This window comes from Halyomorpha halys, unplaced genomic scaffold (genome assembly GCF_000696795.3).
Source record: "Halyomorpha halys isolate HHAL.00 unplaced genomic scaffold, Hhal_1.1 Scaffold425.1, whole genome shotgun sequence".
NCBI lineage: Eukaryota > Metazoa > Arthropoda > Insecta > Hemiptera > Pentatomidae > Halyomorpha > Halyomorpha halys.
The window spans coordinates 99634-171722 of record NW_027114575.1 but is presented as its reverse complement, the minus strand read 5'-3'; positions in this window follow the sequence as shown (position 1 = coordinate 171722).

Sequence of the window (72089 nt, the reverse complement as noted above, 5' to 3'; positions counted from 1 at the left end):
TCATTATTTAAGTATGTTTTCGCATGTATTTAAAAAACACAAATTTCTTTAAATTAACAAAGGAGTTTACTTAAATTTGCTCCCTTTCCTACTCTCTGAAGTAAATCCTGCTTCTTCCTGTGATCATATCACTTTAATTTTTAAGATCATACCTAACATTGTAAATATCCAGAAAGTTTACTTGCCAGTTTAATATTTTTCTTTCGTTCCCCATTATTTTATTTGAATAATAATAATAATTTTAAAACTCAATAAATATGTATGTATTAGAAATTCAACCCATTTTAAATAATTTTATCACTTTAATGTAGTAGGCACTAAAGCTCATATCGATTCAACCAAATTTACTGCCATCCTACGACATTGCCAGTCTCCTTTAAAATAACCCACCCCAAGTGACGTCCGAATCGGCCTTTTAATCGGGTACCTTTTCAGCCGGGATGACGCCCTTGATGATCTTGAATCCGGCTGATTGGAGGAACATAACGACCCCAGAAGAAAGGAGCAGAGGCCATCCATCTTCTGGTCAGTCTATAGGAGCCCCCGTCCAGAATACGCTATGAGGGCTGGACCTTACATACTGATAACAGCGCTTTGTGCTTTCCCCCTCCGAGCTATCGATTTCGGGTCCACATATCGATTCTTCGATGCCCGATTTGTATTCTCTAGCCGCTTCTTTCCATTTATCTCTAATTGGCAGGCGGTTATCCTTAACGATTGTAGACAGTTGAGGCAGCGGATTTGTGTTCTCATCGAGCCTTTGGGTAAATTGACCCTTCAACTCGTTATAGGTATCAATTTTTTTTTTTTCCTCTGTCCTCTGTTATACATTGTTAAAACATTTTTTATATACTATTTTTTTCTAATTTTATAGAACACTATCCTTCCTTTACTAGACTATATCCCATATATTGTACCTCTTACTATTCTGTATATTATTGAGTAAGTACAAAAAATAAAGTACTAGTTTGGCACATTATTAAGAATTGAGTGTTTCATCATTGCGAAGAAAAGTTAATTTAATTATTAATGTATATTACTACTCTAATTAGGCTCTACTATTGTTTTAACGTATTTTGACAAACCACTTGTTAAAAAGACAACAGTTTATAAAAAGAAATCATTTAACCATTAAATTATTTAAAATGAAGACATTTTGATTCCATAATAATTACTATACAGTTTTTAATTACAATTTATAATAGAAATTAAATGGGAGTGGGTTGGCTCAGGGGTAAGGCACTATGCTATGTTAGTAGTATATTGGAGTTATCCAAGAATCCGGGCTGGAATCATCTCCTTTCACAACCGTTGGTCTTATAACAGTTCTTCCTAATTAAGTACTGCACCACTAACGTTTCATGATTTGGTACAAATGTATTTATTAGTAATAAATATATAAAACATGTTAATGTATGCTGGGATTGAGCCTACCGACCTATGAGTAGGTCCATATTATATGCAATAGCGGACCTGGGCCCATTGTTAAAAATCCAGTGGTTAATGTAATGTATTCTTCAAATTTTGTAACATGATTATTGTGATCAATATCATATTGATCATGTAATAAAATTAGTAATATGTTTGATAAACCAAATAAAAGAATGCATTGCAGCTGCGGACGTTGAGCTTTAAAATAACTCGTCAAATTCTGTGGTTCTGTTGTTCATTCTAGTAGATGTACTGAAGAACTGTTACAAAACTTATAAAAAATGAAGTTATGACACTGTGGAAAATAAAATTATGTTCAAGCTATTCCCCACCTGCTAACCACTGCAAGTGCGTCAGTTAGTCAATATAAGAAATCGTCTCTACTCCGCATGCTGTTTACAAAAATTAATAAATAAATTTTACTTAATCGATAAACCCTTACCTCTCTAAATTCCAATCGTTAGATCCTGTAGCAGCACTGAATTTCTCAGTTATATAGTACCATTTAATACATTTTCACCTCATGTCGCTTAATTTCACTTTTAGATCAATTTTATGAATGTATTTTATGTTGTGAAGTATTATTACCAACTCATACTGATTAATATCTCATTCTATTATAAAATGGCCACCGACTTTTGGTTTGTCAAGGATGTTTTACTGAAGAACAAAACTTTTTTTTTTTAATTCTCAAATCCAGAGTTGGCGAAATTTACTGGTGTTTGTTCCTTTTAATTTAAAAATACGATTTTATCCCCCTATAACTCGTATTTGTAATCTCAATATTCGATAAGCTCATGCTTTACATTCCTCATTATTATAGTCAGACTATAACTAACTTGAGGTTAAGGAAAAAAGAAGGAAAATGGGGCATCAGAATAGGGAGAAAGACGTTTAGCTGCTAAAAACATTCCAGAGATGAGAGAGTGCGAGTATGAGCGATAAAACAAGCGTGAGATAAGACATTCTATATTGCGGGAATATTCAGATTTTTTTTTTAACGAAGGTGAGACACTGTGTGCAACTGGAAAAACGGTGCATGAGTTCCCGCTGAAACAAGAAAGGATAACATACGTAAAGGAACGGCGCGATTTTCAAAAGCACTGATTTCGATTATCTAGTTTATGATTATCACACAATATAAACTACAGAATCTGGGAACAGCATGTTTTTTTCCCCTGTTTCAAGGGTATTCCCATTAATTTAGTCCCAATCTCAGAATAATAAAAGTTTAACCAAATCACACACAACTCTAAATAAGTGATATATAATTGTAAAAGAAGAAGAGAAAAATTATCAATTTTTTTTCCTACTCTACGATGGTCAACTGAGCCACACATCAGTCAAACTAGGCAGAAAAAAATTAGTGCGCTTTACAACGTTATAAGTTACGGAATTTAAATAAGCATTGAGAACAGCTATGATTACAATAAAGCTCCGGCTTCCTCCGAAATGTGGAGGGTCACTTTTCAAACTAGAAGTGCTTAAGTAAAGATAAGAACAAAAATCATCTGCCTTTATCTGCCTATCGGATCATAACACCGCAAAGAAAGGAAATGAACGACTTGGCAAAAATCCATCTAAAACTAAAAGTGAATGCTCTCGAATTCGGTCTCTACATTACACACCAGAATCTAGTGTGAGAGGTACACTTCAGATTGTCTACAACAAGAAATTTAAAAAATGGATGCAATGATCGACCCAGATAAATTCCGGCTCTTCTTAAAAGAAACAACAGAGATAGAAATTTAAAAGTATTTATACTATGTACTACATGTCATTCATGGTGCATAAGATAAGAAGACGTTGACTTTTTTCATTGAGTGGCGGTCCATCATTCTTCAATAGATACAGTGTATCTGTACTGTTTGTGATGCATTAGTTGGGTCGTTGTTTATAGACAGTATACATGTGTCATCAGCGTATGTTGTTAGGACATTAGGACGGGTAGGTACAACCTATTCCGAAAATTTCAATCTAACCAGTAAGCTTTCAATTCCTTATTAGTTCTTTAATTTTCAACAAAATTTCAATAAAAACAATGAACTTGAATTATTTGTTCTGAGTCGAATTAGATCGGAACCAAGTTTCTATGTTAATCCGTTCTCGAGATTTTGAATTTTTTCCGCTTTTTGGCCATTTGGCTAAAGTGTGCGGCGGTGCCCGCAGGCGTTGCGTCAACATATCGGGAGGAGCTGGATAGTTTGAAAAAACAGAGAATAACCATAAATAAGATAAAGATTGTGTTGGGGGATTGAAAGGAGAAATATAGGATTGTCATCGATTACAGGAAACAATGACAACGCGGTGGATAAAAAATATCCAATACCCCGATTCTAGGACATTCTAGATAGGTTAGGTGGTGCAAAAATATTTACTTCACTGGATTTTAAAGCAGGATACCACCAGATAACAATGCACCCGAAAGAACCGAACAATATTAAATAGTCAATTCTTAATGTCCCCGCTGGAACGTAAAAGCTGAAGTTCGAGCAGGGATGTTACAGCGCCATATGGACGAGTTCCTAAGACGAACCCATGTCTCAGATTTATATGGATGACCATGTTAGTAAAGCAATTCGGAGACCGAAAATACAAGTCATATGGAAAACGTGTTTCAAAGAATCAGGCAATTTGGATTGAAATTATCAAGAGAAAAATCACTACTAGGTATAAAGCAGATTAATTTTTTAGGACACAGAAATAATCGTCGGCAGGGGAGGGCCAGCTTGATGAACGACAAATGGACATGGCAGAAATTGATGAGATTGTCAACGACAAGCGGAGACAGATCATATGGAAAACCAGAACAACCGGTCCTATAAAGGTTGAATATAACAGATACGGAAGTAGTGAGATTACAACCATCTAGAAGAAGAACTTCAAAAAGTTATGAGAAATCATCGGACTGAATTACACTTTACAATTAGCAAATATAAAATAAAAAGAGGTTCTATAAGTAAATTACAGAAAAACAGTATTTACAGATACATAAGATTGAACAAAAATACCTACAAACTACATTGACCACAAATTAAATGAATAAAAAGGTCCTAAAACTAAATTATATCTAAGAATAACTTTTTTTTTTTTTATGTAATAATAATTAACACAGATAACGGTATTCTATTTACAAAGACAAACTAGCACACGATTCTGACACTGTGAGCTTTAATTGTTCAATTTGAATGGTTGTTCGTTTCTTAAATTTTGGGAGGATTTTAATAGTAACTACACTGTGCTCCCGAATCACTATTACCCTAAATAGCCCTTCATAACGTTATAACCTTACCCCGATTACTGCCGAGCTTACAGTACACAATAGCTCCAAATTTTACTGCTCCTATAGTGTCGCGAATGAGTAATGTGTTTTCCCGTGCTACTCTCTTTCATTTCTCAGTTTGTAACTTGAGTTACAGCCTGAGTACAATAACAGCTGACAGGTCGTATCAGCTGATCGAGTCGAACAGCTGATTGACATGTATATATAGAAGCACAGGACTCAATGAAGAGCATTTTATTTCTGGAACCCGTGGGAGACATTTCATACCTTTTTCACTTTTTTTTTTTTCACTATTTTCTCTCAACGATACTTAAGTTATATATATAGTTTTAAATTTTGAAATTAATTAAATCGTTTTAATCAATAACAATTGAAACAAAATTGAATTAACTATAGTTTTAACGTTGTACGTATACAAGGTTATATTGTAGGCTAGTAGAATTTAATCGAATTTTTGAAACTAAACTACACAAGTGATTTTCGTTGTATTTTCACCTCATGAGTTATCGGTTACTAAGCTGAACGGTTTTCATTGGGCGTCAATAATTAAGTGCGTAGTGTTTGCCCATGTTCGGGTCAGAGGATGTCAGCAGTGAACAATTACAACCAGGTCGAAAACAGCACGACAACAAACACCGTACAAAGCATACGCTCTGTACAAACATGTTCGTCCTCTGTCTGTCATTAGTGCCATCTGCCGGCTAACAACAAAACTATACCACCGTCACAGGGAGCTGTAATTGAAAAACTGATTCAAATCCAAATGTTTGGCCAACTGATGGGAAAATCAAACGGAACCGAAACGTTTGAGGGAAGGTTTTGTAGCTTTAGCTATTGGTTTTATTGTCAGGGAAATTCGCTTCATCAAACAAAAAAAAAGTTTTTTTTTTTTATTTAATTCCATTAGTTTTTGAAAAGTTTAAATAATTTAATTAATTCCGAAAAAAATGATGATTTATATATATTGGGTTTGAGCGAAAGTAATTATATCTTACATAAATTTTAATTATAACTCCTTCAATTAATATAAAAATAAATTATCATTATGTTCATTATTTTAAATCTGTATAAGTAAGATAATAGTGGAAATGGGTTCAATGTTTTACAAGCTATTGAAAATGTTGAAACCGATAATATTCATCCTTGTTTTTTTGAGTGAAGTAAAGAAACTACTTCTTTTTTTTTTTTTGTTTCAGATCCTTCTAAGATTAAATACCATCTAGGCTACAAAATTAACATTATATAATTTGCAACATATTATCTTACTCTACCATTGGTACCAAAAGGAGGAATGAATACTCAGGATTTTGTTGTACTGATTCCTATTGGAACTAACTAAAAACTCATTGCTAAAGAAGCTAAAAAAAGAGGTAAAAGTAGAGTAATTCAGTTCCGCCGCCATGAACTATAACGTGTAAGATTATTTTTACAACAAATTTCGGCTTTTTTATTACATAATTATTTAACTCTTTTAAACTATTAATTTATGTAGTGTAACTTTTGTATAAAAATCATAATTAAACTTAATAAAAAATATATTATCAAACAGTTCGCTTATAGAACTAGGAAACTAGATTCTCTATTTGGTAGTAGGAGAGCAGGATGAGCAAGGAGGTCTCTGAACTAGGTCCTATTCTAGGATCGAGTTCTAGCAGCTGTTGAGGGAGGGGTCAAGTTGCTGAGGTCAGTAGAGCGTCAATTATTGTCAATATCTTCTCAATTAAAAATAACTAATATTTAAATTCAAATACTGTACACTGATATCTAATTTTAAATAATACTATAATATTTTTTTTTTTTGTATTTTCTTCATTATTAGCTCTTTATTAAACGTTAACATTCCATATTTTGTCAATTTAGACGGAAATAGATAATATTAAATATTACTAAATATTTATCCTTTTTTTATTTTCTGTGTAATAGAGCTCCTCATAAATTAAACTTTTTCTAAATATTTTATTAAAAGCTGCTATACAAAAATTTGTTGTCACTATGTTTCCAATTTATTAATCAATGTAAATTAAGATTTTTTACTAATCCTTAGTGATATCAATTAAGTCAATGATTAATGTAACTATATATATATATATATATATATATATATATCATTTCATCACGACTTCAAAATTAAAAAAATAAATCAATTGGCATTTATTTTCGAAATCAACAAGATATTTTTAAAGCTTTTTAGGATTTTAATTGTATGAAAGTTTAATCTATGTCATGTTTGTCTGAAATGTATAGTAAAAGCAGTTTGTTCTAGAGATTTTTTGTTTTTGAGATACAGCTGTATCTGTGGTGTTAATCCCTTCATTTTCGATTGAAAACAAATTTTTATGACATAAATTGAAATTTGATAAATCATACACCGGGAATAAAATAATTTCAAACGAAATCCAAAAGAAATGACCTCCATAGGAAAATGTAAGAATTGGATTATTAATAAAAAATCAGATGCACAAAATTTAAATCCCTGTTACTCCTATCTAATGATATAATTAACAAGACTAAAAATATACTGATAAAATGCAAAAAAAAATGAATAAAATAAACAAACTGATTACTCGCTTAAGATTCAAAATCCTTTATGCACATAATATTTCGACAGCTGAAACCTTGAATAAACCTTGTCATAGCATACCTAGATAAACAAAGCGCAAGTGTTCCCTCAATGTTAATTGCAAATATTATTTAAATAAGTGTGTGAAATGTAATATATACATTAGTATTCTAGCATTAAGAAAGTTTAGAAGTAAGATTAAAACATTTTCGATTGATTTCTCTGAAAAAATCTCCAACAATAAAAGGTGTATTTTCTTGTGGAAAGGGGTTCCGCCCTGATCTACCCTATAGAAAGTTCTGAAGAAATATATCCTTCAGAGTTATGGCCTCGGTGGAACCCTGGAAACAAAACAAACAGAAACAATGAAAGGCGCGCGTGAAAAGGGAGGGTGAAAGGTGCGATAAAAGAAAAAAAAAAGAAGGGGGAGGTGAAAGAGATAAAAATCCCGCTTTGAGTTTTATACACAATAAGTTTTCCATTAGGTTTTCCTGTGGAACTGTTGGAGGCGATGTATAAATCAGCTGTCCCGAAAATTACGGTTGCCGAGATAGGGATGAAAGAAGGGGCCATATATCCGGTCAGACCGTCGGCCGTCCTCCTCCACCGTGGAGAGTTTTTCCGGGCTTTTCCACTTATATTATACTCCTCACACAGGAGCGCTAAGGGCTTTCATAAATCTCTAGCGCCATTACGGTGGTGCCCCGCCTACGTGCAGATTGTAGATATTTTAACTGTTTACCAGCCCTCGCGAGTCTTTAAGAATATTCCAGATAGCGGGGGGCTCAGCTTGGATTTATGGTTATGTAGCTGAGATAATACAGACAATGCCCCGCCCCATGAATTTATGGCGGGAGTAAATCCGGCCGAATAACCTCTAGGGGCACCCCCTTCCTCGGCATAACACAATTATTTCAAACCCTTCCTCCCCAGCTCCTGCAATTAGATATTCAGCTCGCAGCTACCTTAATCTTAGGATTAGCTTCGCAATTTATTTCTTTTCCTCTTCATTAAAAGAGCCGCTTTAATTTTAATGAGATTCCCTCCCCTAACTGTATTACTTTCCATTATTCAATAAACATAAATATTGTCATTAAAACAATTACTCCCAAGGCAGGTAAATGCAACGAACTTATGCAAATACAAAAGTAATAAACGTCACGTAATGGAATTTTAAAAGTAATTGATACTTAGAGTAAACCTAGGAGCCCCATGGCAAAATTATTCTAACGATAATAAGTAATTAGAAGAAGATAGTTGACCGCATGAAGTAGATTGTAGGATGATAGTCCGGGTAGTGGTCAATAAAGGTATCAAAACAGTAAAAGAAAACTATTTATTGTTAATCAACGTTTCGACCCACTTTGCAGGACATCGTCAGTGCTGTCTGATTTTACTACAAAGGACAACAGAGAGTTGTCTGTCCGTAGTTCTTTGTACCACAATCAGACAGCCCTGACGAAGTCTAGCAAAGTGAGGCGAAATTTGATACCTTTATTGACTGTCACCCAAACTATCTTCCTACAAGTTAAGAAGTAATGGTAGTAGCGTCCTTGTTTTATTAATCAATTTATGTTTATTAATATAGACGAACTAAAATTATATAAAGCAACACAATAGTTGTGCTGAGACGTAGTTATAGTTTTCAATAGTTTGAAAACCCAAACAGTTATAAGATTGTGTATTCTCATTAATTATTAATTGATTTACAAATGATACTTATGGAACCAATTTTGAACTACTATGTTGTTAGCTAGGGTTCCATTTACACGAATCCAGTGATTTGACTAGTAGGCCAAATAAATAAGTTTATGTTTAATTCATTTCCTTTCTTCTGTTTTCAGGTGTAAATAATAAAAAAATAAATGAAGGGTAATAAAATTATTCTCTATTAATATAAATAAATTAATTATGTAATAACAATTGATAATGGTAATTTTCTACTTGACAAAACATTAGAAAACATTAATATAATAAAACACAGTTACTCAAGGGTATTGGTAAGTTTTAACAATGTTTTAATCTCAATTTTAATTTTTTTTTTTCTGATTGGTTATTTTGTGTGGGAAAATTTCCCCTTCCTCTCATGGATCCGCCACTGGTCACAATTAATGATGATTTAATAATAATTGACTTTACCCTGTTCATACTTACAAGGATGTCGATCTTGTGACACTGATAAGCCTATCTTCTGAATCCCCTCAAGAAACTCTACCTAGGGATTGAGTTTTTCCTCAGGAGGCCCAGAACGGACAGTGAATACATTGAGGCCGGGCTGGGGAGAAGCGGTAAGAGATAAAAAAGCTGAAGTAGAAATGAGAGCCGAGGACCAGAATATCAAACTCAAAGAGACGCGATAAGGTGATTTGTCCGAACGGAGGAGAGGACAGGATGAAAGGTTAATGGCCGAAGGACATTGCCGATTCCCTCTTCGCCTGTATCCTGGATCCTTGGACCGGTCACTCCAACAAACAGCCGTCCTTTGTGCCGCCTTCGTCAACACGTGTTCCCTCTGTAAACACGGTCCAGTTCCATTTAAAGAAGAGATTGGTTTTCCTCCTTCTTCCAAGATCGTCCACTGGGACTACTGCCCCACTGCTACTAAGATTTTTTGTGCTTCCGATCATCAAGAATTTAGCCGATCAGCTCTTCCCTATGTACGAGTATGTGTACCCTTGGTGCTTGTACTTTCACAAAACTTTTTCCTTTCCTCAATCTCACTTTTTTCCCCCGGTTATTCAGAGTTTAATTAATCTATAATGAGTGGACTTTGTCAAGTGAGATGTGTTTCTTTTAGATTTGTTTCCTATTCCCAATAGAACATTCTAAAACATTTATCTGCCCCTGTAGAATTGAGTTTGCTGTTTGCTTTTTCGTTTTTCCAACCGAACATGTCTGAACATGGGTTTAATTCTAGCTGTTTAAAAATTAAATTCATAGTACGTTTCTATATCTAATGGAAGCTCGTTAAACAATCCTGTTGAAGCATGTACGGAACGTCCCAATGATTTTGGTTTGTTGAGTTTTGAATGACTGCAGTACAAAAAATTAAAGTTCATGAAATTTTATACTTCGATAAATTTAACAAATTCAATAGTTTATTGTGAACTGATATTTAATGTAACGCAAATTAGATACGTCGTTTACAATGTCTAATAGGTTTTTAACTCATTCTATTTCAATGGCTCAAAGCTTACATTTTACATTGCAATATTTCAATACTAAAGTCCTACTGTAGTTTAGAAACTGTTGTGCTTACGTTATTTGGAACTCTTATACAACTGACAGGAGCTAAGCATATTGGAAGAAAAAAAAAAGCATGTACTACTTTCTAGTAGCACAGATATTTAAAGTTATTACTGACTTATTACAGTTCCATTGAGGCAAGATATTAATATTACATATCGAGTTTCATTTAATCAAGAAACTGTTTAAAACCACTTAGACCATATTTCATAGATGTATAATGCAGATGGCCCAATTGATAAAAGTAGTAGATGTCCTATGTTATACTTCAGACGACAATCTACATTACTAACACAATCACCTAAACAACATTCACATTAAAAGAATTGCATAGAAGAAAGATTTCAATAATTCCATTACATACTAATATTCATTTCATATCCCTTGATAGAAGCGCTATACTTATTTGTTGTAACGGAACCAACTGAATTCTTGTTTTGACTTAAAATGGTAATTTTAGTATGGGCTCAACTGGAAACGCTATGCTTCCATAAATTTTCATAAATAATGGATGAATATTAAATATAAACATCAATTGAAAAAGAAAGGTCTCATTGATTTTAATTATAATTAACTACACTTTCTTATCTTTAAGTAATAGATTCGAGAATAACGGTAACAAGAAATTAAATGGCGTTAGGAGGATCATGTGATTAATACATTAATAATTAGTAATAAACCAGTAATTTTTTTGAGGGACTGAATTTGAGATAATCGTAGAGCAAACAGGGATTATGCCATGATCATTTAAATAATGGTTATCTGTACCTCTTACTATTTAAATCGATAATTGTTAGTGTATAATTAAGCAATTAGTTTATTTATGAACTTGATCTATAATGATGGTGAGGCTTTATTAATTTCTCACTTACGTAATGAACAGTTGGTGAACAGTTATGTCTTAGTACTAGTAGGTTAAGTTTAAACTTCTTTATTTATTATAAAATGTTTCCTTTTCCACCACGAAAAATAGCAAATGATTACGGTTGTAACAGTGTAACATCCCACAAAAAGTAACTAATTTAATAATAAAAAAAAATTAAATCATTCCAATGGTACAGGATTTAATCGGGAAATGTGACAAGACATTGCCTTATTTCTCTGTCACTTATCCCATTCCTTTCCACTAACGTTTTTGATTACAAAAGTTGTAACAAGAGATAGAGAGAGGTAGTAGGTCAGCCCTGAAGAAAACCTTTTCCATCAAGACTCCCCTCGCACAGGGAGGGATCTCATAATGACCTTTCAGAAGTTTGCCCACAGTTGCCGGCCACTGAGCAAGATTCAATTACTATCAGGCCGAGAACTATTGTCTAAGGAAAAGCCGTGAGGGCCGATGAGGAACTTCCTGTGTTCGTTGGGAGTTGGTTTCTTCTACTCAGCTCCTTAGGTCCGTCGAAAAATGAGAGGAACACGGGAACTAATCAAAGTTTGATGCGTGGAACTAACAAGTATCTTCTTCCGGAAGAAGGAAACAGAACTGCCTGAAGAAGAAGGTCGGAGGCAAGACGTCATTAAAGTCCAACTTGTCGTAAATTGGTAGTACTAATTTGAATTGTGAGAATACTACTTTTCATAAAATTTTTAATTTTAAATATGGCATTCTCTAAAACAGACCAATGGTTTAGAAAGCTAGTGAAAATTCACCGCTCACTGAAATATAATAGTAAACGTTATATAAATATAAAGTTAGAACGACGAAATAATAGTTCATCTTACTAAGTGATATGAAAACCCGTATTATAATGCATCATTTATTTAATCATTTCGACAGGGAGTAGAGATCTATGCCAAGATAATGTTGATAGTTAAAAAACAGATGACATATCAATAAGGATCTAACAAATAATTGATAAATTATAATAGCCATAAAATAAATTTGTAAGACATCTGAAGTCTTCGTTGGTAATTGTTAACAATGTTCCTAGAGCAACAATGATAAGGTGGTGAATGCAAGAACGATAAAAAACAACGCAATCTTAATAGTTCCTTACCTAAGACTAAAAAAGGATAATCAGTTTGAACTTCGATTACGAATAGATACACCACTCTATCTACAATAAGCTTTATCTGCCATTTCAAAGCTGTTTATTTAAAAAATGGTAGCCACACATATCATAAACAAAACCAAAATCACAAAATATTAAGCTTATGGATGGATGAATCTTTGATACATAAATCTATCCCCTAAAAGTGGCAGTCTATAGTTTCTAATACGTTGTAACATTTGTGCGGAATTAAATACAAAAATTGTAATTTTAAGAAATCACAATTCACCACTTTTAAGGGACTTGAAATTTTACTAGTTAAAAGTATATAATTATGAGAAATCAAAAATTGTATTTTTGGGTTTCGGTTTTTATAAACCAATTTTTAGAAACAAAATTTTTTTTTTTTTATCGAATAAATAATTAACATTTTATGATTTTTTTGGCTGATATATTTTGAAAAATTGTTTTTCAGGAACTATTAAGTGAAATTTGTTAAAAACAAATTCACAAAATTTAAATTTCTCGTTATTTGAAAATATGGATTTGAATAGCTATATAACGGGAACTATTAAATTTATGAATTAATATACTATTAAATATACTCTGATCGAATGCAGGAATACTTCCCATTATATTTTGTCGACAGAAGCTAAGTGCTAAATACTTGGCTAAAATCTACATTTAGCCAGACAATCCCTCTTATGAGTTCCTACCCACAAAACAATATCTTATACGAACGAGCCGAAAATCCATTGCATCTCTTAGTTTTTGGCTCAGCGAAGTATTACTTAACATAAGAAATTGAAAAATTTGGAAAGAAATTTATCTCTATGGACTGTATTCCCCCCTATATTTAATATGGATTTACTCAAATCGGCAAGACAAGAAGATATATTTCAAGGCATATTATTAATACATTTGCCTTTAATTTAAATCAATATCAAAGCGAGTGAGTTAATTGCTAGAACTTGTCTCTATCAGGAAGGAATCATTTGTCCATACTTGGGTACAGCGGAATAAAATGTTTAAAAAATCTATTTTATATAGGCCGTTAAAGGATATAGCGAGCTTCGAAAAAATTTAAATTTGAAGAAAAATTGCAAATTATTTGAGATTTTAATTTAAAATAATTAAAAATTGTTATAGGAACTGTATGTTATTGCATGTCAACGAATGATATAAAACCATCAGGAATACTTGATATTCTTAAAAACTTTTAAAAAAAATGTTACAGGCTCCTCAACCAAAACCAATTTTCTATACTAGATCCAAAAGATACTCTTCTGGAAATGAATAAATTCTCCAATTTTTAAATAACACCCACGATAACGATGATCAAAAAATTGGCATAAATAATTTTTATGTCGTGAGCTTTCTAATGTGAGAAACGAAATGGAGAGAAAATATCGAACTGCACTCGAGTATCGTAACTTAGAAAGAGTGACGTATATAAAAGAAATATCGTGTTCAACAAGTACATTATACAGTAACAAGCTCGTTTAGAGAGAGTTGTCGTTCTATAAAAATAAAGCTAGGTGTAGCATTTAGATACAAGAGAAATAAGCTTTCGCTAACTAACTCATAAATTAACTAATAAATGCATTAGTATAAAAGTCATGGCAATTTATTTTTCAGCCCGTTTTAACTCTTTGCCTTTCACTGTCCTGGCTCGACTTAAATATACATAATTAAACACTTTTAAGCTAATCGTTTATTCATTATGAACATCAATAATAACATATCGTATGTAGAAGGCGTTAATAGTTTAACTTTACTGTTTAACCGTGAATTCTTTTTATGGAGGCAGTCAATATTTGATAAGTAACTTTTTAAATGAATAATAAACAACTTTATAACTTTATTATTTATATTTGTTGCAAATAAAAAAAAAATACTATACTACTTTAAATTATTTTTTTTTATTAATTGTTTAAAATACTATAATAAGAAGTTACCATAATGTAATAATACAAACAATGATTTTTTTTAAAAAGTTTAAAGATATTCGGATAGAATAATCGTGCTAAATTAATTTAGATTAATAAAAAAAAAAACATCCAAATATGTCTGAAACTTAGAGCATAGACTAATTAAAATAATTTGGTATAGCTCAAAGCATAAATCTGTCCTACAATTCACTATGTAAAGTGATTAACTACAAAAGAAAACAATAATTAATCAATATTATATGTAGATAGTTGACTAAATGTAAGTCAAGAAGGATTGAAAAAAAAATTAAATAAAGCACAACCAGCGAGCACAAATAGTGAAACGTAAATTAATTAATATAACAAAACAAGTCGTATATTTAAAATAATACACTGAAACCTTTGCTAAAACGCTAACCTTAACTTTAAAGTACTGCAAAATAGGTTCACTTATGGAAAAACATGCGTCAATAACATAATTTAAGAAATGGAAAATGTTAAAACTCCACTAAAAGATGATTTATAGATAGTGGAAAAGGAATGTTTATGATTTTTTGTTATTTTATAACATGTTAGTTAACGTTTCGAGGCTGTGTCCCTTTTTTCAAGGAATAAATATTAAATTGATAATTAAATTATCATATTGTATAAAAATACTTTGTTAAGAAACAGGTAGGCTGTCAGCTTGACTTGCCCTCTTTGGATTTCATAACTGGAACTTATTTAAACAATTTTACAATTATATTAATATAATAATTATGTTCTGATACAACCCCGTAATGTAAAATTAACATGTTTTGAAAGAATTGAAAATTTGATGTTTAAGTTAGTAAAAGTTTAACTTAGCATTTTAGTTAATACCACATTGAATATTAAACAGAATTCTTACTGAAGTTAGAAAGGATACGATGTAGATTTTTTTAATAAACAAACAGTTATTAGTATAAATACTGAAATTTTATTTAGTCTATGTCTATAGTACTGATTTCAAAGATTATTTGAAATGGTATTTATTTACTAACGATACTTTTATAAATTAATTTTTTTTTTAAGTTATCATTTTATAAATTGATAAATGTTACAATCAACCCCAACGTTGGGTCATAAATAATAGTGATAAATGATCACATTCATATAAAAACTTTAAAAAATAAATAAATGAAAATAAAATAAAATCTCCATATTTTTGTAACCAGGATGATGAATAAAATAAACATAATAGATCATAAGATAAAATAAGTAAAATTTTGGTAAGTAATAAATAAATAATATAATAATTGTTTAAATAAATCAATTATGTCATTTATCAATGTTAACGTTTGGTATCCACGTTTCGGTCTATTCGGGCATCCTCAAGGACAATCTTAAATATAAGTTTACACCATATCCAATTTATTAAACACGTTTTGTAGGCTATTCTGTGCAGGTCATTAAGTACAAGTCAAATCATCATATTCTATCCCAATTTCATTAATTTTTAATCACTTAACACTATCAACTATCTTACCGATCTAATTGTGTTAAAAGTAATATGATTCTATTATAATATCAAACAAGTGACTGAAGATCTAAAATTAAAGGTTTTAAAAATTTATGAAATTGTGACAAAATAGGATTATTTGACTTGTTATTAATGACCTGGGCAGAAAACAGCCTGGAAAACGTTTTTAATAAATTGGATGAGAGGTGTAAATTTATATTTTAAAGAGTGTTGAGACTTAACATGGATACCAATTAATTTATTTAAATAATAAATACTAGTCTCGAGAAATTAAAAAGATTATATAAAAAATAATAATAATAAAATAAGCCCCCGTCACATTTAAACTATTATGTGTAAAATTGAAAATAAATATTTAAGATGGAAAATCGTTTGAATTATTTATTTATTTTTGTTTGACACATATTTAAGACGTATAAGATTAGAAGGAGTAAATAATATTAATTGTTTGGGTTTCATTTATTTTCTTATTGTTACTTAGATTAAAAGAATAAAACCCAATAATTATTATTTATGATGATGACTTTTTGTAATTTTGATGAATTCTTTACTGATCTTTACAGAAACGTTAGAACAGGTCCTGTAATGTTCACTGACTATTTAATTAGTCTCGATAAATTTTTGAATTGTTACTATCGGTGTCTAGGTTGACATGATCAATATTAGCAATGATTTTGTTTTCAAAGTTTGTCAAACATATACTCACACAGAATATAATATAATTTTATTTCTAACTTAATAAAATTAATTATTGTTAAATACAAAATATTTTCGCAACAGTAAATGTTAATGCTATGTACTTAACTCGTTGTCAAAGTAAGTTTACCTCACTCGACAGGTTATGTAATAGACGTAATTTACCTAATTCAGTAATTATCGGGGCAAAGTGAACCGCGACAGCGGATCAGTAAGGACAGTAACTAGTGAGGCTATTAAATAAATGGATTATACAAGAGAGGAACGGGGAGTGCGGTTATATACATTATGTAGATTGCGGGCGAAGCGGGCAGTAGTTTGGCTCAAGCCGGGCACTTAGCAAGTCCTCTGACAGTTACATATATCTTTGGCCTAACTTTGAGGATTTGTGAGGGTTTGTGTCTTGTTATCAAATCCCCTAGCCAACTCCTACCTCTGTAATTATACGCTCTATAACACCTTAATTCACTCGCGCACACACGGCTACCTCCAAAGGCTCCCACTAAAGCACACAAGCGGGCTCTGTTTGTACTGGGGATAGGGATTTTAGGGGTTTACACTGCCTAGGGATCAGCCGCTGTCCGTAATAGTACTTCTTAGCCCCTGCGCTAGGCTTCTAATTAACCTATAATCAAGTTTTTAATACAATCATCTTTTAACTATATGACTTTAGAAAAGTTGTATTTTTTATTTCCAGTATATAAAACAACTCAATTCAATTTCCGGAAATGAAATATTAAAATTTTTTTAATATTTTTATTTTATACAAGATCGGCCTGATGGGCCTTATAAACCCCTTAGGGGTTTATAAAACCGTTATATTATGTATATTTTTTTAACAGTTGATTATGGGGAGGGTATGGTCTCGTACACACAAGACACCCTTAACTATATACAATGTTATTATTAAAAGAAAAAAACCCTAGGACCCTAGGTAACCTAGGACTTTTCTTTACCTTAAGCCTTTTAATCAGGTTTCAATTTCATCAGTGGAAATATTAAAAAAAGCAAAAAAACTTATTAATAATTTTAAGACTGGATAACAATAACGGACTAGGTGCAGAAAAAAATCATAATTTTAAACGGAAAAATTACGCTAAATTCCACAACTAATAATCTCAAGGACTATATGCCATAATCATTGTTATTGTCAAAGATTTTGGCATGGATTTTCGTTAAGGTGAGAGGCAATAAAAGTAAAATTGTGCCCCTAATAATTTGTAAACTTGAAAAGTTGGAAATTTGAGAATTTATTTATAATCTTAAAACATTTGGTATGGGGAGGAGTCTCGGAGAACGATATTTGGAGAAGAATAATGGTGTTTGGAGAACCCAACATCGTGGCTTTCATGAGAAGAGCACGCTTATAATGGATAGGTCATAGAGAGGATGCCCTACCGAAGGATACCCAATAAAAAATGGGAGACTAGATGGAAAAAGGAAAAGATTGCGTCCACGGATCAAATGGCTGGATGAAGTGAGGTTAAATGTTGAAAGATGGAGAGAGAAAGAGCAAGACATCATGGAGATTGGTTGGCCCAGGTTCTTGTAGGACCGTAGTGCCATATTAATAATAAAACATTTGGTAATACCTCATTAAAGCTGCTTTTATGCTAAAAAATGCTACTAAAAGTTATTTAGAGAAGTAAGTATTCCTAGAATTTATAGCAAAAAAAGCTAATTTCAGGGAATAAAGAAAAAATAAAGGTCAAAATTGTTAAGGAATATTAAATCCCTCTCAATACGATATTCTAGTTACCTTCTAGATACTAGTTCTAGATACTCTAGTCTTATAACCCAGCCTGATTGTGGTATTTGAGTTGGAGGTAGTGATATTTGAATTGCTTTGTTTTTTCTCTTTATCCGTTATTGAAGCCTATTCTTTAATCTCCAATTGCTAATTAACGAAAGAAAAAATAAAAATTGATGTTTGGATATTATTGGGTGATTTTCAAATAAACCAAACATTAATTCTCTCAAATGCTGGTAAATAAATAACTACCAAATATTCCGCCAACTCAGAAAACGTCAGGATGAAAAACGATAAGATATAAAATGGGGATCCAAGACAGTACATCAATAGTCTAATAAAAGAATAATGAAATAGTGATACACACACACCTATGCGATTCAGGACAAGTCAAAATAATAATATTGTTTACTTATAATATTGTAATTAATTATTGTTTACATCGGGATCATTACTTATTGTTCGTGCGTTACTCCAGGTATCCCGAATGTATGTTGAATTTTATTAAATTAGTGTGGAACAAGAGGGGTTGAATTCTAAGACATTTCTTCTTTATAATGAGTACTTATCTTTTCCTTCTTTTCGATCCTCGGCTCTGGCGTGGTAGTAGGGGCAAACTAGGTCCTAGCTTGCATGCTGCATTGATAATTTAGAGCGGCATTGCAGTCGCGGTGTCTTCGGGGTCTTTCAGTGCATGTGGGAGGGGCATCAGAAAATGATACCCCCCAGAACACGTCTTTATATAAAATTAAAAAAGTAACAAGAAAATCGGATTATGCAAATCCGACAATTATATTTTATGAAGGTTTTGACGGCAAAACTGAATTTTCGCAAATTTTATAGAAAACATGAAAAATTTCTCATTTCAAATAAACAAAATTTTTCCATCTGATTATTTTTTTAAATTTTAATGTGGCCAAATAATATATTCAATTTGGGGGAAAAAATCAAATGTAAAAACCTTGAATTATTGAAATTAAAGATTTATTTTTTAATTTTTATATAAAACATAAATCCTTTTAAATTAGGTTAAAATAATCAGGAGTAGACCAAAAATGGAAAAAAAAAATAAATAAACAGTGATCTATCTTAACGTCATACAAATACATTTCATTACCTATGTTAATAATCTACTTACATTCATTACTTTAATAATAAACCAATATTTTAGATTTGTATATATACAACCATACATTTTGTTATAAAAAAGTGTTAAACAAATGCTATTCTTAAAAAGTTCCATGATTAAAAAAGCTTACATACATGGAAGCTCTATCTAACATATATTTATTTATAAATCAATATTTGTCTCTTCGTACTTTATGCGCTGCCATACCGTTCATCTGTTCTGACAGGGCTCTTTGGTAAAGGTTTAGGATTTTCCCGGGAAGGTTTATAGGCTGTTCCGATTTTTTCCGGTAAAAAAAAAAAAATAGCAAAATCAAGCATTTTTGCCTCGTAATTGAGAAAGTATACATTTTTTCATGGTTATTATATGCCAATCGATTAGTCTCCTTCTGAAGAATAGGGAAAACATATTAGTGTTTCTACTTTAAAAAAAACAATTGTTTTATGAAAAACCAAATTATATATATGTCAACATTAAACAAATTATCTCACAGGAGAAAAAATTGAAATCAACTAAACCGAACCAGTAATAAATAACATAACACAGCGATTTTTTCATAAAAACTTTATTTAATTGATAGATATTACAATCTGCCACACCAAAATAAGAATGAAAATGAATAAATAAATGAAAGAAATAAGAAAAAAAAAAAAAAGAAATAAAATCTCTCTTAAAATATATACAAACAGAAGGATAAAGAAAATAAACATAATCAAACTATGTGTACGAAAAAATAAATAAATAAAATAAAATAATATAATCACTAATCACATTTACACTCTTAACACAAAAAACATTTTAAAAAATACCCAGTTTCTGTGGTAGAAAAAAAAAAGTTAAAAGGAAGTTTAAAATTGTTCGACTAACTACAGAAAGTATATAATCTTTTAACGGTTATTATGTTATATATGAAATATAATGGTATTTACCGCTATAAACTCAATACACATGATAAGCAATTGATTCAATCCAATTGAATTAATTAATCCAATGGATAAGTAATTAAATACATTAATTTATATCAAACTTCCAATTGTATTCAATTAATCTATTTGTTTTTTATTCAATCAATCTATCAACCCTAAATCTAGTCATTGCAAAGCATTCCCGGGTCTGTTAGTAGTAAATAAAATGTATTTATTTATTTAAACTACCATCTCTATCCCGCAACTATTCCTCTATTTGATACTAGGAGACCAGGACCGACAAGGAGCTCTTCAAACTAGTCCTAGCCAACGGCCATGATCTAGCTAGCAGCTATAGTAGTTAGGGTGGGGATAATAGCTCTTAGAGTTCAGTCTTGTTTTTTATTTTCTTAATTCCATTATTTGTTTTTATATTTGAGCAATACGTTTTAATTGCGTATTCAGTTTCATATTATTTAAAAAATAATGCACTAAATAAATGATGAGTGAAATCCGTCAACGTGTTAAATTTAATCTCCAAAATATTAGCAGAATAATAATTGATCATAAGCCTAATCAGTAAAATACTGGACTTAGTTATTTAACTAGATTAAAAAATATTTCGCCAAAGAATAAAAAATTGTAACTACATAGCTATTAAAATTACTAAAAAAAATTTCTATGTTATACATGAAAATATGGTCGAATTATGTTCTAATAAATATACATATAATATATAAACACTCAAAGATATGAAAACTAATCCTATATACACTATTTCGCACACTATTTGGTATTAGGAGGGCGAGGTACGACTAGAGCTAACACGTTCTAGCCCTTCACCTAGTCGTCCTATTTGATACCAACACAGCATCCTGGTATTTCATTCTATAAAATATAAAATTTCATCGTGGAAATTTTATGGCCATTATATATAATTGCTATTGATACTATAATATCGTAATGAGATCCTAAATTGTAAATAATAATAATAATGAGCAACTATCTATTTACTCATTATAACTTAGTAAAACTAGCTTTAAAAAAATATTATCTTACATAATAAAAAAAATCGAAATAAGTCTTACTGCTTGAACATACTTTTTATGCATCGATATAACAGATTTTTCCAAATGTTTATTTCTTATTTTACAATATGATTTTGTAAAATGTTTCAATTTTGATAAGAAATTTCACGTACAACCGCACTATAAATATATTTATGTGGGTGTAATATATAATATTACGTACCGAACATTTAACTTAAATATAATTTATGCATTTAGATATAATTTAGTACGTTTTTTCAAGAATTACCATGACAGCACATTTTTTTTTTTAAATTTTACTTTGAAGTTTCGAGATTATGAATATGATGTCAGTAAAAATTGATTCAAATGTGATTAGGAATTCTTAGCCCAAACATAAAAGAAAAATAAATTATTGGACTTCTAACTTACTTTCTTATTAAATAATATTATCAATCCTACTAAAAGAAAAAAATTAAAAAATATTCCACCATGAAAGAAAAAAATTATTTCATAAGGATAAAATATTCATTTAAGTAGTGTAGCTGGAACGACCATAAATGTATATTACTTAATGCAAATTGTTAATTAGTATAAATAAGAAATATTTAAATTTATACTACGAAAATAACAATCAACAATCTAACACCAATGTGCAATAAATTAAGTTTTTTGAAAGAAGGTAGTTGACCTTACTATTAAGTAGACTGTAGGGAGATAGTCCGGGTGGCGGTCAATAAAGATATCAAAATAGTAAAAGAAAACAATAAACCGACGTTTCGCCCCACTTTTCAAGACTTCGTCAGGGCTGTCAGATTGAAACAGAGAAGATGACTGTACTCTCTGACTGTCCTTTCTCAGTCGTCCTCTCTGTTTCAGTCTGACAGCACAGCAAAGTGGGGCAAAACGTTGGCTAATAATAAATAGTTTTGTTTTTACTACTTTGATACCTTTATTGACCGTCAACCGAACTATCTTTCTACAATAAAATTCATTTTCTATTATGATGTGTAACAATAATAATTACCTGCTATATATGCAGACAAATTTTGTAGTTACAAAATTAAAATAACAATAAGCACCGCACAAAAACTACTCCGTTGTAAAACTGTCACAGTCATCAGAAAAAAAAAAAAAAAGAGCAGCCAGAAGCGCTGTTAACCGTAAGGATAAGTGATATAAAAAAAATTGCCATCCCCTGAGATTTTAATATTTGGATTTAACACAAAACAAGCTGGGTAATTATGACGGTTACCAATCGTGAAACCTGAGGAATGTATCCTTCAGAGCTTTGAGTCTCGGCTAAGGAGAACTTATAGCTGAAATTGTCTATAGAAACTTGAGTAGTAGTTATGGTATTCTGACTACGGTAATAATTGCAAAGGTTAAGTTGACTATCACTAGACACCTCGTCCAATTTTAATTTCCGTACGTCCTTAAATGAGACGCAAAGCTCCACGGGATGCGTTTTTCAAGAATTAGAATCAGCAACAGTAGTCATTTCTCAGTAGGACGTGTTTTGTTATTAAACTGAGGTGCGAAAGGCCGAGAATCCTTTCCTGAAGAGACATCCTTTTCGATGTCATTTCTTTTTATGACTGACAACTTTTGCCTGCAATTGTTTTATGTTTGGTGGAGCATTTTTAAAACGGAGGGTTTTTTGGTTAATTAAAGAAGGACAGATTTAAGGTTTTTTCCCTGCGATTTTTATCAGTAGTGATGGGTTAGGAAGTATTTAGTTTTTAAAAAATACGGTTTAAGAGGAAAAAATATTCTCGTAAAAACTGGAAATTCATTTTTCCATTATAGACTCTGTTCCTCTTCACTCTTCAGGAAAGTATTCTTAGCGCTCCGTTTATCAGGATTAACTCAACTGCCAAGGTGACATCCAAACACATTCAGCTAAGGAATGATGACTGTAATTTGTCTAATCAGTGAAATGCATTCATTGGAGTATAAACATAACATAAAATTGAATGGAAGGCTTGCTAGTACCCTGTTGCCAGCGTAACCATTACACTTATCCATTTTGTATGACCGAAACATAAAATGTTATAGTTACACACACTGCCTAATTTTACCTCCACTACCTCCTAGACCGAGGAATTCCGATGGATGCATTCTCCTGGTTAGAATACTTAATTAGGAATAATCATTCCTGAACATGTTATTTACCATACCGCGGAACGAAGTACCAATGATGATATCATTTCTGTCCAGTAAGCTCCTTTTATTACTGGAAGGAAAAAATCTTAAAACAGTAGGAGTAGAAGAGAGGAGTCCTCATGAAGTTTTTAATCGATGGATAAAATAGCAAACATAATGTTTATTCATTTATTCTAAAATCATGGGGTAAAATATTACAGAAAACAGTAGTTACGAAAACATAAATTTTTACTAATGACCATACAAACAGTATTAACCTCAATTTGGAAATGTTATTAATTATTATTGAACCTTTGAAATAATCTATGAATTGTTGTTCAATCTTATTTCTTGCAGGCATTTTCAAGAACAGAGTAAAAACGAAAATATTTTTGTCTAATTGGCAATACTAGCTTACTTCCTGTAATATAACAGTTTCATAACTGTATATTAGTACTTCAAAAAGTTCAAATTCCATTACCTTATATTTCCAGTGATCTTGTTTTGTTTTTTTCTTTGTTGGTAAAAAATAGTCACACAGCATATATATTCTTTTCGATCATTTTTCATGTCCATTTTTTTGCTTGCCTGGGTTGAACGTAATCGTGTTTCTAGATCTAACGTAAAAAATAATATTGAAAACACTTATCAACGAAGTAGCTTAGATTAGCTGGGCTATATTTCAGTGGTGCTGAATTAATTCTTAATTATATTACAAACGAGAGCGGAGGAATTTCAATTTAATCTTGATTTTAAACCCTGGATATATTTACGAAACATAGTATTTATTTATTTGTTCCTCTTCGTTTCAATGAAAAGCATGGAAGACAGATTCCAGCACTAGCTGCACAAACTTAATTAAGTACAATGACCACACAAATAGCATATCACCCAGAATACAAAATGATTTTTGTAGTAACTCATACATTAACGTTCACTCACTGTGAAAGGTATGTTCTGACTTTTTCAATGAACAAGATCAAAGTTAAAATATTTCTGTTCAAATGATTTTTTCTCTTCAAACATTAAGCCAAAAATACAAGAATAATGTGTTCTAATTTTTTGTTGCCTCAGTTCTTACATCAATAATCTTAGGCAGTCCGCACACTATGACATGGCCTTCTTAAACAGGACTAGAGGTTAAAATATCGTATCCTTAACGATTGTTCTACGACTGATGACAGGACTACCTTACAGTCCTGTAATATATATGCTATATTTAATACATATGCTGTTCAACAATGTATTGATCTAGAATATATCTCGGTAACCAAGCAATAACTTGCAGTGCCAATGCGAAGATGTAAAAATAACTTTCCTTTTTTGATTAGTGATTGCTTTTTCTTCACCCAACGCTATCCGTCTTAATTTTAATGAAATTAGAATGTTCCATTCCATAAATTCCATTTTTGTTCCTAATCTTGTTTTATTTTGGATTTAAATATTATCCTTTAATTTTTTTTTTCTTCGAACAACTATGAAATTTTCTGCACTCAGAGTTTCCCATTCATAAACAAATAGTCCTTTTTACAACTTTTATAATATAGTAATTTTATAGTAACTTTACAATTTTTTTTTTTTTTCCGATCACTCTAAAACAAAAAGAAACATGTATTAGTGAGTGCTTTATTGTGAAAAAGAAAGGAAATAAATCGTGTTGTATATTACCTTTTACAATTTTTGGTATTTTAAGGTTACCTGTAATGTTTATTGTTGTTTATGGAATATCCATTCAGAATGGTACTATTTTTAAATCCGGAGGTGAGGGACCTCCTCGTGTTGTATCGTATTTTACAACTATGTGATGAAGACCAAATAAATATAATAGTGAAGAATCTTTCATTTATTTCACATTAATAACTTAGACTGATATAGTCTGTAGGATGCAGATGGAGTCATTTACTAATATTAATTTATTTAAATATCTTCTTGCATTATTAAGGACTTTCTTGAATATTAATCTACTATTAGTGAAGATATGTTCCCGAAAATTTGAATACCATTACTCCATCAATGGCCAACGATATAATCTTCATAAACAAATACTAAAAATGTTGAAACCAATTTCTCATAATGATAATATAAATGTTCGTTTACCTAAGCGGAAAAATTTCCTTTAACGATTCCTATTTTAGTTATTTCCAAGGCAAGATTGATTTTCCAGTAATGAATCCCTCCGTTTTTAAAAGCATTTTTCTCAGGTGAAAAGTATTTCCCTCCAATGGGGAAGGGGTTGATTTATTCTTGGGTCCTCTGAATAACTGATTGCAAAAAAAAAAAAAGAGGGGAAACCCCATCGTCCCTAGCAACATGTGTTTTAAGAGACGGATTTCCCCAAAGTTGGGGATTGATTTCCTTTAAAGTTTGAGAGTGAGCATAGCCTGTTTTTCTTGTGCCCGAAGGCTAAGCCCGGGGAGGCAGAGGAAAGGAGGAGCTAAGATGAAATAACAAATAAGTAAAGAGACAGGAGGCAGAAGAGGTAATCCTTTGTTTGGCCGTAGGCAGTAGTGGACACAGTCCGGTCGATATCCATCACACCCCCTACCATCCCCGCTCCCTCCCTAAACCTCCCGTACACAGGCACACATGCTTCTTCTCCTCTTTCAGTTCTGTTTTCTTATAGTCTTACCTCTACCGGCCTCTATTTCCGTCCCTTATAATGTACTCTTTTCTTCAAACAGTCTAGTTTACGAAACAACAGTAAGTGTAACAAATACAAAATTACCTGAGCCGGATTCCCATACCGTTCCAAATCTAAACTTTCTCAAAACCCATAAAATATATATATATTATATTGCCAGTTTGTAGGTCTGATAATAATTATCGAAATCTTCAATAGATCCCATATACTCTTGCAAAAAATAGAATACAAATTATGTATTTAACTTAACAAATTAACATTTATATTTTTAGTAATTAGTTTCATTTTAAAAAAATTAAACGACAATTTAATAGTACTTTTACATTTAGATATCAAACCATCAGAAGAAAAATTTATGCTTAACATTGTTTCTTCAAAGGTATTTGATATTATCAAATAAAGAAAAGCTTTAGCACTGGGAGCATTATTGAGTTATAAGAATTATAGAAATGAAATTTTGAGATAGAAAGGTGAGAAGAATATAATTTGTTGGGATTAAGAAATAGTTTCTCCTGTTATTATTAACCTTTTTTTTAAGTTATTTCTATCTAAGGCTATCAAAACCATTTAAACACAAAATGACTCTGAAATATTAACATATAAAATCTTCGAATTTACAAGGAATAGTAGCAGAAAAATAATCTAGTTTAGCGGCAATAAAGCTCCAGTTGAATTAGTTTCACAATTATGTACCTTATTCTTCAGTTTTATTTTTAAAATAACCTATTTTATATTTTTTTTTTTCTGACATTCATGATTTTCTTTACAAACGAAGAAATATGAATTAACAGTGTTTTCCTACAAAATATAGTTATTACAACGTTTGTGTCGTCAAATAGCTTACACGGGTATGACAGTTCTCATAGCACGTTCGCAAGTTAGATAGTTCTCGTCTTACCAACTAATTATAATATTTGAAAACTCAGAATGTGCTAAATTGAAAATTTAGATAGTAAACAAAATCCTTTTTACTTGTTACGTTTCCTACAGCTTAATATTATAGTTGTATAGTATTAGCTAAGTAGTTCCTAAAGCTTTAAAGTTATGAATCCTGGATTCAAACTTTACATCCCAGATAGAGATGAGATTCAAATTAAAATGAGCAATGTTTGGACTTTGTATAAAATGTTTCAATTTTTAGCTTGAAATATAAGTATTATAGAAAAATCTTAGCACATCAGGAGGTTGTAATATGAAGACAACAAGATGACTAGTGTGGTAACAAACAAAATTTATAAAGAATGAAAATATGGTTATATTATTTTTTCAATGTATCGTATCGCATCGTACCCTGCCATGCCACACCATATACTATTTTTTTTCAGTTGGCACTTCAGGCCTTGTCGAACTTTGGCTGCCCAAACCAGCCTTTTCTACGCCTGCCTGTCTTGGGCTACTGCTTTCCAGGTAAGAACCCGTATATCAGAGTTGAATTTATCATGATATTGTACAGCATTAGCTTCAGATTTTTATTTCTATCTAACTATATTATATTATGTTAAGTTTTTATGCCTTGACGGCTATATGAGATATGATAAAAGGTTAATATTTAATAGTTTGCAACAAAACTTTCATATAGTCAGCCAAATAAAATCCTATGTACACTTTTCTAATAATAATTATGTGAACAGTAGTTTTAATTAAGTAGTTAATCTAGAAACTTCTAGCTTTCTTCCCAATAAAAGTTTAATTTTACTGGTGTATTTCTGCAACGATCTAATGTATAACTTTTTTTAACCAGCGGAACGGCCCCTCCCCGTTCCAATAATTAACTAGCGTCAGACAACCAAGTAACAACCTTCAATGGACCCCTCACCTAACCTTATAATGCCAAAAGGCAATCCAAGGTATCATTAACACCCAGATATACATATAGTATACCTCCTATATGTATGTACCAGATATTCAATAACATCATTATAGGAGGGTATGAAAAAAAAAAAAACTTTTTTTATACGGCAAACGAAGATATAATGTAAATTGTATATGTATAATGTATTGCATTATTTTATTATGTATTCTGTAACCATTTAAAAAATAAAGAGGTTTGAAAAAAAAAGTATAACTTTTTAAATAAAGAGGTTTGATAAAAAAAAAAAAAAAGTATAACTTTTAAACCTTACAATGCCACAAGACAATCCAAGGCAGTAGTATTATGCTAGTATACACTTGTCATTTGTACTATGCATTTGTTTGTATGTATTATATAAATTTAATAATAAAGGAGGTTACGAAAAAAAAGTATAGCTTTCGTTAATTCACCTTATTTATTCATAAGAACGTTTAAGGGCCATCAACATACCATCAGGCATACTACAAATCACAATAACAGTTTCACATCATGCATACCACACAATAATTCGATAACTTAACAAAATTAAATAAATTACCTTATCATTACCATTTTCCATTATTTGAATTTTGCTTCATTATCCATTCTTCTTTAGTCTTATTTTCAATACAGAGTAATAATTATTACATTTGACAATGACTTAATTACATTTTAAATTTTCTACTTAATTTAAGATCATAATTTTCTGTTATCTTTCTATTTATCAGATAATTATACCCTATTTATTATATTACTCACGAGTATTAGTGGTTATGTTTTAAATCGAGCATCTTTTTTTTTTTTTTTTTTCCCCCAATTTTGGAATAAGAAATTTTCCGTGGAGATATATGCTATAATTCTATATAGCTTTTTTTAGGTTCAACATAAGTAAAAAATAAAGAGGTTTTTTAAAAAAAAAAAAAGTATAACATTTTAACCTTACAATGCCACAAGACAATCAAAGACAGTAGTATCCTAGTATACACTTGTCGTTTGTGTTATGCATTTGTATTATCTATTATATAAATTTAATAATAAAGGAGGTTACGAAAAAAAAAAGTTACTCACGAGTATTAGTGGTTATGTTTTAAATCGAGCATCCTTTTTTTTTTTCACAATTCTCAGTGGTTATTTTGGAAGAAGAAATTTTCCGTGGAGAAGTATGCTATAATTCTATATACCTTTTTTAGGTTCAACATAAGTAAAATAAATTTAACTAACCATCCTATGATAAAATAATGATATTAAAATATTGAATCGTTTCTAATAATTATGCGTAAACATATATGCTATTTCTGAATGTTCGATCTCTCCTGAATAATGAATGATATCGTTTTAAAATTTCCTTGTGCTGGGAGTCTATTAAATTTCCTTTAGCTCAGTAAAAACGATTATAAACGACCCCTTGAGACGGGCGTACCCCAGGGTACCCCATATTCGGGGGATCATCCCCAGGGAGTGTCCTCAGTACCCGAGTACTTAATGGGCTGTCTACTGTGGGTATTCCGGAGTGAATAACTTGTCAGAATCATTTCTGGGATACTGGTATATTTATCCATGTCTTGGCTGGGTTGAATGTCAAGGAAGAGGAAACTGCACTTAATAATCTGTTGTTAATCAGGAGGCATTACAGAAGATAGATCACGTCTTCTATACACAATATACAATACAAGGTTTATTTTATATTTGTAATAGAAGATTGTAATATCGACATTTAATAGCAACATCGTTTAATCACATGATTGAAGTAATAAAAGCTTTAATCAATTGATAAATGACGAATAATCTTATAATATAACATTAATAAAGTTACAGATACAAAAAAGTGTTAAAAACAACAAATGAAATGATCCTGGGTAAATGTAGGCATACAAACCACAAGAGGACATCACTACAAAAGTGATGTCTTAAAGAGCAAGAATGATATTGGATAAAATATTGTCTCAACTAAAATTATAACATCTTACGTTTAAATGTTTTTATCTTCAGTAACTCTGTACCATTTAATATTATTATTAGTTAATAATAAAAATATTCAAAACTAGGGTGCAATTAGTTTGTTTTAGCAAAATCATGTTATTATAAAAATGTTGTTAAGGAGCCAAATCCCGCATTAATTAAAGGGATTTTGTGGGTTATCAGCTTTTTTGAAGGGTGGGACCTTACAACAGATAAAATTCTACCTCTGAACCACCGATGCTTAAGACGCACTAAGTACGAACTAAGTTCATACATACATAATGCATTACTTGTATTATGTATGTATGAACTAATAATGTTATTACTCTTGAATGAAGGGTGAGAAAAAGGGAATGAAAAAGACCTTACGGAATAGTAGTAAGCGTAGAGTCTGACTCTCAATTATTTCAGCCTGGCAGATTTCTTAGGCAGCAGTCAAAGTTTTTGTTAAATGATTTAAAATGCACTAATGTGCAACACATATTTTAGAATATTTGTAATATTAGAATATACGGTATAATCTGATATGCTTTAGCAAATGTGTTTTGATATTTCCTGAAAACCTTTTATTTATAGTAGTATTTAAAAACCACATTTCTTGAAAAATACATATTGAGGAAAAAAAAAATTGGAGCGGTGCGATCCTCCAAATTTAATGTAGATTAGTAGGCACGTGTATTCTGAAGTATTCTCAGTTTTTGTGATTTTTGAAAAAATCCCAAGACCAGAAAAGGCAAAAATTATGAACACAACATTTTTATTATATAAATGGGGGATAAATAATATAAATTTTCTGTCATACACAATTTAACGAAAAATATCGAAGCCCCAATGCAATCGGAAAAGATCAAGAAAAATTTCTTGCATTTTCTCAAGGGGAGCGAGAAACTCCTTTTTGCCTTTTAGTTATTCTTGCAATAATATTTTTTATTTAAGCGTTGTTTAAAATGAGAACTATTTATCCTTTTCGATTACACAAAATTAAAGGACGATTTGTAAAAAAAAATTGTCATTTAATCATGTCAGTGTCGGACCATTTTAATAAGGATGACCGATATGACACTAAAGACCATTTAATAGTGAATTTGCAAGCTGAGTTTATCAAAATAGCAAGATGAGCCACTCAAAACAATTAGTCCACAACATTCCACTTTCTGCCGTCTTGTATCACCATTTTAAAGGAATATTTTTTTTTTTTTTTAATAATTTATTTATTGTTATTTACAACTGTATACACATATATACAACAAGTAAATTTGCTGTAGGTGACATAGTGACATGATACAAACATGGGGAGAATCTACCCACTGATGGAACTCCAATAACATTTCTAGAGGAGAAGATCTCGAGGCCATCTTCTTTAAAAAAAGGAATATTTGATACGAAAAAAAACATACAGGTTCAACGCATAAGATGTGTTTGGTTTTGAAACTCTGAGAAACGACTATGCATCAAAGTGAATCGTGAAATAACTTGAGAGTAAGAAATCAGCTACAAAACGATTTCCTTACTGAAGTTCAATGAAGATAAACAAAATAATGGTACAGTTATCGAGGAATGGAGGAATATTTATAACAAAAATTGAAGAAAGAGAAATCAGTTGGTTAGGAATTTTGTTTATTCGGTCAGACTATACGAGCGGGCTTCTCACATTGCTCCGTGATATAAAGTGCTTCAGGGCTTTATAGATTCTCTGTTATTTCATAATATTCAATCATTCATTTCATTTATTAACATCACTTTAAGTGGAATTGCGTTTATACTTATTTATTTATTCATATGAATTTATACCTTTATCTTCACTCATTATTTCTTTTTGGATGTTTATTTCAGGTAATAAACTGCCTATCAGATTTTTTTTGAAGATTGCTAATGTTGCTTGGATTTGATAGTTTTAACAAAGATGGCGACTAATCTCAGCCAACAATAAATGAGTAGCTTAGTTACAAACACTGTCTGGTCCACTTGAGGATAGCTTTCAAGATAAAACCATTCTTCACCACAACGGCTGAAGTAAAATAGTAAACACTCGACCAATGATCTTGTCATGTTTTTTCGTGATTTTATTCTGGATACTCTGCTATGACAGACCAGTCACGTAGGCACATGTTTGGATTCATTCGTCAAGCCATTTTTTAAAAGAAATGATTCATTTTTGAATAGAGGTTTAAACCGCCTGTCAGATTAATTTTCCCCATTATGAGAAAAAATGGACCTAAATATAACTAACAGTTGATTATAAAAATAATAACCTAAAAACCAAGTCTGCGTTGTTCAAGACAGAACTGAAGCATTGTCACATCTTGAAAGGATTGGGAAACAGCTACCTCAGAATACAGGAAGAAAGAGAATGATCAAAAAATAAACGAGAGCTCTAAATAATGCAAGGAGCGAGTAGACTCAAAGAGGAGTTTGGAAATCTCCAGCGACCCAAGCTAAACCCCCAGGTAGCAGTAGGGAATCAGTGTTAGAGCTGGACAGAACAGTTGTACATGCATGATTCAACCTTCCAGTTCCAGCATTATGTATGAATTCATGTTTCCACGATCAGGGGGATTAAATATTCATCCTTTTATCCTCTCGTGTCCTCGGGACCTTCCATGTCAGTCCTTGGCTTTTCGTTGGTATCTTATTGCTGCAATGTCTTAGCTGAATTTTTAATATCGACTTGACCTCTCCCAGCAACATTTTCCTAATTTTTGTGGAATATAAGTTCCATTTAGAATAAAATATACATTTATTTTAATTGAGCAACAGATAATAAAATAAGTATGTGGTGTGGACTCAATGCACGTTATTATCTTTTAATTCTATTATTTTTATGGAAATTATATTCTTCTTGGATTATACATACCCTTATTAATATAATTGATTGCTCATGAAAAACAAACAACCAAATCACTTAACACCAAGAAACACCATTAGTTATAAAAAAAAAAAAGTTCTTAACATAAATAATTATGAAATATTTTAATTAATGTTTACATATCCGCCATGCCATACTACACCATTTAAAAATCGGAATTAATCAAATAATAAAATATTCCATAAATATGACTGAACACTTGAATAATGCCAGATTTTTAAAACCTGTTAACACAATCTGCTTTTTCCACATAAAATTGTGAACTCTTTTAGAATTTACCCTAATCTACATAATTTAAAATCAGTTTCACTAACAGAAAGACATTAAGATCTATTCTCTTTCATTTCAATGAGTATTAACTTTCTTAATTTACTAGTACTTCTGTGACCAACACACCCCATGATTTTTTTTTTCTTCACAGTACATACCAAAAAGTTATAAACAATATTCATACCAAATTTCAGGAAAATCGACGAGTTTGTAACATTGTACCATTTAGCCGACCACCATTTTGGATTCGAACTAAAAAATAAAAAATTTTACAGATAAGACATTCTATTCTTGAAGAAACATCTGAACCAAATTCTACGAAAATTGGGCAATAATATTCAAAATATGACAAATTATTTTCTTAACAAAAAGACGGAAGGAATGCTAAAGGTTTTAGTCTAAACAAGACCTCGCCACACTATTATAATTACTTGGAATTGTCCCACAGTCTTACATTTAGTTAATAATCGGAAATCACGCTAATCAAATTTTTATATTGAGACATTCCTCAATTTATTATATTTAAAATAACAAAAATTATTCTAATACAACATTCACCTGCTAAATTATATTTAATAAATATATACAATCATTCTAGTTATTGTTTTTGTTCAAATGCAGGCTTTACCTAATAATCTACAAATTATGGAAAATAAATTGAATTGTAATATTTGACTAATAAATATTGTAAATATTGATTTATATCGGAAACTAACACCATTTTTTTTTTTGTATAATTTAAATTAATTTAATATTTTTAAAATCATACCATATAAGATTGTCTTAATTATTTGAAGCTGTGTTGTTTTTTCTTTATGTTTTAATTAGATTAGAAAACAAAAACTCTTGAACAGCAAAGCAAGTATTCCACACATCATCTCGACTAATGAAGAGTCTGGAACAAGCTGGGGGAGATAATCTAGAACTTACCCCTGGATACCAGCAACCATTAGCTTCCATAAAGACTTGCCTCGCGTCCTCTAGAAGGGAGAAGACAGGGTTGTTTTAAAACCGTCACTTCCAGACGACACTTTAGAATTAGGAGGGGGGTGTGTAATGAGGACAAATTAGTCAAGAGGAGGCCACACCTACGGCACAATCTAGATTGGAAAACTTGCTAATGGCTGTGTCAGTCTTCTTGCCTCTTCTTAATACACAATAACCGCCGTCCTAACTCTTCTGCTTACTCTCTAGTCTCTAATGTTCAGCTTACTCTCTCGTCAAGGCTCTCATCCTTCTCAAGATGCTGATCATCTGATGATTGTGCGTGGTGATCAACATACGAATTCGGTAATCAAAAAACCTTAAACGTGATAGGGATTGCGAATTGAACAGACTTTGTAAACTTACGCATCTTGTGTTAGGAATAAAAAAAAAATATTAAAAAAAACTTTTCTAATCAACACTAAGATTGATTATCCTTTTGTTTTGTAGTTTCATTATTAACACCGTTCATTATTAAGGTAGAGTTAAATAAGTTTCAATGTTTTATAAGGTTGAGGATTTGTGATCAGGCCACTCGTGTTAGAACCTACGTCAATATTTTTAATAAGTTTCAAACTGGTTTACTTCTTACTGATTTTTCGATAAACCCAATCTTAATACGTTAAATACAAATAATTTTCTCACGTTTCATTCGGAATTTCATAATAAACACCAATTCAATAATTACATTGGAAAAACTTAATATGAATCAAGTAGAAGGAAAACTTTATCAACTTCACCTCCTGTATCAATTAATCCAATACCATTTTTTCTTACTAACTAATTATTTCCAAATACCAAAATAATCAATTTAAAATATGCTAGTGTATAAAAAGAAGATGGTTCGGGTGCCGTCAAATAAAAACTCAAATAGTGATTAAACTATTTATATTGAGTCACATTGCAGGGCTTTATCAGGGCTAATAAAATATAGAAACACGTAAATGGTCTAAAAATAAATGAACAATGTCAATTAAGAATAAAAAAAAAAAAACTTGTACAGAGAAGATCCAAATTAAATAAGAATAACAAAAGGTTTTAGACAATTAAAATTAAAAAAATAAAATCTGTACTGTTACTAGACCAATGGTTGTACAGGGAGATGCTTTGTTCAGCACAATCACACTCAACCGCCAGATTTTTACTTAAGGGTACTCAACTTATGAGGCTGGGTGGGTCCCAGGAGGGCTCCAGAACCCACATCGTTGGCTCACGGCTATATTGTGTCCAGAATACAATTTTCATTGTAAGAAATTAAAAGACTGGATGTAATAAATATAATATGGTGAAGAAAATAAAATATACAAGGTAAATAGAGGTACAAAAGTGTGTAAATTATATAATATAAGGTAATGAACATAAATGAAAGGTTGAAGTTACATATGAAAATAAAGTGCAGATTAAATAAATAACAGGATGGAAAGTAAGATATAAAGAAAGAAAAGTAAGATGAAAGGGTGGGGTTAAAACATATAAAAGATATGTGAGGGAAAGTAACTTCTGAAATGCAGAACATAGGGTGAAGGAAGAATTATAGTGGTTTAATGAGATTTAAGATCTGTTGGTAGGTTTTAGTTGCTAAAATCTATATGTATGGATTACCAGATGAGGCGTTTTTTATGGTTGGGGGCAGGAGCTAGAATGGAAGTATGATTGAAGTTGAAAGAATGAGATTTAAAACGAATTCAAACAATTTAGAGGCAAAAGTGTTACAGGAGTTGATAGAAGTTATGTGTTGGGATATGGTTGTAAATATGGTTAGTAAGTAAGTAAGTGGTAACGAACATATAAACAAAATGCTTATTATATTTCTAAACGGTTTCAGAGAACTGATATGAAAGACAGAATACTTCTTGAGGTTCACTTAACGGCAACTAATCCATTCATTTCAAACACTCCCTCAAAAATATGAAAATTGCTAGAATCTTCCAAATTACATAATAAAAATTGATTCTATAAATATTACATCAAAAACATAATTTTAATAAAAAGATGGTCCGCGTTGTTCGGAATTCTATTTGTCGATGCAACAACAACAAAAATTTAATAGCTATAAAACATCAAATATTTCTTTGTTTAATCAGGTAGTGTCTGGTATTCATATTAACAACAATTCCAGACGACTATACACTATAAAAGAAAATCACATCGAGGCAGCAAATTTTAATTGCAATAATAATAACGATAATTGTTCACCGAAATTTAACATTATTCCATGATTTGATTTGCAACGCTCGCCACAAGTGTAAAGATTGAAAAATTTGTGGTAAAATTAGTGAAATATTTTAGGTAACTAACCTGTTTAAATTTGAAAAGGGTAAAATTTTAACACGGTTTGAAGGGCGTAGGCGTATATTTTTAACCCATATTCGAAGGCATGATTAAAATAAATAATTTTTGTAAGTTGCATTTTTCTCCATAGGCTGCTGGACTAGTAGGGTCTAAAATGAGCGACCCTGGATCAATAATGAACTGTATGTTAAAAATATAGTATGGATAATTTTTTTTTTTTTACATTTATAAATTAAATCTTTGGTATAACTTCCATCTAAAATCTCGGTTTTATTTGTGTATTTAGGAGCAGTTCAACCATCGAATTAGTTGGTATTGGAAAAAGGTATCAAAGAATAAAGATTTTATTCAGCCTGATTTATTTATTTGTAATCAAGTTCATTTAATGTCCTATTCAATTAACATTTTAATTTTGTAATTACTGAATTCGTGTTTAGGATGAATATGAGTATCAAAAATAAACGCGAATACAATACTCAATGCATTATACAGAATGAAATTAAGTTATTAAATACAAGCATTGCCAAATCAATTAGAAGTAAAAATTCACTCTTTGACACTCCACTCTTTAGCAATATTGACCTGACTTGGTAGGTTCCAAAACGAGATATCGGACCATAAATCCTAATCTTCATAGAACATCGAGAAATATTTAGCCCTGAGTAAATACCGCGTCAAGAAACATCAAAAACTTAGACCTCCATGGTCTGAAACCCATATAATAATAAATACTTAACTATGACTGACCTCAACAAAATTTGATTAATCTCAATATTGAAACATTTTTTAAAATTTTTTTTTTATATATATAATAACCCTAGAAGCATAATTAACCTACAAACTATATAGTATAAAACAATCGAAATCTTTACGATTAAAAATAACTGAATAAACTTGACTTAGATTGGGTTCATTTAATTGTTAGTAAGGAATATTCGATGTTCTTATCTTTATTTAGTGAATTATTTATAACGATTAAGAAAATATCAATAACAGTTTATTACCAGCTTTATTAATTTTATATTATTAATTTTTCTACGCAAAAGTTTTATACCTTTATCCAATGTTACAATACTCCACGCATCTATACAATAGAGGTACACAACGATAAAATGGGGTCAACGGACTGCTATATAACCAGCTAATCAAAAATACGCTTGACAAAATTGTGGATGGCAAGAAATCTGTCAGGATAAGAGATCTTGCATTCATTATCCTCATCCTGCCAAGCCTCATTCATTTACATAAGAAAATTAACTACCACCGTATGAATTAAAAAAAGGTACACGAAACAATGACATTGGTTACAGATTAAGTTTCTAGAATTTGATAGAATAAAATTAATATTGAGACCTAAAAACTTTATGAGATGACTTGTAAGTCATCTTGAGTTGATTGCTTTTTCAAGGCATCTATATGGGTTCAATCAAATCAATCATGTACTTTCATGGCTTTAGCATTTTATTATCATAAAATATTATCGAAGAACTATCCAAACTGAGGTCTAAAGAAATTTATGTGAACGAATGTGAATTTTTATGTAGTTGGTGTTCTAGATGACAAGGAGGAAAGTCATTCCATTAAAATCTAATATTTCCTCGACAAATCGATTGTAGACTGCAGTCGACATGATAAATTGCCGTGGGTCGATTTAGCCGGAACTAATCACCAATAGGAGGAGGGTGCTTTTCGACCTTTTGTTCACGGTTGTTCGAACACAACAGGCATTGAACTTTACATACCACTCAAAGGATTCCACATGTTCATCATTATTGTAAAATAAGAATTGACGGCAATGAAGAAATAAACTAATGATCGTTCAGCGATATGGATATCATCGATATAGTAACAAAATTAGATTGACTTCAAAGTGTACCGATGGCGAACCCTTGCATGGACATAAGGTGATTGACATAACAAGATGCTGGATCGTGAGCTACGCGAGGAAATTTTGTAAAACGAAAGGTTGAGGACGTGGAGCTGGAGGAAGCAGATACCGGCTGGTGCCTTGAAGAGCTAAAATAATTATTGTGTTCTACAACATTTGCAAAAATTTACAATGACGGTTTGTACTTGCAGGGTGATCATATTAAGTATTTTTCGTACTTATTATAGATTTTCAGTTTTAATCAAGGCTAGATAAAAAAGTCAAATTTTTCTTTTATAAAATTAGAGTACAAAATATTATTAACTCATTTAAAAATGCTAATATGCCATTTAATTATTCTTAGTTGTTGATTTTTAGTTCTTTTCTGAGAGGGTTAAAATTTCACTTTCTGAACTGTCTCCCATCTCCAATGCCGTCTGTATTCGTAAAAACATGCAGCCATAATATTTACAAGTCTTTAGTCTTTTTATCTGAACCTGATGTGCTGAGGAAACAGCCAAGTTTCCCAGTTGTTATGCTCCGTGAATCAGATTGGAGGATTTTTCCAGACCAATCTCTTACTTTTGAATATTTTTCTTTGCCTTGGCTTTACCATCTAATAATGAATCACTGAATTACTAATGAACTACTATAATCGATTAATACATTTTTTTTAATTAGTAGGATTTAAAATTACAACTCTTAAAAATGCTGAATATCATTGTAAAAATGTTTGTTAATTCAAGTTGTTACAAGAAATATTTCACGATAGATCTTGAAGTAGACAGTTTCCAGAAGCTACTCTGTAATCTTGGAGTAGACACTTGGCCTAGTAAGCGTAAACCGTTGTTAAGCTGAGCCTATACCAGATCGGATGTCTTTTGGCTAACTCGATCTCTCAGGAGCTGTTCTCTCTATTTCGCAACTAACAACTATTAACCAAATACAAATTGTATATTAGATGCTTCTATTCATATTTAAAAAAATATTAATCCAGACACATTATAAAAGAAAATGGGATCGTGTGTGCAAAAGTTAATTTTTTAACATGTTCTGAGACCTATATAAATTTTGCTGCTTCGAAAAATTTTTGTAACCGATTTAAGCAAAACTATGTACCTCACCAAAAATATTCATTTTTAAAGTAGTTAAAATTCGAGACCAAGATGTTTACAAAGTGAATTTTTTTTTTGTTTTCAAAAAGTTTTTTTTTTTTAATTTATTTAATGTGATTTGCAACTGTACAAATAATAAATACAATAAGTAAATATGTTGTATGTTTCATATACACTTGAAAACCTTGGGAAGGAATTACCCATTGGTGGTACTTCAAACATTAATTCAAATTAGAAGATCCCGTGGCCATCTTCTTTTCAGACACCTCGGAGGATTATCAGGGATTGTTAAGGATGAAAGATTAAGAATTAATGGGTTAGGATGGTTAAGGAGTTTGGAATGAAAAGACGCATATCTGTTTTGGGCCAAATCTGCAATTAATGGGATGTTAAAGTCTTTGTGAATGAGTTTATTTGTAACGTAATAAGGAGCATCAAGGATTTTACGTAGGATTTAGGATTGTAAGGATTGGATGCGAGAGGAATGTGATGATTTGGTGGAGCCCCATAGCTCAATTCCATACGTCCAAATTGGTCTGATTATCGTAGTGTATACTAGTTTTTTGTAGTGAATGGGAAGTTTAGAGCGTTTGTCAAGTAAGAGTTGTAACAATCGGAATCTATGAGCAGTTTCTTGTCGTTTCAGTCTTGTCTTGGACAAGTGTGGATTCCAAGTAAGTCTCTTGTGAAGATGGAGTCATAAGTATCGAATCTGTTCAACAGATGATCGAGGGTTTCCAAAAAGTAAAAACATTTTGCGAAATTTAATTAGTTTACATAAAGTTCCATAGGAGATTGTTTGGTATCAGTTTTTCTAAAAATTGCCGATTACCGAAAACATTGAAAAATGGATTTTGAGAGATTATAGAAGCAAAAAAAAAAAAACTGTTCAAGTTCTAATTTTTAAATTATTATTAAATTCATAATTATTTAAAAAAATAAATGCATCACCCTTAAAAATTTTATATGAAGAAGAGGTTGGTTTACCATTAATACTCATTAGAATGATCAGTGCAACTCATCTTTAACGCGGCAGCAAACGAATTTAAAGATTCTAACAAGTAGTTACCACTGATCCGGCCACACCATTTTTTAAATGTTTCCAGGATATAAAAATTATAGTAAGAAAAATCAGTTCATTGCCCTCTGTATATGATTTTTTTGTTTCATTCCGTTGTATTATGTTTTAATAGAAGTTTTGTAATTTACCACTAGAATAATTTTTAAAGTCTTACCTGCAATAATTTATTTATGTATATGTCCACTCAGTTTACGTACTTTGGTTAATCTTTTTATTTGAATATATGAAAAATGATTAATAGAAATTGAACATTTATTTTTTTCGTATTTGTTTTACAATCATTCTTTTTCAATTTTTTTTATTTGACATTGATCTTAAAATCTATCTCATAATGAAATGAATAATAATTTTTCTTTATTATTTATTTATTGATATTTACAACTGTGCATAAAATACAACAAGTAAATTTGAAGTAAGATCATAATGGTATGGTACAGGCATGTAGTGAATCCACCCATTGGTAGCACTCTGAAAACATTTTTACAATATAAGATCTCGAGGCCATCTTATTTTCAGACGCCTTGGAGGATTGTAAGGAATAAAAGAGGAAGTAAGGTTCGAAACTAGTTGAGTAGTTAGGGAATTAATAAAGGAAGATTTGATGTCTGGTTTGGGCTAGATTCTTTACATAGGGAACATTAACGTCTTTATGGACGATCTCATTTGTGGCAAAGAAAGGAGCATTAAGGATTTTATGAAGAATTTTGGATTGAATACGATAGAAATTCGAAGGTTTAGTGGAGCCCCAAAGCTCAACTCTGTATGTCCAGATAGGTCTTATTATTGTCATGTAGATCAGTCTTTTTTAATGAATTTGAAGTTTAAACCGTTTGTCTAGCAAGTGCTGTAATAGTTGAAATTGACGTGTAGTTTCCTGTCTTTTCAGTCTTTTATGAGGATTCCAAGTTAGTCGTATGTTCAGCTGTAGTCCAAGGTAGCGGATCTGTTTTATAGAGGTAAGAGCAACATTATTAAAGTATACTGTAGGGCAGTTGAAATGTGAAAAATAATTAAATTTAGATTCATTCATTAGGTCTGTTCTCCTAGACCAAATAGTTTTGAAGATATTTCAATGAATAATAGACGAAAATTATTAAGTTTTTGGCAAAAATTGGTCAAATTTAGGAGTAAATCTCAGATAGTAATAATTACAAAAACCTCATAGTGGTTTCAAATTGTAGGAAATGTTAACGATTTCATAAAAGAAAAAGAAAGTGTTTTAAGTAAGATTAAGAGTTTTAGTATCTTTAAACAGTGAAAAGATATCGCTATTTTCAGGCTATCGATTCCACAATTTATTCGAAGCTGCAATTTTCATACTATAAATATATTTGTTTTAATAGATAGTTTTACAAACATTTCGTATTAATATCTATCAATACAAATACTCAAACACATGCAATTTGTGACCTCGATAGTCATCTTATTCTACAAGCACTTAGAGTTTAATATTTTTATGAAATGAATTTTTAACTTTTCAAAATTAAAATTTATTCATAGCCATTATAGTCTGCCACAAAGTTGAGCAACAAGTAATAGTGATAAATGATCATATTTATACCAAAACTAAAAAACAAAATACATAAATATACACACATATATCTATAAAATAAATAAAAATGATAAAACCTTTATAATTATATAAACAGAAAGATAAATAAAATGAACCTAATCAAACTCTGTACATAAAGACATAAGAATAAGATAAAGTATGTGAAATTTAGGACTAATGTAACAATAAAATAAAAGCACTAATCACATTTACACTCTCAACCTGAGGATCCCCGATCCTATTTATCAATAGGAGTGATGATTAGAAAACGAACCCCTCATAAACCCTTTATAATTTTTACATATTTTTCATAAAATTTTCTTTGCCTTTGCTCGAACTCCTATATTTTATTATGTCACACATTGGGGTAATGAAAAAATGTAAAAAAAAAAGTCTTACACTTCCAGTCATACAATTGTGTCTTAATAGCTTCGAAAGCAAGTCAGTATCAGTTAAAACTTTTGAAAGTTTCTGACAGATTGAAACTAAAAATGAAATAAATAAAAAAATCTCCACAAAAAGTAATAGTCAAATTTCATAAGCATATTTTTGTCTAATGAGCTTTTCGTATGTGTAGCCAAGTTTGAAAAACTGCAGTGGCAATAGAAAATGTATATTGAAGATTGAAAAGAGTTCATTTGAAGTTGAAGGCTCTATCAATATTATTCATTGTTTAGCATTTGTTAAAATAAAAATTATCCAAGCTATCTAATTTAAAAAATGTACTGGGTTTCGAATGTATTATGCCAAATTCTTATATATATTTTTTTTTTTACTTTAACTAGTCATCACACTTTCAAATTTCGCAATGAAATCTAAAATAATCGTCTTCATTAAAATCTTATGTAATCCGTCTTTCATTCATTACATAAAACTGTGGTCACTTGTCACTCACCACTGCAGAATTAAATTCTTATGATCTAAAAAATTAGTTAGACCGTCGTCATCATATTCTGTTAACTGGATTCCGATTTCAGAGTCCAGCGCACAACTGTCATGGACTTGACTATATTATTTACTAATGGTCAAATCATTTATATTCTATAACATAAGTTAACCATCGCTCAGAGGTCTGGGAACTATTCAAGGGTGCATGCTAAACACATCACCTCTTTTTATAAACATCGACATCTAAACTCAAAATTTTTTATTGATTGTTGAAAAAGGTACAGAGCTTTTGAAGGCATGAGAGGTAGCATTTGAAAAACGTAAAGAGCGGATGGAAATTTATATATATTTTATTTATTGCCCATATAAATGTGTGCATTGAGATTTTTGGACAGTGCCTGCGGATAGAGTAATATTACGATAAACCTTACTTTTATAACATTCTGAGTTTTACTCATTTATTGGTTCAACGTCATTTTTTTCTATTTTACATACAGTAAATGATAAAAGACAAACGAAAAATCTTGAAACGTTACTGACACAATAAAAAATATCTTAGTGAACATACGTTCAGAGGAAGAGTGGAAAAGGTAAAGCCGGGAGATGTAGAGAAATTGGGCCTTCATTGGCCACCCTCAGTTAAGGAAGAGCAAATAATTCCCTGTCTCGTACAGTGGTCTTATTAAATCTTCTCAAAGTCTTCTTCGGCAGGGCTGTATACCTGGCAATTACCTCACAAAGCGCCCACGGCCTTTGTGATATAAAGGACTACAGCGCGCGGGACCACATTTCGCCCGCCTTTTTCATCTGGCTTCCCGCCAATTAAAGTGACATCCTCAGAATTCTTCTTTCCCATTGGGAGGGGGGGAGGTTCCGAAGAGAGGGGCGCTATCGATTCCAACTGCCCCCGCCAGGAGGCAGGTCAAACACAGCTTTACCGCTATATCTTTTTCTTACTCTCCAACAATAAGACTTCTTTTCCTTCTCTTCTACCTCCTCGAGGAGTTCCCCCTTCTACGCCGTCTCTTGGCTAAACTTCTCCGCAATTTATCCCACCCTACCCCGCCAACTACGGTCCGCCCTCTGTGTGTCATTCTTTCCCCTTTTCTCGGTGGCCTTTGGATTCTCGTCGTTTTACTGCCCAAGCGATGTCTTTATCAACTGCTATTAAGGACTAAACTATTTTGGTTGAATCTCATGAAGATAGTCCACCATAGGAAATATTTATCAATTAGCCTCCCTCAACAATCTAATGCCAAGCTGCTACTTTTATTTGTTTTTTGTCATAGTCATCCTTAGGATCAAGTAAAGGGTTCATCAATTAAATCAGTATTATTAGTTTTTTTTCTTAATAATTTTATAATTTTAATACATTACAGTTTTAGCACAACTTGATTGACGTTGGAGGACGGGAATATCTCCCTCTTCGAGAAATATCACATCACAAAAAATAATATGAAAGGAATTCTATCCGAAAATAGTCGCTAAGAGAGTAAAATGTTACTCTAAGGACTTGGGCTAGAATCCGGTTGTAGCAGAAAATTAATTATTCTGTTACTGTAGCCATGAGTCAAAACCATTTTAAATTTTATTTCGGAGCCCTCCGAGGTCCATCTAGCCTCATAATTGGGTAAAAATCTGGCAGTCGATCGTGATTCTGACCAAATCACCTTCTTGCACAACCGTTGGTCAAGTAAGTCAGTGCTTCCTTATAAAGTACTGCACTCCTGACCCTTCAAGGGTTGTAGTGGAACAGATTTAGTTTAATTTCGACCCTTGCCTTCAACTGAGGATATTTTAAAAATCTGCGTTCGGTTAATGAACATTTCAAAACTTTTAAAGAGAGGCGACATGGCATAATGATATAACTATAGATATTATTATTTTAACACAGAAAATACGACTTTTAGTGATCATTTGTTAATTAAGTATTATGCATACGCTTAAAATTGAAAATTGAGACTTGCTAATGTTCCCTGCTATTCAAAATCCATTCATTGCATTTGAGTGCTGTAGGACATTATATTTGGTAACAAAGCTGCCTTGAGGTTTAGGGTATGAATGTATGTGCTTTATTATAATTTACAAATAAAAGCGATCATATCAAAGATATTTTATAAATTTAACGGATATGTCTATAAATATTTGTATTATATCAAGTTATGACTAGATAGATTACTCGAAGTTAGAATTTTCGTTTTTTGTTCATATTTTAATTTATCCCTATGGTTTAATTGTTTTCACGTTATTCTTACACTAAATTTCCTTGCCCATTACTTCCTTCTATATTTTTATTTATATCTGTACGTCTTTATTTATATAATTCATAAGTGGACTTGTTATTAATATTTCATTTTATTTATTTGAATTTCCTTATTCTTTTCATTTCTATATGTGTTTTTGTATTCCTACCATAGTTCACAATCTTTTGCATTTTGATTATCAACCTTCTATCTGGGTCGAGGATTTGGTTTATAATAGATAGTTTATTTTCTATTTAACATAGTAACAATAAATTAAGAAACTTTCGGGCTTTCAGTTCATTCCTATTGGTCTACTAATAAAATTTCTAAGGTAAATTTATCATGTTATGAATGTTTTAAATTTTTAGGGTGTTTGAATGTTACTCATGTCTATATTTTTTTCTAAATTACGGAAGATCACTCCCAAGTAAACATTGTTAAAGGTTTAGGTTATTCAGTTTTGAAAAGAGATCGGATCCCATCAAGCTCAATAGCTCCTTTCAAATCCACATGTAGCGGATGTAAGGAGAAGAGAAGTCGAACCGAAGAGATCTAGACGCTCCCTTTTAAAAGAAAATAATCACCATGTTCAATCCATCCTTTCTCAAGAACCCCCTCAATGTCAATCCCGTATCAGGAATTGCTCTCGGCAACACACCATATTGGATGTGATTTAAATAAAAACAGATGAAACCTGCAAGAGACATGGCTCCGAATCTTCCTCCTCAATCATCCCCCCGCGATCCAGGGGAATTCTCCAGCCTCTCCTGTCATCTGGAGGAAGGGGAGATTACTTCAGCCACTTTCTGATAGGGATTGATAGGGATTTTGACTTCTGACTTCATCTCAGTCCAGATTTAATTCCTTCCAGAATCCCTCCTATATATATTCCATGTTTCTTAATACTACTGTTTCCCAATATGAAATCAAACTATATTATCATTAGTTAGATAAAAATGAACAGATATCAAATATTAAATGAATAAAATCAAGAAAATTTTGGAAATGGAAAGATTGGGTATGGCTAGTATAGGGTCGAAACATGAAAACATTCATTATACCCATACATATATTATTTATTTATTTAACTTGGGATTTGAAGTAGTTCATTTTTCCTTTTTGATTTTTACTTTATGAAATGAAACATTTAGAAGAAAATCTTGACACAATGTATCGCTAAGAACCTCTGAATTTGGGAAAATACAAGTAGAGAAACCCAATGTTAGAAAGTTCAAACTAGCACGCTTGAATAAACAATAAATTTGGTTTCAACAGTGCAAAAAAGGAATTTAATTCCATATTTTTCCAAAAATTTAATAAAATAGGGATGATAAAATTAAACCATTAAAACTATGAATCTATACAAAGTGAGTATTTATAGAGACATCCGAGGTAAGGAAATTTGTATGTTTTCTTACGTTAGACTAAGAGGCAAGAAAGGAAAACTGATACTTCAAGATCAGTGGTTTTCATAACGGTGGTCCGTGGAACATACGTGGGCCACGTGAGCCATGGGGTTAGGCAACAGACATTTTTGTGACGATTAGAACTATAACTATAAATTGTCTTTCCTGATGTGTCGTGCGTAAGGTAAAAGGTTTTAACTTTAGCAATGCTTAATAAAAGTGACTCTAAATTCACTTTTAAGGGACCTAATTATGAAGTATTTTCTGAGAGTCCTACTCCAAAGTCCTCTAGTGTCCTCTGGCCACACATGCTTCGATTTCGAGCTTATACATCCACAGATTCTATGGATTGGTAACCACTCCACTAAATGAATAATAGTATCGATTATATATAAATAAAATAGTAAGCATAATAAAAATCATGTTCTCATTTGCTGGATAAGAAAGCTTAAATGAAAAAGAAGAAGAAAAAAGTTGGTTCTAATTTTAAAATACATATAACAGTACGTCATCACAACCTACGCAGTTACATCAGAAGTGAAAGCACACTTAAGTAGATCAATAAACTCCAAATCACCTAACAGATTCTTCGAAAAACACTTTCCACATGAAAGGCATAAAACTGATGGAAAAATAACTGATAAGAAAAAGAATCCACACGTTATCAATGGTGGGGAATCTCTCTGTAAATAGAACCCTGACACGAATAGTTGAAGAAAAAAAATAATTTCCTTTCATATCATAAAGGTAATAGATTTTATAATAGAGTTCTCTTCTCCTTTTTTCGAATATAAACTAACATAAATCGATATAGTTAGTATTGTACCTCCTGGTGAAATACAAGGGATTCTTATAAGACATGACTAGCTAATATGAATATTTTTGTTTAATTCTATTGATAGAACTGTGTTTAATAACGCAAAATAAAATACGGAGTGGTGTGATCAATATTATTACTAAGATATTATTAATAATCTTGGTGAAATGGATAAAATGCAACAGTCCAATGGCAAGGCACTTCCTTTACTATCTCTTCATGAACTATTAACAAACAGACTTACTAGTCTTACAGTAATATCACGACAGTAAATACTGCTATGACCCCATTTATCATAATGTTTATACCTTGGAAAGTTGTTGCAGTGTCTGTAAACTGTCATCATGTACGGATCTTAATGGTGTTTTTTTTTTTTTTTACCTCATTAATGTTCCTATAATGAACCTGAAAGATATTCAAGATATTTTTAAGCTTGTAGATTTGTTATTTTCAAAATAATCGTATTTAATTGATCAATTTATACGAATTTCACCTCATTGTCACAGAAATATTCAATATCTTTTAAAATAAGGTTTAAAATAAATAAAAAACATTAATAATTTATAAATCTCAGATAGAGTTGTCTGATCTATAATCCTTTCTATTTTACATGTATTTGATTTTTAATAAATAAAAAAATATATACGAATTCTATCAAAAAACGAGACCTATAAATGCTATAGTAATTTAATATTAATGATTTCATCTTGATGTTAAAATATTATATCAAAATTATGTTTAAATTTCACGGATATTTATGTTTTAATGTATTATTAATTATAAACATTATATGAAAGTTCTTTCTGTTATTAAACACTAATCCTGGGATCAGCATATGTTCTGCTTATTTTCAATTTAATTTATTTTATCTTATTGAGTTACTCATAAAATAGAATCAGGGGAAAAAATAAAAGTACCACAGGAAAAAAAATGTTTTTAAAATTAGGTGGATGTTTACTGATCAATTGCGTGTGCCGTTGGATAATTGCTCCGTGTAATATTTACTATCTTCTAATAATTGTAGCTTCTGTTCGATGGCTTTTCCGCCGGGTTTTATTGTTGGTAAACACGAATTGTTGCATGCCAGCTTAAAATAGATATCCACAAGGTATCGTTAATACTGATTACAAATATCGAAGTCTTGTAGTTTAATATACAAATTTTCTTGTACTTTGTGATATACTTGTCCTGTATAAACCATTTAGTACTCATTCTTTTGATATTTTCGAAGTTCAAACGTCAACATATTGATATTAGAAACGTCAAAGGACGCAGCGTTAGTCCGAGAATGTCCATGTCGAGCGGGTTTTTTGATCAGGCGCTCTCGGCTATTGTCGACTTCTCTAGTTTCTAAAACATTAGGCTTCTGCCATTTATCTTGTTTATAGCTGCTTCAAAATCTTTAATATCTATAATTTATATTTTAATATTTTAAATAGATGCATTTTGATCTTTTTAATATCGTGTTATATCTAACGGGACATCTTAGGCCAAAGAAGATAGAAAATTTTAGCAAATAAAAGTTATCTCTTTATATCTAATTCAGAAGGATAGAAAGATAGTCTTTTTTACCGGAGCACCGAGAAAAACTTTCTGATATTTGTTTTTATTTTATACGGGCAGTTTCTTAAGCTGAATATAATTCACCCGAAACCATATACTTTATTTTATTTTCGTGGGGAGACCAAAGTTTCCTGGCACATTAAAACTGTCATGTGTACTAACATAGTAGCATCGAGTGAAGGGCCAATTACGTAAGTATCATCTGCATTTGACAGAAGCTGCACTTTTAATTAAAGATAAGTCTTCTTTAATTATCTTCTTTAATCAGGAGTAAACTCCTGCTGTAATTGTTTTTTCGAGGTGCCTTCAGAAGACCATCGTCCATTAATTTGTATTAAACACAAGGCTTTTCTTCTTGTGAGATTATTTTAGTTATTAACTATCTATATGGAATATAAAGGTCTTCCACAGTGTAGCAATATAACAAAAGGTTGTAATATTTTAAATATTTTCTTTTTGAATTAACTATATTTACAGTAAATGAAAGTGATAAGCACAACATGGAATTTGAAAGACGTAAAACAGTAAATCTCTTATGCTTTACCATTTTATTTTTTCTTAATACAGATTTCACTTTCATTTACTTTTATATGAACTGTGTGGTAAGATAATAAATTTTGATAATGAAAAAATCCATAAGATCAGTGTGTATCTATGAGAACATCCTAGCTCAAAAACTTAAATTATGTATTTACGCTTGGAACTCTAAAGCAAGTTTTCCATTAAAACCTGAATAGTTTATGTATGTGAATAACATGTTTTCGAAAAACGACTCAAACAACTTTTAATGAATGGGTTATATTAGTATACAATTATGTGAAATTTAAGATAAAAAAAAAAAAAAATACATCAAGTACATTCAATTAGTTTTATTTGCAATAATTAACCGCCTATAATTAATGGTAGTGATAATAATTTATAAATATAAAATAATTAAAAAAAACTAAGTAGAAAATTAATTCTTTTGTATTTCCATAGTTGTTATAACCATTGTCAGATTTTACTATCTACGAAATGTTCAGTAAGCCGAATCCTGGCCGCTCTCAATAATAAAGGAGTTACTAATTTGAAACGTTCAAGGATTAATTTCTAGACAACCTAGGGTAACAATGTCATAACAAATAAAAATTAATTTATTTAATTGAAGTACCTTATTAATTTTAAACATTTCATTAATATAATACTGTTAACTCTTTTGAATTTGTTAAGACAAAACGTTTTATGATCCATTATCTATACTTATATTTTTTTTTCTCTAACGTTTTGTCCCTGAGGCCATTATCAAGGAAAACCTTTAAACATATATCCTTTTTTACCTACAATTTATACAATAAAATAAGACTTACACCTTCTTAAAAAGTTTTTACAGAAGTATATAAAAACATATCTGTTAAATGATATTCATATTTTTATTTATTTTGGAAATCCTTTTTACTTACTGAATCAGCAACTAAAGGTAATTTAAAGCGACCTACTAATAATTTGTATTAAAATATAAAATCCTTTAACTACCACATTTTATTTATTTTTTAACTTGTACCTCAACAAAACCTAGCTCCACATCCTGTCACTAGTTAAATTTTACTTTCACTTACCAATGTACGAAATATAGATTTAAGTAATGTATCTCCATCTTGAGAAATTAAGAAATTGCTTTTCTGAAACGTACAAGGATTAATTTAATCTCAAATTAGGGTGCTAAGCTAAGTTGTGTGAAACGGGAACCAAATTTTTGTTTCTATACTTCTTATAAAAACATCGATAAATAAATCCTTTATCTTGATTTGACCCCAATAATAACTACCATCAATTTTTTATTCCATCAAACCAAAGAACTCATCATTCCTAATTTTTCATTGAGTTAAAATTTCCCACAGTACTAAGAGAAATCAGCTAAAAGGGAAGTAATAGGTTCAAAGAAGGAAGTGTCGGAGCGAGTATTACAGATGTAGATAAGCCTAAGTACCTAGAATCGTGAGGGAGGAGGGAGGGGAGGGAAGGAAATACACTGAAGAAGAGTAGATCGGGAGCGAGGAAATCAGAATTATACCCGCCGGGAATGTAACCGGGAACAGGGGCCGTAACATTAAGATTTCAGCGAGGGTTTGGACCTTTACGGCCTCCTCATAAGGGTCCCTGTAATATTAACACACGCGAGGAACCTGAAGGGCGAGGCCCCGCCCACCGGCCAATGGGCTTCCAGCTTTCTATAGATACATAAATCCAAGCATAGGGGCCTGCGCACTCGCTTTCCCCCTCCTCCCTTTCCTTGAGCAGATATTAATATTGGATTTTTTTCTTGCGACTCCTAGAAGAGGCGAGTGCGCGGGCGCGAGTAGGGGTCAGCTGGTCGTTATGGAGGGGGCCGTCATAAAAAGGCTTTCAATCCCCCTCCCTCCCTCTTCGGATCCCCTAAATAATAGAGGGTCAGGGGAAGAGTGACCCTGGTCGATACTGCTCCTTCTCTATACCGCAACATCACACCTCCTTCACCTCCCCTGTCTCCGGCCGCCAACTGAAGATAACTGAAGTATAATCGTTGTGCTTCTTCCTCTGCTGTAGAAAGGCTAAGAAATCATTCAACAGCAGGAAAAGAAGAAACCAAAACATCAAATAACCACAAGACTTAAAACATATTACATTGGTACTATATACAACATTTAAAAGGTTTAATAATATTTCAATATTCGAGTTTAAATTAATCTTTTTATAGACTAGATTGCAAAAGGTAAGATGGAGTAAAAACATACTTTTGTCACAATCAGTGAAACAAGAAAATATTTATGCATAAATTAATTTTGTTTATTACTAAGTTGATTAACATTAGTTACTAATTTGTAATGTAAAAATATTATATTAATATTATTTAATAGATATATCTGTTTTTTAAGACTGGTGCAGATAGCTTTTGTTGATAATGTGTGTATTAATTGGGGTTAGTGAGTTTAATATAAAAATAAAAATTATTAGAAAATTGATTACCTTTAATTGCTAATTCAATATGTGAAATGGGACCCTCCCTCCCCACCCAAAAAAAATCAAACTCTTGAGCATAATATCCTGTAAGAAAAAAATTATTATGAAAATACCAATTTAAGATTTGCCAATGTAACTATGTCTTACATTGGCAATGGCATTTATTATTATAAATGTACAAATTGGAGGTAAAAATTGATGTATGTTTAAAGATTTTCCGTGACAACTAGTAAAGGGCCTAAACGCTGGATGGAAAAAAATAAAAGTGGAGATAAAGCATCATCAGACTTTTTTAAACTAAACTAGAAGAGTTAAATGTATTACATCACTGCGATGTTTCAATTTTGAAAGGTACTTCACTTCAATAAACTAATTCTTAATTTATCATTTTTTTGTAATATATCCTTATTTATCTTAAAGTTAAACATTCTGCGTTTTAAACCGTTGTTTGAAACAGTGAGAAGAATCTTGTATTGACAATGGCAAGATTCTGATTATTATATATTTTGGATATAGTTAAGTAAAAGTAAAGCATTGTCTTAAAAACTATAGAGATACCAAAGCATTTATTTTCTCCATGTTTTTTATTTCCTTTTTATCCAATTACTCTATCATTTTGAAATTAGGTTTCAATGAAGTAAAAGTAAAAATAACAACCATAGAATCACATTTTTTTTTTTTTTTTTGCATAATTAATATAAAATTCTATTGTATTTTACATTCATCCATTGCTTATTACTTGTTATAATAAGATAGCTCAGAGGAAGCAACGTAGGGACAATTTCAAACCCCTCTTAGTTTATTTCAATAAGAATAGAACCTAGCTGATATTTAAGATCAATTGATCACAAGACCGGCAAGGAGGGAAAAGAGCTAGTGTTGCACCTCGCACAAGAGCTAAAGAGCAGAAAAAAGTAATGTATTTAACCCAAATTTTTGATTAATTTAATTAAAGCTATTTATAGTTACTAGTCAAAATTGATGAGTCTGTCATGTATAGTTAGGAGGAATAAAAAATGGTGGCTGTTTAAAAACAATAATTTTCGAGATATTTGCTAAAATTAAATGATTTCTTTGTTAATAGAAATGAATAGATTAATTTAATTTATTTAGTAATAGTTTAGGAACATTACGACATAGACATTTTAATTCTCCCAGTGAACTTTCCCATCTCTAGGTTAGTTAAAAGTGTTATTAATATTTTCGTTTCTTTGCAAATAAAAAAAAAATGTTTTTATATCTGTCCTTTGTGGTTTGTTTTTTCGGCCCAGGTAACACGCGACAATTCGTGTCAGAAGAAAAATTTTGGGTAAGAAAAAAAGAAGAAACTATTTTCTATTCTATTTTTTTTATTGCTGATAAGAAATGAAGTATTAAGTTACTTGGAAGAAAAAAAGGTTAGAGACAGTTATCACACGGTCAGGCAGCGAATATGGAAGATTTCTTGTCAATTCTTAGGGAAATGAAATCCACCGTAGATGTAATGAAATCTGTCCAGAATGAATTGAAAAAAACTTTACATTGAAGTTGAAGGATATTCAGAAGGACTTAAAAAGCACAGGGAATGTGGAAAACCAGGTAGGTCTGAATTCTGATCTTGAAAATCAGGTAAGGTCTAGAGAAAGACAATATGAAGGTGAGGACGCAGTGGAGCGTTATATTAGAAGACTCGATGGTAAAGTTGACTTCCTGGAGCAGGAGTTTAAGCCTGTTAGGCCGGAGGACGTATCGCGGATGTGCGATTGACAATAGAGAGAGATGCTCGCAATATGGAAGAAGACGCTTCGGGAGCCCCAGTCAGAATCAAGTCTTCAACATACGACGAAGGGTCATCATTGACATCTAATCTGTGGCAGTTCAAGGCAATATCCTCGACTGGCAGCTGGAATAGACAGGAAGGAACGACTTCCCTAATCGTTTTATTTCGAGGAGAGACTCTGGATATTATTCGGAGCGTGTATGTCAACTTCTGTGTGAAACATCATGACTTCAACTATTTTCACGACAATTTCGAGAAAAGATTATGTGAACCTCATCTGAGGCAGGTGCATGGAGAACGGTTCAGGACAAGAGGGCAGGAGGAGGGGAGGAGTTGACTAATGTTATGGTTGCAGGGGACGTTCGGGAAAACATGGCTGTTGATATTTTTGCTGACGGGGTGCATGATCTGGACCCAGAGTAGAGCTAGAGATTATTGAGACCGAAAACCCTCGGTGTAAATGTAGCGAGTGCTCAAGATTTTGAAGTAGTCAAGAAAAGTATACAAAAAGGTATTGGAGTACAATATATCCGAAAGCCTAAGGATGAGGGAAACTCTCGGAATATGTATAGTCATTCCAGCAAAAGAGAATTTTACAGGGAAAGAGAAAGGGTTAGAGGCAAAGATAGAAAGGATTGAAGAGGCGATGATAAGAGAATGACCGTTGATAGAGTTGCCGACGATTACAGATGGAGAGAAAGAAGGAAAGGCGATTACTCTCGTTGCAGGAAATATTACAGCTGGAGAGAAAGAGGAAAAAATAATAGGTATGATGAAGATAAAAAGGGAAGAATCTTCAAAGAAGAATACGTGAAGAAGAGAGGAAGTACATTAACAGACGTTAAGAATGTAGTAGAAGGGATGAAGATAGGAGACGAGGAGATGAAAATAAACATGGTAAAAATGACTTAATCAGTTCAAGTCATGGAGAGCATCATAATAATGATAATAAAAAATGGAAAATCAGAAAGTAGGAGAAGCTTAGAAGTACTAGAGACTAAGATAAAATAAGTTTTCTCTCGGCATCATAGGAAACGTACACCAATACCAAGAATGTGAAGATGGTTCTGTGCGGGACAAACAGTTTTTAAGAAGAGGCAGTGTAACGATGTTATATGGCCGATCGATTATAATTGAAATCATGAATGAATTAAAACAGCTGTTTTTGGATAGTGTGAAAAAAAAAAAAAAAAAAAAAAAAGGAGGGTAACTGTTGGTTAGTTAAGAGTGTTGTAACTATTTTCGTTCCTTTGCAATAAACAAAAAAAGTTTTTGTTTCTGTTGTTTGTGGTTTGTTTCTTGGCCCAAGTAACACTAGCAATATTATTTATTAATAATTTTTTTATATTTTTTTCCCGATCCCTCTAAAACAGAAATAAAAAGTTAATTAAAGTGCATTCCTGTGAAAAAGAAAGTAATTCATGTTGGGTCTTACCTTTTACTACCTTTGGTATTTTAAGGTTTATAAGTTATATTATATTTTTAAAAGTTTTTTTTTTTTAATTTATATCTATTGAGGTTTTATCTTTAAAAAGCTATGAAAATCAAATTACGATATATTGAAAACAATATAAAGAAAAATTCCACATTTACCTGTTTTCTCATAGTCAAAAACTAAGTAGATGATTAAGAGTGTAAATTAAAAGAAAATAAAAAAAAAGTTAAACACATTGTCTATAATCCACGACCTGACATTTATTAAAACAAACCACATATTTTAACATCGTATTTAATATCGTGGTTCTTAAAAAATTATTTCAATCTCATTCGTAAAAAAAGTTTAAATAAAAAACTAAGTTTTTCAAATAAGTTGAAAACTGTATAGTTTTAGTTAAGAGATGTATATCTACAGCGATGAAACATAATAAATTATTTAGAATGGGAAACTAAAATCATTATTAAAAATTGGATCAGTAATAGTGAAATTTTGTACTTTGATATTACTATACTATCTACTACCCTCTATATTGATCACTGACGTAACTCAAAATAGACAATGGCTATGAACCTGAAATTATTAGTTCTCCTCATGCTATCTAAAAATATGCAATAAAACTCGACTCAAAAAAGAAATTGGATTAAGTGTGATATAAAAGAAAAAAAAAATTTTTTCGATTAACTTGAAAACGATGTGTTTATCTTCTGAAAACATTACAGTTAGCTTCTAAATCGGACCAGTATTAAGCAAAATGGAAACCAGTTTTATCTTCATTTTCATAAGATATAGAACAGATAAAATACTCACTGAATTATTGTCCACTAAATCTCAAGAAAGACAAAACTATAATATGATCATTAATGGTGGTTATTCTTATGATTTGTTCTATGCTGGGTTAAAAAAATATATGTAATTCGAAGTAATTTTAAATATATATATGTCTAGAACGAATAGGGAGGGTGATTAAAACCGTCCTAAAAACGGGACTTCCCACTAGTTCGTTATAAAAGTTAAAAAGTATGATGATGATGATGATGGGAGGAGCTCAGTCAGTCAGTCAGTCGGTTAGTTGGAATGTGAAGCATGGCACAATGGCGAGTTTTGCGTCTCCACGGAACAGGAGAGCAGAAATGGTCAAGAGCTGCGGAGCTTCAAATACACTTTCACTTATGAAAAAAGGTTGGATTTTATTAGAGGATAATTGAATTGTTTATTGAATTAAATTGCTAGATATTAAGGCAAACGAATTTGTATGATAATAAAATGTATCATAATTTAATTCAATTAATATCTAAATATATACTGAATCATAAACGAGCAATTAAATGTTCATACTATAAATATCAACCCTGTATTCAATAAAGTTATTAAAAATTAATTTTTTAAAATAAAGATGACTCATTATAATTATAAATGATTAACTTATTATTTTATTACGAACTTTTAGATGCTTTAATTATGAGAGCGTACGTATATATTTTTAACATTAATGTTTGTATTTATAATATTTTTAATAGCTTTAATGTTATTAAAAACCAAAAAATATTTATTCACAACTGATAAGCCGCTACAAGCCGGGCTCTGCTAGGAATAGTTCGTAACTTCCTTCCATCTCCTGTGCTCCTGGTACAAAATAGAGGAAAGTGAGATCCTTTTCCGTTTGTCCTTCAAAACATCTTTCCTCCTCTATCTGCCTCACTCCATATCTGCTCAATTCTTTTGCCTATTAATCGATTGACTGCATATTAAAATCACTTATGTTTTTTAGTATGATTAAACTTTAGATTAGTAATCAAAACTTAGGTACGTAAAGGTAAGTGAAAGTTGTGTGATGTGCAAGTACGGCATCGGTTATTTTCAATATTTGAAGGGTTAAAGAAAGAGCTTTAGCAGTGAAAGTGAAATATATTATATGTATATAAGCAGATCCCAGATATGTATTTAGTAAAAACCCACAGACTATGCAATTAAAACATAAAACAAAAAAAATATCTTCTAATATACAATAAAAACATAACATATACATAAGAAAATCAACAAATATAGCTAAAATATTCAAAGATACTGCTAAAACTAAAACAAAAAATTTAAAATAAAAACTAAAATATCCAACAATGATTTTTAAGAAAAGTGATAACTTATTTTACAATATTCAAAAAAGGAGTAAAACACTTACTAAAATTACTAAATTACAAAATGTTGTAATAATTTTCATATTAAAACATCTCCTAATAAATAATTAAATGTAATAACATTACCTGAAACATTTTTTAAAACCTAAAAGTGAAATTAGTACAATTAATAATAATAAACGAAAATTAGTAATGATTGTGTTTGATTTTTAAACTGTTAATTTGACAACGTGAGAAAATCAAATTAAATACAAATGAATATACAGTGCCATGAACTACTATTGTAGTCAATTGACTAACCGATTCATGTCAAAATTCGTTTACTTGAAACTTAATTCTCAATGGTTTAATGATTTATAATTATAAATATAAAGCTTTATAACTATTTAATGATTTTTCTACATCACCAACAAACGTTATGGAGACTAATTTATTTTCATTTTAAATTATCGCGTGGTTTTCAATGTCATTAAAAACAACTGAATCATTCCTATTTAGCTTATTGTTATATTTTCTGGAGTAGAAAGCCATGAATTTTTCATAAAACTTGTTTCATACTTAGTTTAAGGTATCTTAGATTTGAACACGAGTTACACTTCCATTAAATTCATTTATTATTTTGAAACTTTTGTGTAACAAAAATATTGTTTCCTGAAAATAGCAAATTTGTTGACAAAGCTAAAATGGCAATAGTTAGAACAAGTGCTAATTCAAGTGGCATTATTTCTTGACATTGTATAAATTCATTCTTTTACACATTTTTTCTACACTCTGTATGTTATCTCCAATTGAGGTCCTATTTCAAATTCAAAATTTCAATCGATCCATGATTTCAAATTTGAAGAAAACGATGTGGTTACTTTTGGCATTTTAAATAATAATAAACATTACAGCTTGTGTAAATAACAGTCTAAATATTGTGTAGAAAGTAAGCGGCAAACTGAAATTGAAAGGAAATGAAAAGCTGAGAAAAAATCTGAATTAATAGTGATTTATTCAAAGTAGCATTATTATCTTGATTTGTTATTGTTTTTGTTCAAGAAAATGAAACTATAATTATAATATGCAATTTCATCTCCTATGTTACACCTAAATTTTTATTTTTATTTAATAGAGATCATATTTGAATGATTGTAAAATTTGCAAAACAAAATTTGGTTTAACGCATTTGAGTACACTTCCTTTGTAACTGTTAAAAAAATGCATACAAAAAAAAAATGTAGTTGTATAAAAGCTAGGCTCGAATTATTAGTATGTTACTGCGGATGTGAGTATAATTGTATATTTTTATTTTATCAATTAAATTTACATAATAATATTCAGAGGTATCAAGATGTTTACATGTATATAAAATGTAAATTTTATTATTATAGCAAACCATCTTACAATATCATCTTATATAATTTTATTGAATGTTTATAGTCATCGGTAAGACCTGGTACGTATTTATTACTTAGATCTTTATTACCATAGGCTCAAACCCGAATTCTTTTGTTCCTTGTGATATCAATTACTTATCAATGAAAGTATAAGGTAATTATTAAACATTTTTAAAGAAGGCACCTCGTCAAGGCCCCTCACCTCCAATCATTTAAGTAGTTTTTTAACAGTCAACTCAAACTTCAATAAGTATTTCACTTGGACACCTTCAAGTACCATTGGTAGAAAAAAGTAGTCACATTGAATTATGTTTTTTCATATAAAGTAATTTTATTAATTCATGTTTTTTTTGTTTTTCTGTTTTACAAGGATCGGGGGGGGGGGGATAAGGAGGGAAATACATACATTTTTAATTATTTGTAAAAATGAGTAGTTTGTAATCATTATGTTATACTTATATCTTATACCTGTCCGTCACATTTATGAATAAAGTACAGTGAGTTCATTCTTAACATTACCTATTCTGTAGGTACAACAAATGGTACGTTTCCAGAATTAGAGTGATGAAAATAAATGTAAACAGGGTGACGAATCGAGCATTTAAAAGATAGATTCATAAAAAAAAAAAAAAAAGTAGAAAAAAGAAAGAAAGGGCATTTGATAGAATTAGAGGGTTGTGCGGTTGTGGGATCAAACGGTGAGATCAAACCCAAACGAGACCGATACACGTTGGCTAGGGATGGCCTCTGTTTAAACGCGCGAAAATCAGGGTTCAGGGTGGAGGGGAAGGGGGGTTGCTTTCTGCAAATAGCGGGAGTGAGTCACTTCCCCTCTCTCTCCTCCGACCCTCCCTCCTGCCCCCCCCACTACCACATGATTCAAATATATAAATTAAATTCCCCGACGTTTGTGCAGCCGGCGAGGAATGTCCGATACGTGTGTCGGTTTGTTTGCTGTATGAGCATGATACTTCTTTGTAGACTGCTTTCCGCCTGTCTTGCTCTAGTTTATGTGAAATATTGATAAACGCTTAAAAACAATGAAAATATTTTAATAATTAATTTAATGAAACTCTGCAATCGAGAGTATGTTGTGAAACGATTTTATTTAATTGGTTAGTCTTTATAAGCAGGTGAAATTGTTAACTTTTTTACAGTCAGGAAATTAAAAATTATTTTAGAACTTAAATGAAGTTAAATAAACACATTACAGCATCAATACGATAAATATATTAAAAGATTAATACATATTTATAAAACATAATAGTTACCTACATACTGAATAATAAGCAAGTAACAAATAAGTTTCCACATGTAAGTGCGGTATGAAGTTTGTAACAATTGAAGGCTAAATTAAAAAAAAATCTAAATGCCTAACCCCATCTTAAAATGAATTGTAGAAGGGAAATACAATAAATAATTGATAAGAAAACGACGAAATAATGCAGAGAGGAAAAGAAATTATTGAACCAGAATACCAGATGGTGCTATTATTTTGACATGATCTATATCTCCCTTAAAAGTCTTGATGAATTAAAATAATTACTGGCTTATTAAATGAGAGTTTTATTTTACAAGTTTTAGTGACCACTAGATTCCAAACATTTCAGTCCAATATTTAGCAATGCCATGGATGTTGTATCATCTGTATAAAAACTACACTGTTTATTCATCCCTCATTCCTCAATCTACTTGGTGTACCTCAGAGTAGTAACCTTGGTTCTATCCAGTACACAGCTTATACAGCTAGCATCCCATTTCATCCCAATATCAGCCTCACCAAGCAAGGGCGTATCCAAAATCAAAACTAAGAGGGGGGTAGCGGTCGAGCAGGTTGTGACATTTCAGCACGGAAAATGCAATTGTCCGAATTGACCATAACCTACGGAATTGAGCTTTGTGGCTCTATTAAAATCACCGAATTCCACTCGTATGCAATCCTTAATATCAACAATCCTACATAAAATCCTTAAAGCACCTTGTTTTGTTACAAATAAACTAATCCATCTGGACTTCAAAATTCCAACTGCTGGTTCTTTTTGCCAAACCCTGGCGGCTACCATAGTTGTCGCCGCGTACTAATCAAGGAAGGAGAGTCAAGATTAATGTTCTCAGGACCGCCGATAAATAAATATTAACTGCCCCAGGAGGGAATCAAACCCACAACGTTCCGAACCGTGCGCTCTACGACCTACGCCCCAACCGTGCGGGGCTCTCAAGTCTCCTTCTACTGTAGAAATGATATTGGAGGTCTATCAAAAGATATATTTTACACAGGACTGTATCACACCATTGTAATATAACTCATCGTATTTACTAAATGTATATATTAGTTAATACAGTTGTAAATATCAATAACTAATTAAAAAAACAAACAAGCATATTTTAATAATATTCTGCCGTTGACATCTGTCATGCAGAGAGAAGTAGATCTTATAACCAAATAGGATAAATAATATTGCACTATTTATATTTATGACCCTCAAGAAATTGTTCCCCAATTCAATAATAATAAATAAGTCATAATAGTCAATATTACTTTTCGTTAATGCTACAGTCAATTACCATGTCTGGGAAACTGTTATCCAATCCAATAATCATTTTTCATACCAATTGTGTGGTCCATAAATAAGTTTCAAGGAACGGAGGACTCAAGGGGACCACGGTGTTTATGGTTCAATTTATTTTTCCTTCCTAAAAATCTTCATGAGAGTTTCAAAAGTACTGGAAACAATAATAATTATTAAATAAAAAGGAGAAAACAAAAATTTGAATATGTTAGAAAAGATATATATTAAATATTATAAGACATTTATTATCAAAAATAAATTATTATAATTTGAACTAATTTTATGTGGTTTTCGAAAATAAACAACTCCTCTTCTGTAACCAAATGTTTTGGAATGAAAAGGGCGTCACATCCCCTTCGCCGCGTCACATCGCAACCAACATTAGAAATAAAGAAACTAGATTTTTTAATCGTTTTATTGTATCACATTTAAATTGTATTGAAAAGTAATGAATATATAAAATTTATGAAATTCAAAAGAAAAAATCAAGAAATTTGTAGTTATATGTTCTGGTCCCAGTGTCTGCGGCATTGTACAACTTATTGGATAGTCGAAAATTTCTCAAATAATTTGATTGGTTCTCTCAACATGGCAAATGTCTGTTTTTTTTACTGAAATTCATCATTTTTAGAATACTAACGTATCTACCAAGAAATTTACATCTCTTGGAAATATTTTACCAAAATTTTTGCTGTTTTAGGTAGGTTCTCAAATTCAAAATTTGCCAGGTTTTAAGTTTTAAATTATTATACCTCTGCCTCCGCCACAACCTTCTCCTCCCCAACCGATAACACTGTATGATATAAAAGTTCCCCAACCAATATTTCGCCTATGGTCTCAGTATTTCTGCAAAGGATCTTATATGCCAGAACTGAAAATAGATAGTTGTGTTGATTTATCCGAATACAAAATATTTTTCATCTTATTCTAATTAATTAAATTAAAACCACTTCAGAGTTATCAGATTAAAACCAGCTCCTCAAATAATATCAAATAAGCTTCTCGATAGACAGAATGACTATTTCTACAAAAATCAGTGTTTCTATTTTCATAATAATTCTCTAATTGTGTAATTTAGCATGGAATTAGCAGTCAAGAGCTGAATGTAAATTACAGTAACTGTTACATTTTTATACTAACGTCGACAATTTGTAAAAGAAAAAGGTAGTAATTTCGCAATGATAAATAACTGCTGAAATTGAAGTTAGTCAACCCTGTCTACTGAAAGGTTTCTTTTACTAGGAATGAACCCAGTAAGCGATGAAGAATGGTAAAATGGCGTTTAGTAGCTTCCAGTAAAATTTAAGTTTTCTTAAGCTTTTCAATAAAACGATAATCGAGTCCCATTGTAAGACAAAGAAGATATTATATTAGTAGAGAAAGATAAATATGCCCAGTAATGCGGACAGCACAGAGATAGCCGCCATTTTGCAAGACGCTCACTCCCACCAGATATGTATAATAACGGCTCGGGATTGGTGAATATGAAATATGTATCAGGCGGTAGGGAGGAGTAACGGCCAATCATATCGGAGGATATGAGCCGAGGAGGAGCGGGAGGGGAGAGGGCTGAGGAGGGATCAATAGGAAGTCCCTGTCAGGTGGTGTGGTGGCAGCCCTGTCATATCTCTCCTCTTACATCTTACTTATCTAAGCGTCTTCTCTGCTGAATCTTTACCTTTCTCTTAGTCCTCGGAGAATACAATTCGACAACAAGCTGAAGGGGGTAGTGTTATCTTTGATTAATAAATATGTCATTTTGTTAAATGGATTTGGTATAAAATGTAATTACCAAAATAAATTATATTTTTATAAGCTCATTGTAAAACTATTTTTTTATAATTTATTTTTTTTAAAAAACTATGACTTTTACAACTGCACAACAGGAATGCAATAAGTTAATGGATTCAGAGCTCAAATAAAAAGGAAAGACTTGGCAAAAAATTCTATTAAAGGTTACATGTCAGGTATCAAGGCCAAATTCTTTCCAAAAGCTTCGAAAAATTATTAGCATTCGACTGGATGCTAGTTTAGAAACTAGAGGGATTGTGAGGATGTCCCGCTTATAAAGAAGTATAAATATCAATTGCAGGACTGCTTATAAAGCATTAAAATTATATAATTATTTTTTTAATAAGGCAATCTTACCATTTGATGACCTGAATACTTTCCACGATGTCTCGTACTCATAATGTGATATGCCGACGATGGCGGATTCTTATAAGAAATTAATCACAAAACGATTTTGTTCCTTCTATTTGTTCTATATTCTGCACCGTTTGCATATAAATAGAAAAAAATAACTAAGTTGTTTTCGGTTCTTTGTTATTTACTTCTTCAGGACGCGTTGTGTAGGAGAAATCACCGATATAAAATGGCTTTAAAATTAGATCTTCTATCAGGATCTTTCATTAAAAAAATTTCTTCCTAATGAAAATTGCTGAGGCTCATCTCGAAATTCTCTCTCTAGAAAAAAGACATGACCAGGGAGAATATGAAACACTCTATGCTTAAATTAATATATTTATCTGAAGCATTATAGTAGTAATGTTTCTAATATTTATTTGAATTTTTAATCATATTCATACGTTTTCTATCAAGGGATAAATAGATGAAAATTAATTTCCTTTAAAATTATAGTTTGCGGAGGTGGAAGGTACTAAGTCCAAAAGTTTCTTCTTGGTCTTAAGAGATTAAGACTAGGGATTTTGACGATGAAAGTATGAAGAAGGTACTTTGTACTATTTTAGGTGAAAAATGTAAGCTATATTTTCAAGTCTAAGCCGGTTTTTAGTGTCCACCTTAAAAGTTATAGTTTCGGACTACACGTGTTATAAATGTCTGCCAAGTACACGGGTCATCATAACTTGCTTACTAGTTCTATCTTATATGGATTTTATTCCCTAATTTTCTTTTTCTGAAAATGTCTTTTTTCTTCATATTTCCATAGTTTACATAGTTACCAATATCAATATTATAGACTAGTTATTTTCCAATAAATTCTTTGGTGGGCCGTTGGTCATAGTTGTATCCCCGAAGTCAGTTTTCCACATGAGTTCGGAAAACCAGCGAATGATACTAATAAAAATAAACAAAAACTAGTACTAGATTAATTTAAGTTCTTAGCATGCTAAAAAAAATCAACTATATACAACATCTACCTTTAGGTGATTTAGTAAAGCTGTTTTGTGGACGAGCAGAGGCCTGCGTGTATTATACGGGCATTTTAGTTAAGGGTAGATTAGGATTGACAAGTAAAACCACAGAGCTTCAATTAATTTTAATGAACTCGCTTCATTATGCACGAATGAGACCGAACAGTTAAATCAATACCATCGGAAAACAATAATTTTTAATAAGCTACAACTGACTCTTCCCGCCCCTCTTAATTGCAAATTCATTAACAAGTTGTTTAATTAATGAAATCATTATATTTGTCCGTACAAAGAAATTTTATGAAACTTACTGGCTAAATAACGTAAAACGTATGATTGAATGAGTCTTAATAATCATTAAACAAGCATATCTTTTTTTTCTAATATTATGAGATAAGTGTATTATTTAAATGGAAATAAAAATTAACTACTATAAATACATCAATAATATTGATACATTTGAATTATTAACTGCTTAACTCTGTTAAATGAGTACACATTATAACAGTTTATATTAACTTCATAAATAAAGTAATGAATAAATGGAAATCAGATTGAATGAAAATTTACGCATTGTTGTATTATAATTTAATAATACCTACAACTGTTCACAATAATGTTTTTAGTATTCTTAGCTTCATAAATATATTCTTTATAGAAAACAGAAAGATGAAAATAAATCTTGGAATATCCACATATAAAAAATACGAAGAAAAGAAAAGACACTATTTAAAAAATATAAGATACGAGTACTTAGGAAACATCATGGAAAGAAATTACGTTCAAAATAATTCATTTTTTTTTTTTTTAGTTTTAAGTTTCAGTAAATTATCTTGGTGTAACTTTTATAAGTGACTCATAAATATATTTCAAATAAAAAAAAAAATTAACACACATCCTCTTTTGGTTATTTGAGTAAATAACCAAAAACAGCACGTGTTTACTCAAATAACCAAAACAGGATGTGTTTATAAAACCATACTGTAGTAATTATTTTTGAATTTTGTATAACTGCAAATATCCTATTAAAAAAATCCTTACCAATTCCTTCCTTAGGCATAGTGCTGTATCTTGGATTTTTCCTACAAATAAAACCAACCTGGGATCCAATTACTAGACTTAGAAGACAAGAACTTAACCGACGATTTGGATAATTATATTGACTGATAAGTAGAAATGTGCTTTCATTCGACAGCAAATTACTACTTTACATAATAAAACCTATTTGGACTTATGGACTAGAACTGTGGGAGATGGACAACTAGCATCAAACGCGTTCAATCCTTTTAGTCCAAAGTCCTTCGAACAATAGTCAATAATCCTTACTATGAAAACAACAATAATCTATAACATGATCATAATATCCCATTTATATGAGATCTTATTATCCACATTCCATGAGAAACTCACTAATCCTCCTGATCCCATAGCACAATTCCTATCTTGCATTACCTATCGCTACAATCTTCCCTGAAGGACGAAACTGCAGGGTACAAGAGACCTATTATAAATAATTATATTCGAGTTCCGGCAAAGGAAACCACTCAAGTCCTGAGCGGTTGTGGCTCATCATCCACCGACTCCGTTGAAGGAGAATCAGCGGGATCTTTCGGAGATCTCTTTTCTCAACAAATGGGGGAAGATCTAGGTTCGGAAGTTCTAATCCACAAACTGTATTATTACACATAATAACAATAAACGAATATTAATATTACACAAAAAAAAAAGTAAGTATTCCTGATACTGAATGTATCTTTAATATATTATTATATATACGTGTACTTCAAGAAAACAGTTTAAAATCTGAGAGAATAAATAAATAAACCTCATTTTTTTTTTCGTTCTTCTATAGATCATATGAAATGGAAGAAAAACAACTTACACATATTGAGTTTTATATTTATTGAAGACTTTCAAAACAGAGGACGAACAATACAACGTTGGTGGAGGACCGTGCAGGGAGAAAAAGGCTGTATAGTCTTCTTATTTCAGAAAATATAGGTTATCTTTATTTTTATTTATCTTCCAAATGGTCATTCAACATATTATATATAAAAATATATATAGATCTATTGTATAACGATTACGTAGTAAAAAATCGATTTTAATGAAAGAATAAACTTCTGATAGCCGGAAATAAACATCAACTTTCTTGCTAAAGCAGTGTGAGGAGGATAGTCCAAGAAACAGAAAATAAATAAGAGGTTAACTTGCAAAAGGTAATCTAATTGATTATTTGTATATTTTCAGTGTATTGTAAACAAATACAAGTCAAAAAGTCAAGTAACTCTGATTTTATAAATAAATAAACGTTATTAATTGAGTATGTACAAAAAAAAAAAAAAAGAGTTTTCGACCTACTACTTTTTGTTCGCATACCGTGGTGCACAAATCAATGCTAAAAATTATGGGAGTTTACCGGTTTTTCGCTGGTTTCTCAGTACTCATATTTTTTCTAAGAACCCTTTTCCAATAAAATTAAAATTTACAATGACTTTAATGCATAAATTTATATTCCATAACTATTGGCTCCAGTGCTACAAGGCCTCCCAAAATGAGAATAATTTTTCGAATCAAAAACCTATTTTTTAATAATATCATTTAACCTCAACATTTTAGAGAATACAATTTTGATTAAAATGTATGCAAGATTAAATTTGCTTAAAATCACGTGTAAAAAAAAAAAATACATAATTAATTATGTCATGAGGAGAAGAAAAAATATTATTAGTTTCATAGTGTTAAATTATAAAATTTACCATACAATTTTCTCATAAAAAATGCAACTTGCAGTAAATTTATTTTAGCAAAATACACCGAGGATGGTGCCGTACACTAATACATCATATATTTTGTATGCAGCACCAAATGGAGACATGGTTAGTCATATACAACAATCAGATGGATTGGTGGTGCGATGAGAAGCTGTCAAGTTCTTCATCCAGTAGAAATCAAGAGAGATCCCTGATATCCAATCACTTCAAAAATTCTGTTAATATAGATTTTCGTAAAAGAGGAGTCAACAATGCATGTGACTGCCGAAATGCATCATTGAAATGCTCTTTCAGTAAGCACTTAAAGTGGGACCTTTGAAAATTCATTAGATATCCATAGCTAACTTTACAGTTGTGCTAAGTACATCTCCATTAACTTAAATATGATTAAAGGTTCTCTCTTTTAAGACAATTATAACTTTTCAATCTTTTTTTTTACTCAACAGATTTTGGTATAAATTCTAAATCTGTGCAGTCAAAAAAATAATTGTTTAAAGTTAGTGGAAATGTACTTAGAACCTCAGTTAAGTAATCCTACGATATTTCATTGGACGAAGATATTGAAGGTAATCTCTCTCTTTATGGACAGCTTAAAGAATCAATACAAACAAGTTATCAATACAACCAAAAAAATAAATAAATTATAAACTTTTTCAGCTGTTATGTTTTATTTATTTTTAATACAAAAACTTATTCCATGTTTTGTAATTTAATTCATTATATTAATGATCAATATTTTGAAATGTGGTCCTCGATATTTGACTAATCTGGCCCCTATATCCCCATTTTTGGTATATATTTTTAAACACTAAGAAGAAATACAGTTTTCTTAACTGGAAAATTAATGAGTTTCTTAAGATTACGCTTGATTATTTGACCAGAATCTGGCAATACATTGACAACTATTCTAAAAAAATGATAAAAAAAATAAAATATTTTGTACAAAAAGTTTCAAATTTTCATCTTATATTAACAATATTCAGAACATTTTATTTCGCCAAACCATACATATTTTAAAACGAGGATTTTTGAAAACTTTTTTCAGAAATATTTTTTGCAAAGTAATCCTCTATTTTTTATTCATTATCTTGATGTATTTGTCTCACACAGCGTAAGCTCTTAAGGGACGGTAATTATGTTTTTTCTCCTCATTCTGGATTTAACACTTTCTTTAAAATATATTTTAACAGAAATAACTTAGCTAAATTTTAAAATACTGATCATTGGTACATTAGTGGGAAGTCTCATCCAGAGTATTGGTTTAATCAACCTCTCCTACTCCTTAAACATAAAATATATTTATCTAATATTTAAATTACTGGAAGATTGCTGATTGACCGTGTAATAATAAATGTAACTTGATCCGGGTGCGGTCAAATAAAACTCAAATAGTAATAACTGTTTCAATTTAGCCAACGTTTCGCCCCACGTTGCAGGGCTTCGTCAGGGCTCAAAAATATACAAACACTTAACATAAGTAAAATTTTAGCGTTAATAAGTTAATTTTCCACTTACTTATCTACTTGTGTTAAGTGTTTCTATATTTTTTAGCTCTGATGAAGCTCTGCAACGTGGGGCAAAACGTTGGTTCAATTAAAATAGTTATTACTATTTGAGTTTCATTTGACCGAACTCGGACCGTATTACATTTAGTATTTAATTTAATATATATTTTCTAAAAATCATTGGTAAAATCATTAAAGCTTTAATTATAAATTTTCTATTATTGTAACTTAGAAATAGACAAGGATAAGGGGCTATACAGTACACACAATACTTAATCAACAATTTTCAATTGATACAAAAAATTGATTATGGCCCAAGAGCAATACAGTAAGCAAAAGCACGACAAAAGGTTTTACTATATAAATATGGATTTACCACCCACCACTAAAGTTTGGAAATAATTAGTTAGAAACTTCAGCTAAAATTTTAACAGATAGAATTGTTCATTATTCTGTAAACATAGTATCCATGAGAACATTAAATATAGTTTTTTTAACTAATTTTTGTCCATCTCTGATAACCATGAAAAATCATTATTGTTGGTAAATAATGAATATCATTGGGATCCATATTAACTTAATCTGTAATAGTCAACTAACCAATCAGTTTTCTGATTATGACTTTTAAATATACAGAAACTTGTAAAAACAATTTTTTTTATTTCACAACTCAATTTACTTCTATCTGTTTTTCTTTTATTATAGAAAATCTTCGGTCAGTATTTAGGGAGACCTATGTTCGGTCAGTTCAGTAAAAACAAAACAAGGATACTGAATACAAAAATACCGAAGAACAAACACGAAATGTGACGAAACACAAATAAGACAAAGAAAAACAGTGGTAATGAAAATAAAATATTCCTTCCAGTAATATAAAAACATAAGGTGTAAAGAGCTTGGTATGTTTGTCCAGAGACCGAAGTGGGTGGGGTTATTGCAAAACGCTTTAACCGAAGCATCCTCCCCCACCAAAGTCCCATATCACCAAAGTTGTTTAATTAAAATAACTTGTGCCGTATCAATTTGTGCCTGTATGTTCCACCAAAGCGTGAACGCCGACAATATTACCGTCTTTTAACCCTTTAACGTTTATCCCTTAGCACCTTCTCAGTTAACTTTTAAATTGTGATGAATGTATCATTTTTTGCGTAAATATACTTTTATCGACCCTATTTTTCTGAAATTGTTGGTTGAAAATGTACTGTCATTAGAATAACAAATATCTAATATAAATTAACTCGGTAAAACTTCAACGATCTAGAACTCATTAAAATGCAAATCAAGTTCTATTGTATGATTTCTAATTTTTCATGTAATTAGAATCTTAGCAATATTTTTTTTTTTTTTATATAGAAAATGAACATTCGTTCTCCTGTTACTATACAAATAATAACTTAATTTACACTAAAATCAATTTGATCATCATGAGAGATAGTTGACCGTGGATGACTATACGAGGAGAAGATGGTTGGGGTGTGCGTTTAAATTAAAACACGAATAAGTTGAAGTAATTTATTTAATCGTGCCAAGAATTTCTTGTCTTCATCAGAGCTAAGAACTGAACAAGATAACCAATGAATACAGAAAATATAAAATAAAATATAAACAGAATGACATAAAGTAAATAATTTGACAGAATGGAATTAATAAAATAAAGTGATGAGAGAAGTGGAAAATAAAATGTATACATAGGTAATTGAATAAGTAGGTAAAATAACATAATTAAGGAAATAAAATAAAAATGAAGTTATATAATGCAAAGAAATATGAATATATTAGTTTATTAGTAATTCAAAAATTAAAATTATGAAAAAACAAATAAAATTGAGAAGAAGAACATATATGTAACCATAATAATAGATATTGAGGCAAAATATAAGTAAGGTTTAACAAAAGAAAGGAATCGAAAAAAAACTAATATATTCATATTTCTTTGCATTCTTTTTAATTAGTAAAAATGTTTTATTTTTATTTTATTTCCTTAATTTAAGGAATTTTATTTTCCACTTCTCTCGTCACTTTATTTTATTAATTCCATTCTGTCAAATTATTTACTTTAAGTCATTCTGTTTATATTTTATTTTATATTTTCTGTATTCATTGGTTATCTAGCCCTGAAGAAGGCTAGAAATTCTAGCTGAAACGTTGGCACGATTAAATAAGTTACTTAAACTTATTTGTGTTTTAATTTGACCGCACCCCCCCCCCCAACCATCTTCTCGTTAAAATCATTTTAAATTTATAAAATATACTATTACACTTTACAATACAAAAATATAATTTTTAAAACCTATAATATAATTACATTCATCATTATTGTAATATCAATATTATAAAAAAAAAAATTTTTTGTTCACTAATACATATACTTATACCTAGACTTATTTTTATTGCTGTTGGCACAAATTTCAAAATGCTGCTGTATAGCATGGTATAATTCTAATAGTGTAAACAGGATGTAACTGAATTCTCTAGAGAGACAAGGCTTTGGTACCATACTTTTTTTTTTTTTTTTACTGAGGAGACTATTTTTGGAAGAATCTTATAAAAATAAATAATGGTACACTTCAAATTCTCTCCCAAAATAATGTACTAATGAACAAGTTATTTGACAGTAACATTCATGAGGTGGAGAAAGCAACTTTAAGTACAATTGATTTGATTAAAACTAATCAAAAAATAAAAATAAAAATGAATTAAAAATCCATGCAATGTTAAACAGAAGGATAAACAAATATGAAAAACGTAGATCTTTCTTATGTTCTTAAAAGTACATTTTAACATCAGTAATGATTCGTTTGAATTTATTAATCTATTTTCTTTTTTTGAAAATTTTTATTAATTTTCTTTTCTAATTCCGACTAAAAAGAAATACATACTCAAACAAAATTTATTATATATATTTTAAAATATTTACTTTATATAAATTTCATTATAGAAACTGTGGTAAGAAGTTGATATTTCTATTATATTAAAAATATCCCGAGGTCATTTTAAACGATTTTAATTCGGTAAGGTAGATTTTTAAAGAATGCTCTATCAGGAATGAGGAGGCTCTAAAACGTATAGATTCATTTTAAACAATAAATTAAAAATTTGATCCAATTCAAATATTCTTCTTAACCAGATCCTATAGGGAAAAAAGTTAATGCTTTGCAAAGTAATATTATTTTCCAATTGCAATTAAAGTATTTTTTTTTTAATATTGTTTAATAATGAGAAGAAATTAGAGCTGAGAATTAATTATGTGAAATAAATGTATAACACTATGTACACTCAAAAAAAAAAAAAAAAAATGGTCCGGTGCGCGCATCACACTTTCACTTATTAACCTACCTACCGACTTCATGTTTTGGGTAGATTAGTGGGCTCGTCTTGAAGTTTTCACTATTTTTGTGATTTTCGAAAAATAAAATCTGAAGACCGGAGATGG